The sequence below is a fragment of the Camellia sinensis genome, chromosome 13 (genome assembly GCF_055761805.1).
Source record: "Camellia sinensis isolate YWXY chromosome 13, ASM5576180v1, whole genome shotgun sequence".
In the NCBI taxonomy this organism is placed as follows: Eukaryota; Viridiplantae; Streptophyta; class Magnoliopsida; order Ericales; family Theaceae; genus Camellia; species Camellia sinensis.
In genome coordinates, this window is record NC_138973.1 from 9,134,221 (window position 1) to 9,206,309 (window position 72,089).

The 72,089-nt window shown below is 35.0% G+C and overlaps 2 protein-coding genes and 2 long non-coding RNA genes across 4 annotated transcripts; 3 read left to right on the forward strand and 1 right to left on the reverse strand.

Moving 5' to 3' along the window:
* The first annotated feature begins 12,901 nt into the window (after positions 1 to 12,901).
* Positions 12,902 to 14,131, forward strand: LOC114275420 (ethylene-responsive transcription factor ERF003). Its single transcript, XM_028217457.2, has 2 exons — positions 12,902 to 13,132; positions 13,221 to 14,131. The coding sequence occupies exons 1-2, from the start codon at positions 13,050 to 13,052 to the stop codon at positions 13,708 to 13,710; spliced, it is 573 nt and encodes a 190-aa protein (XP_028073258.1). The 5' UTR covers positions 12,902 to 13,049; the 3' UTR covers positions 13,711 to 14,131.
* Positions 14,132 to 24,458: 10,327 nt separating this feature from the next.
* Positions 24,459 to 25,694, forward strand: LOC114274019 (uncharacterized). The gene is made up of 2 exons (XR_014349829.1): positions 24,459 to 24,605; positions 25,312 to 25,694. It is a non-coding gene; the product is annotated as an uncharacterized LOC114274019 (long non-coding RNA).
* A 393-nt stretch (positions 25,695 to 26,087) lies between these two features.
* On the reverse strand, positions 26,088 to 28,671 carry LOC145805934 (uncharacterized). Its single transcript, XR_014348251.1, has 2 exons — positions 28,274 to 28,671; positions 26,088 to 26,465 (listed from the first exon to the last, which is right to left on the reverse strand). It is a non-coding gene; the product is annotated as an uncharacterized LOC145805934 (long non-coding RNA).
* A 17,619-nt stretch (positions 28,672 to 46,290) lies between these two features.
* LOC114275407 (uncharacterized) lies at positions 46,291 to 47,921 on the forward strand. Its single transcript, XM_028217446.2, has one exon. It carries the CDS (start codon positions 46,381 to 46,383, stop codon positions 47,479 to 47,481), a length of 1,101 nt encoding a protein of 366 aa, XP_028073247.1. The 5' UTR covers positions 46,291 to 46,380; the 3' UTR covers positions 47,482 to 47,921.
* The last annotated feature ends 24,168 nt before the right edge of the window (positions 47,922 to 72,089 follow it).

Below are 72,089 nucleotides of genomic sequence, written 5' to 3' on the forward strand. Positions count from 1 at the left end.
CCCCTTTTTGGACCAAAACAATCTTGATCAAAAGATTTTAGACCTTGAAACCCTCTCTTTCAAAAACGTTTTTGAAATAAAATTTCTACGATGTCCCGACGCTCGCATTTTGTTAAATGTCGTGCTTTTCGGTAAACCGAGCGAGGACAAAGTGGAAATGAATGAAGGAGAGATGAACTCTTTTGAAAAATATTTCAAAACACCTTGTTTAGGGGTTTGGAGTTGAAGAAAAGAGGAGAGGAGAGAAGAAAACAAGGTTGGGAGAAGTTCGGCATGGATCCGGGTAGGACCGAATCTGCGCGGCTTCACGGAAACTGGCATAACTTTTTCCACAGAAGGAATTTTAATGCAAGGTTTACGCCATTGGAAAGCTAACTTCCGGAGCTTCAATTTGGACACTTGAATGGCCACCATTGGACTTCCCAATCACCGGCCGGCCACCTTTCTTTCCTGTAGAACCATTTTTTGTTCTGAAAAGTAGCAGGCCGGCCAGAAAATCTAGCAGGCCGGCCACCTATTTGGTGAATGGCCTTTTTTGCCCTTTTGAGCTGACCGGCTATGATCCTTGTCCCAAGTGCATTCCAGCCTTGTATTTTGTTTTGCACTTCACCCATGTCCGAGGGTTTGGCCTTTTGGGGGGGAAACTTGAATTTGAAATTTCCCCCCTTTTCTCCACTCCTTTGCCTATAAAACCAGCCCCTCCCCTTTAGTTTTAAGGGTTACAAAAATTGGTTCTAAGCCTCTTGCATTCAATCCCTCTTCCCTTCTATTCCAAACATCAAAACCCTTTTGTTCTTGGACCATTCCTACACCCTTTACTCTACAACCCATAGCACCCCTCCTCCTCACTCCATTCCAGAAGCTTGAAGGCCATTTCCAGAGCTTAAGAGTCCCCAAACTTGGTCCAAAGGCTGTCAAAGATTGGTTCTTCAAGGGTAAGTCTTCTTTTCCTCTTTTCTTGCTTTATTTTGATCTATATTCTAGCTACTTGTGCTCGCATATTTGGGCTCCGACCCTAACTGAAAATAGTCTTATTTTAAGCTCTATTTCATGTTTGATTAAGGGTTTCTCCCTGTTTGAGGCTTCTTTTTTACACTGTGTTAAAAGCCTCTTTTAGGCCTCTTTCTTGCATAGTATTTTAGGCCTATTTGTAAACTGTTTCGAGCTTTGCTATAAACTGTGAGTTGCCTTATTTTGAGCCCCTCTTCAACTTTGTTGAAGGGATATTCACTGTTTGAGACTTCCTTCTATCACTTGCCTCTTTATCCCTCTTTTGGCCCCTTTGTTTGCATGTTTTTTTAGCGCCTTGTGCTTGTATTTTTGGGCTCCGACCCAAACTGTAAAGAGTCATATTTTGACCCCCTCTTCATGTTTTATCAAGGGTCCTTTGCTGTTTGAGGCTCCATTTTTGCTCTTTGTGTTTAAACCTTCTTTTAGGCCTATTTTTGCATAGTGTTTTAAGCTTACTTGTGCACTGTTTTGGACTTGGTCATAAAATGTAAAGTGCATTATTTTGAGTCTTTCTTCAACTTTGTTGAAGGGCTCTTCATTTTTTGGGGCCGGAAGCTGCCACTTGCTTCTTTGTCCCTCTTTTGGGGCCTTTTTTTGCATGATAGATTAGCCCTACTTGTGTTTGTTTTTAGGACTTGTTATAAATTGGAAATATGCATGTTTTAGGACTACCTTGAATCTTTCTTCATGCTTCATGATCAAATAATGCATGCTTTGTATAGCTATAAGTCATTCCACGTGCCTAGTTTCGGGTTTCGGGGTTCATTTCATGCATCGGGTACCATGTTTCCATGTTTCGGGTTGTTTTGCATCATGTTTCAGCATTGAAACTTGCATGCTTGTATGTCATATTTTGTGCCTTGCCATGCTTTGTTAGAGTGGCACTTGTTGCCTTAGGTTCGGTCTTCGATTTGCGTGCATGCGTGCACGTATTTCGAGAGTCTCATTTTCATCTCATGGCTACTGATGTGAGTGTGGCTGTGGTCCACTCATGTTGGTGTAAGTCCATTGTGCATTGCGTATGCCATTTCATTTCATAGCATTGCGTATGTTAGGTTGTATGTTAGAGCATCGTGTATGCCATGTTACATCGTGCATTGTGCATGCCATTTCATAGCATTGTGCATGCTAGGTTGTATATTAGTTGCATTCATGCATGTCATGCATATTGCATTGTGCTTGGGATAGGAATTAGCCCAAGCACGGGAAACGAGGTACGTTTCATACTCCGAGTGACGGAACGTGTCTCAATTCCTGGTCGCCGACACTCCGAATTATCCATGATGGAGTCTAGGCCTTGTTGTGTCCATATATGCATTCATTTCATATTGAGTCGTGCAAATCGACTCCTCGGCCATCATGCATCGAGATGCGTGATTGGTGGCACGAGGATCGAGGACTACACTCCCTGAAGAGTACTCATGCATACATATGTGAAAATACTTTGCCATGCCCCTTTGTTGCTCTCTGTTGCAGCAAATCAGAAATCAAAAACCTTCCGAAGCTTGGCACGCATCCCGAGAATAATTACAAACAGAGGCTAATTGGGGCATCGTAGTGGATTTCTACACAAGGCAACTCAAGCATGCATCATCCATCATCCGGAGCAGAGTTGAGGCAGTCCCTGGCTTGCATGCCAATTTATTGCTTTCCTAATTTAATTTGTTAATTAATTAGGGTTTTGTACATATTTGGACTGTAATATTCATTCGGGACTGTATATTATTTATTCAGACCCTCCGCGTGAGGGCAATATTGTAATAAGTGTGCGTGTGTGTGATGTATGTCTTCCAACCCCACGTCTTTCTCCCTTTTATTTACCAGCTTATGATGGTTAGATTAGGGCATATTTCAATTAGCATACAGTATGATAGCATGTTTGTATTCATTCATCTGTTTTGCATGTACCGGGCTCAGCGCATCATACTAGCTGCATTGTATTTTCAATTCCAAGTTGAATACATGTTAGCTGTAGCATTTCATATGTCATGTCTAAAATAGCCGAGCCTGCTATAGTTACACTTTTGCATGTGTTGCATTAGGCATTTCTGTATAATTAGGATCATGCATGGATTTCTAATTAGTTTCTGTTTTGGCTTGGAGTACTCGGTAAGTTTTATGCTTTAGCATCTTTGCATGCGTGTGAGTGACTGCCATGATAGCATGCTTACCATGAGGCTAATTGCTTATGTGATATAACTGCTTGAATGCTTGTGGGTGAAGGTTGGGTTATTTGGATTGGAACAATTCATTTACTGTGTGTTTTAAGCCCACTAGATAGTGGCAAAATCATGTTTTCTAAACCCACCTGAGGGTGGCAAATCCACGTCTTAGCCTACTTGCGAGTAGCACCATCAAACCATTTTCAAACAAACAAACAAACATGAAATGTTTTGTTCCAATTCAGACGATCTAGTCTATACTTGTATGCTGTGCGCATCACATAGTAAATCTAAGCTAATAACCGGAATAAGAACGCATAAAGTTTTCAAAACTAGATATCATGGTTAGTAGAGGCCGATCTTTGATCGGGCGAGCGGGGGTGCTCACGAAGTGACCTTCCCCAATCGTACCCAAGTTCCCGAGCCGAGGAAACTTTGGTAACGATGGACATGTGGCTTTAAGCAAACGAGTTAGGGTTTCCTAAATTTCTCCAAAATAAAATATTTAGGTGGCAATTCTGTATCTGGCAAAGCAGTCCATGTTTGACACTTCTTTCAAAATCTGTTTTCTCAAAACGATTTGCCGGATTTGGACTCTTTGGTTCAGATTTAGAACCGTGACAAATTGAGAGTCCGAACTATAGTGAGCCCAATATCGAACAGAACGGGGGACTTCGTTCCTCCCGGGGCGTTCGGGGACGTCTACATGAGTATAAAATAAACAAAATAAAAAATAAAAATATGATGGGTTAGCCCTGCATAAAATGTTAGTAAGACTCGCTATTCTGCAAAAAATAAATTTAGTATAATTTAATCATAAGTAACTTGTTGAAGAAGTATAAAAATGCACCTTTCATGTTTAAATAATTCAAATTGACCAAAACTCAAAGAACAAAAGTTGTACAGAATCAAATTTCTTAAAAGACAAAGTGAACGAATTTAGTAGAAACTGAACAGGTTGAGAGAGAAACTTGATAAAAGAACTTAGACAGAATTCAATCGAAAAATCTAAAACTGAAAATGAAAAGAAACTGCCCTAAGACGATTTTTTTCAGAAAAATTCAAAACACAAAAAGTGTTCAGAACAATGTTTTACTTCAGTTTACGCGAAATCAATAAAAATGAACTTGTTCCGTGGGTTAAAATAGCATCTAAAGTCTGCACTGCTAAAATGAATAAAAACTATTGTAACCAAGATCATCCGATTACAAGTGTAATCGATCTTTTTAATAAATAGTTAAAACACAAAAGTTGTCTAGAATCACGTATACATGCCTCTACTCAAATTTCATAATTTATCGAGGACCTTTACTATTTTTCAAGATGTACAAATCAATACAATTCACACTATACTAATAAATTCATATTTAATTATTTGTACCTTAACTCTACACTTCGGCTCTTCATTTTCGGCCTACACATATATCCCATGTGCCTCCTGTATACCTAACACCGCCCCGAAGCCAAACTTGCACAGGGATACCATCCCGAGTTTGACCCATACTCTCGGGATAGTTAGCATATACATATGCGCGTAAATCAAAGCACTTGTCTACTCATGAGAATGATGCAACAATATATATATATATATATATATACACAATCTCTCATTTACTCATGAGAATAAATATAAAAATGCCAAGCCTAAGGCATTTAAATAAATCTCATAATTCTCACTTTTTTTTTCTTATACTCTCTTTCTCACCATCACTCAAATAAAACAACAATCCATGGAGTCATGGTGGAATATAAGGAATTTATCTATGGGTTCTAAGTTTATTTTAATTTTATATAACCATGAGTGTGATTACAACCATAAAATAAGTATATATAAAAACCCTAAACCTAACATAAACAACCAATCAAAATAATTAAAATCAATCTATCATCTTCATGTAAATACAAAATCAAACTAACATTAAATAAATAAAAATAAATAAAAAAAATAATGAATTAAACGTAAATCAAGAGAAGAGGGTTTTGTACTCACAATTATTTTTGAAGATCAAAGAAATATTTAAAAAATTAATGGAGCCACCAAAACAAAACCCTAACCTTTTTATTCCTCCTCTCCTCTTTCTTCCCTTCTCTCTCTCTCTCGGCTTTCTTTCTGCCGCACAACACACCACCTTCTCTTTTTTTTCTTATTAACTTCTAAACCTAATTGACTTCTTATATTATATTATATTATAAACCCAAGTCTAAATATATAATAACCTAATTTCCTATTATATTATATTATATAAATAAATCACAAATATAACATATATAAATATAAATATCTTATATAAAATCTATATCAATAATTTCTTATATATAATTAACGAACACATCAAATTAATTAAATATCACATTAAATTCTTATATAATTATGCAATTAATAAAGCCAAAAATAAAATCAAGTAATAATAAATAAATAAAGACTTATGAAAAATTAGGGTTGCTACACTCTTCCACTGACACTTTCAGCCACCGATAACTTTAATCTAATTGGTTGTTTCTCTGCTCTCACACCAGTGGCCATAATCACAAAAATATGACCACTATCATATTCGTCTCTTCCAGACAATTCCAGAGCCACCAATCACGCCTTTATAGAAAGCCAAGTGCGCTCTCATGTGCCACTTCTTTCCAGGCGTGTCGCTCATGACACCACCAGTCTCAACACGCATTACCACTCGCCAGTTGCCAGACGATCACACGCCACGCGTTTGTTACACATGCGTACCTCTGCTAAAGTCTTTGCTGACGTCAGCCTTAAGCATGTCCCTAACGTCAGCGCCATCACTTTAGTGCGCCGCACGCCTCTGCTGCTATTGTGCGCTGCGCATCCTTTTGCTAATATGCACCAGCCGTACGTCTCTGCCACTATTGTGTGCCACGCATCCTCCTGCTAATGTGCGTCGCGCACCTTCTAACGTCAACCTTACCCTACGCTAATGTTATATATACTTCCTACATTGGTTTAGGCTCTTTTCAGGCTGGTTCGTTCATTTTTTGACCTATTTTGGGCCGACTAAACCTGATTCCTTACTATTTTCGACCTTCCAAATTCACTGGTGCACTTAGTTTTACCCAGTTCTACTCTAACATCACCAGACCCTTTTTATGAATCATGTTTTACTCACTTCATGGATCATTCGGACAACTCTTCTTAGCACAGTGGTTCTTCTAGACCACCTATGACTCATAGTCGGTATCACTCTTCGGCTTACTTTGCCTCAATTACTGCTTATCGCTAGTCACATACTCAACATTCTTCAGGTCACTCTTCTGCACCTTCACCAACCTACACTTTTCATGATATTGAAGCCATTGTAAAAAAAGTTCTTTCTACTTCTACCTTTACCTTTGATACACCCTCTCCTGCTCTCTCAGTGACTCCAAGTACCTCTTCTTGGTATTTTGATTCAGGTTGTTACAATCATATGACCTCTGACCCTACATTTTTTTTTTTCATTACATCTTTTTCTAATTTACCTATTATTTAAAATGCTGATAGCTCTCAAATGCATGCTAGTCACATAGGTCATATCTCCACTTCTAATATCTCTTTCCCTCATACTTATCTAATCCCCAACCTTACAATTAATCTTATCTCTATTGATCAACTATGTGATCTTGGCCTCACTGTTTTAGTCTCTCAAACTGGTTGTGTTGTATAAGATCCGAAAACGAGACAGACTCTTGGGATAGGTCATAGACATGGTTGTCTGTACGAGCTCATCCATCTTCGTATTCCATCATCCAGTACTTCCCCTATCCAGACTACTACTTCTGCTACTACTAGTTCCCCTCTTGCTTTATGGCATTCTCGGTAGGTTATGTGTTTTTCAGTCGTTTACGATCTTTAGTTTCAAGTGGTCAATTAGGTCATGTTTCAAATGATAAAATAGACTGTCTATCTTGTTAAGTTGCAAAACAACATGCTTTACCATTTCATACTAGTATTTCTACGTCTCATGCACCTTTTGATCTCATACACTCTAATGTTTGGGAGCCTTCACTTAATACCACTATGGGGGGATCTAAATACTTTGGCGCTGTTTGGGAAGGAATTTTTTTGGATTTTTTCACTAAAAGACAAATTGGTTACAAAACCAAAAAAACAAATCCAAACAAAATATCACATCAAACCCCTTAATTATTTCACTTTTTCTCTTATAAATATCACATCCAACCACAAAAAAATCCAACTATCTTCCCAAACACAAAATTTTTTTTCTCCAATAATATTCTACAACTAAAAAAACTTACAAAAAAATCCACTTCCCAAACACCCACTTCCCAAACACCCACTTTGTCATATTTGTCAATGATTTCACTCGTTTTACTTAGTTATTTCTTATGAAATCTCATTTTGAGTTACACCAAATATACTATGATTTTTCACAAATGGTCAAAACTCAGTTTTCTTCTACCATCAAAAATTTTCATGCTGATAATGCTTAAGAATATAAAGAAACTCGTTTTTTGCGATTCCTTCGTCAAAATGGTACACTTTCTCACTATTTTTGTCTTGGTACCTCCCAACAATATGGTCGTGCTGAGTGCAAATATCGCCATATTTTAGACATTGTCCATGGTCTTTTAATCTTTTCTTCTTGTCCTGGACGTTTTTTGGGAGAAGCTGCTCTAGCAGCCGTCTATACTATCAACCGTGTCCCTTCTCTTACTATCAACAATCAAACCCCATATGAGCGTATGTATAGCACATCTCCTGCCTATACTGGTAGTCGTGTGTTTGGATATACTTGTTTTGTTCTTCTTCAACCTCATGAGCGTACCAAATTAGGACCTCGCGCCCGTTTGTGTTGTTTCTTGGGATATGGGATTGAACATAAAGGTTATCGTTGTTGGGATCTTCTTTCTTGTCGTCTCCGTGTCTCTCGTCATGTGATATTTTGGGAACACAAGATGTTCTCTTTATATCTAAGTTCATTTGTCCACCTCTCCTACTACACCATTCTTTACAAATCATTCTCTTTTGTTTAATAAGCTTAATACAAACACTACTTCTGACATGATGGCTCCGGCCCATCCTGAGGATTCTGCTCCGCCTTTTGGTCTTGTTGCTCCATTCTCTGATCCTAAGTCTGCTCTTGCTCCACCTCCTAGTCCTATCTTCATTCCATTTCACAGTGAGCCACATATAGCCGTTGATTCTACGTCCTTATCTTCTATACCATAGGTACCTTATTATACTCGGGTAACACAACCTGTTGTCCTTCTTCATGATTTCATTGTTGGTTCTACTGCTTTTTCTTCTCATGAACCTACTTTCTATTGAGAGGCTTGCTCTAACCCTCTTTGGCAACAAGCTATGACTGATGAACTATAAGCTTTTGATAAAACTCATACTTGGGATGTCGTTGACCTTTCACCTGGAAAGAGTGTTATTAGTTGCAAATAGGTTTACAAGATCAAAACCCATTCTGATGGTTTCATTGAGCGTTACAAAGCTCGACTTGTAACCCAAGGGTTTACTCAAGAATATAGGATTGATTATGAAGAAATATTTGCTCTTGTTTCCCGTCTTACTTCAGTTCGCAACCTCTTTGCCATTGCTCGCCATTGAAGTCTTTGCCAGATGGATGTCAAGAATGCTTTTCTTAATGATGATCTCACTAAGGAAGTTTATATGCAACCTCCTCTTAGTTCCTTAATTTTGTCCACCAAAGTCTGCAAACTTCGCTCTGTTTTGTATGCTTTGAAACAAGCTCCTCATGCCTGGTTTGCTAAGTTCAGTTATACCATTCGTGACTTCGGCTTCTTCTCCAGTGCCTATGATTTTGCTTTGTTTATACGCAAGACAGAGCGTGATATTCTTCTTCTTCTTCTCCTCTATACGGATGCTATGATCATCACTGGGGATGACATAGTGAGTATCTCTAGTCTCAAACAGCTCCTCAATTGCCAGTTTAAGATGAAAGATTTGGGTTTGCTTAGCTACTTCCTCGACTTGAAAATTTCTCAAGATCTTTCTGGTCACTTTCTCACCCAAGCCAAGTATACCTCTGATCTCTTAGCTTATGCTGGTCTTACCGATTGTAAGGCTGTGCCTACCCTAGTTGATTCTCAGACTCGTCTCACAACTCTTAATGGTCACTTGTTATCTGATATTACTTTATATCGTCTGCTAGTTGACAGTCTTGTCTATCTCACGGTTACTCGTCCAGATATGCTTATGTTATTTACATTGTCAGTTAGTTCATGGTTTCTCCTCGCTCTCTGCACTATAATGCTCAATTCACATTTTGTGTTATCTCAAAAGATCTATGTTTCATGGTTTTCACTACTTAGTACACTCTTCTTTACATCTACACGCCTTTTCTAATGCAAATTGGGCAGGGGATTCTAAGCCATTCTATTACAGGATTTTGCTTCTTCTTGGGTGACTCTCTCATTACCTAGCGTAGCAAGAAACAAACTTTTATTGCTCGTTCTAATACTAAGGTTGAGTATTGTGCTCTTAATGACATTACTCAAGAGCTTGTATGGCTTCGTTGTTTTTTTTTTTTTTTTTTTTTTTTTTTTTTCTGATATGTGAGTTTCTCATTCTGCTGTCACTAACCTTTATTTTGACGATCAGAATGCTATTCAGATTGCCCATAATGATATCTTCCATGATCGCACCAAACATATTGAGATTGATTGTTACTTCATACGGCAACATGTTACTAGTGGCACTATTCGTCTTATCTTTGTTACCTCTGCCGATCAGACAATCGACATCTTCACGAAGACTCATCCTCCAAGACGCTTTTCTGACTTACTTTCCAAACTTAAGTTGATATCTGCATTATTATCTTGAGCTTGACTGGGGTGTTAGTTGTATATATCTATATTACCATATTATGCATTATCATATTGTGTATTACCATACTTAGCTTCTCATTGTCCTATATAAAGGAATATTGTATTCACTCATATTCATTTATTGAAATATACAGAGTTATATTCTCTCTCTCTCTCTCTCTCTCTCTCTCTCTCTATTATCATAATTCAATTAAACAATTTTATAAATTTTTATATGTAAATCGTCCAAAAAAGAAATCAAATTGATATAATAATTGTAGTTACCCTATTTCATCAATTTTTCTTTATAAAAAAATGGACCATAAGTATAAATTTGAAAATGGTTTGTTTGTTTTTTTAAGGCAAAAACAATGTGACTATGATTTTTTATGTGTGAATAATTTAATTTACAAAATAAACAGATCAAATCATTAAAAAAAACCTATAATAGACTCCACATAACTCTTACTCACTTGCCCTATTGAGTTTTAATTAGAGATCACTGTGTGAACATTAGGTTAATGTAATGTTTTTAAACCAATAAGAACATTATTATTAATCGAATGAATCAATCTATTTTCTTCGTGTGGATGGTATCATTTTAAAGGGTATTTTTTTAAAAAGAAAATTTATTCAAAAAATAATTTACTTCAAAAAAAAAAAAAAAAACGGAGAGAGAGAGAAAAGCCAAAAAGATTAATATATATTATGAGGACACAATCTCTCTCTACAGCATGGGGGGACAGTCGACTAAGGGCATGGCCGTCCAAGAAAAACATGGAAACACTGTTCTCTTCTGTTCTGTTTTGTGCACATATATATCTCTACCCCATATGGGTGTTTGTTTCCATTTTTAGCAACTGCAAACATGATAATATGTGACCTCATTTATTATGCTTTCAAACAACTAACAAATTGCCTTACAACACAATCTCTCTCTCTCTCCCTCCCTCGTTATACTATCATCGAGTTGAGTGGTAAATTATTTAATTTTATTTTAAATTTTATTATGTTTAAATTTAACTTAATTTAGTTTTGAATGCATCAGTCAAGTCGAGTGATAAATTATTTAATTTTATTTTAAAATTTTAATAAATTTTAAGATATGTTCAAGTTTAATCTAATTTATTTTTGAATTGGTCTTTAAAAGGTTTTATCGATTCAAACTTGAGTATTTTTGTTTTTTGTTTTTATAGCTCATATAACCGAGTAATAGATTATTTAATTTTTTAAAAACAGAACACAAGCCAAATCTAAATAACTCGATTCATTTTATAACCTATGAAATTTCCAACTCTATGTAAAGATCATGCGAGGATTTTGAGTTGTAAAAATCTCATGACATAATTGAAATATTGCGAGTGTTTAGAGACCGATGCGAGGATTTTGAGTTGTAAAAATCTCATGACATAATTGAAATATTGCGAGTGTTTAGAGACCGATCACATACTTACTATTATTATGTTTTATAATTTTTGGCATTTATACTATCTATACTTTCATATTAAGTGATGCTAAATTTAGTGTCCAAACTTTTACTTGCTTCTCCTTATGTCACATGTCCCTAATTTTTCTATTTAAAAAAAAAAATTTAGATAAATGGGAAGTGTGAGACTCGAACCTTATCAATTGAGTGGCACACAATATATAATAAATATTTTTTAAAATTATTTTTACTTATTTAAATTGCTAACGTATCATGTATACCAACTGTTAATCAAAGTTCAATCACATGACTAAAAAAAATATTGAATTACTATGAGAAACTATATGTGATTGTTGTTGTTATGATGTGGTAATAGTGTAAGAGATTCGATTTAAACTATTTGTATTGTTAGCATCATTATTGTGGACCAAGATCTGTAATTAATGTGTCCCAAACTAGGATTGACTCAATCATTTTTATGCCCGTGGGTTCAAAGTTACATTCATTCATTCATTCAATTATTTTTATTTATTTATTTTCAAGATCATGTTATTGTTATATGTTGCTGCTGGGAATAATCATCCTTCTTCATCACAACATACGACTCTCAATATTATGATTCAATTAACAGAAGAAATGAACAATCCGATGATTACATAGTCCTCAATGTTTATAATGGCATTATTTAGTGCAGTTTATTGAAATTATATATGTATGTATATTTTTTGAAATTTGCATCAAAGTATTTAGTACAATTTTTGCTGAACTTATGAGATCAAAATGACTTAAATCAACTAAAAATAAAACAACAAATTATTTAAAAATTAAAAACGAAGTACTTTTGATTTTTACTTTTTAATTATTAACTTTTAGTTAAAATTATACCAAATAAGTCCAATGTCAATCATGGAATGGAATCACTTTGTTTCTTGTTACAAGTAGTGCGTTTTTTACTTTTTGTTTATTAATTTCAATCATTTTAAGTTACAAATTCAGTGCTTAAAACTTAAGACGTGGATAGTCATTTTGTACGAATAATGCGCCCAAAAGTTTAGATCTCTGATTTTCCCCCTCCCAAATCATATCCAATAAGAACAAAAAAAAAAAAAAAATTCCCACTTTCTTTTTTCAATTCTACAAAGTTTTAGTTGAGTCATGACATGGACACTCAATGAAGAATCTAAGAAGCTATGACCTTAGATTTTCTTGAACTATGAGGAGCAATAGAATAAAACTACAAGAATGAGTAGTTTTTTTCTTTTTTTTTTTTTTATTTAAAATTTTGTGCAACAAAAGGTGTTATTGTGTTAATGTGAAATGAATTTGGCCACTTTTTGAAACTTTTGTTTTCACCCATTTATTCAAATGATCATATGTCACTTTGCTACAAGCCAACTGGTAACTAATAGATAAAGTATAGAATTTGAAGACGCACGCAAAAAAAAAAAAAAAAACTTGTGGGTCCCCCTTTTTTGCTTAAATTTGGTTGCCAGAAAGGCCGAGAAAATGAGAGCATCTCACAGCCCTCATATCAGTCAACAAACCCAACTACAAAAGGCCCCCAAACCTTCCCTCCTCCTTCCCTCCTCATTCTCTCATTCAGACATTTTCACAAACACCTTGCAACGAAACGTTTCGATTCATTCTAAACCATGGCTAGACCACAACAGCGATACAGAGGGGTTCGACAGAGGCATTGGGGCTCTTGGGTCTCCGAAATTCGCCACCCATTACTGTAATTTGAGCTAACCATCGACATTTCTTTGACTGTTTCGGTGTAGTTCTTTTGGTGCTAAAAAAAGAAACGTTTCTTTTTTGTGCAGGAAGACTAGAATTTGGCTAGGGACATTCGAAACGGCGGAGGACGCAGCTCGAGCCTACGATGAGGCGGCGAGGCTAATGTGCGGCCCGAGGGCGAGAACCAACTTCCCTTACAACCCAAATGCGTCACAATCGTCGTCGTCAAAGCTACTTTCAGCTACTTTGACAGCCAAATTGCACAAGTGTTACATGGCTTCACTTCAAATGACAAAACAAGCTGTGCAAGAGCCTCAAAGAATTCAGGCCACACGCAGTGGCGGTCCCGCCAGCGGCATTTTGGGAAATGTGGAGGACATGGGTGGTTGGTCGCAGGAAAAAAAACCAATGGTGGTGGCGCCACCACAGCAGGAGGTGAATTGGGTTATGAATACTAATACTAGTAGTAGCCCGCAATTCAAGGCTCTTGAGGATGACCATATTGAGCAAATGATTGAAGAGTTGCTTGATTATGGGTCCATTGAGCTATGCTTTGTGCCATCTCAAGCTATCTAGGCCAAAACATCCCCATCACCCCCCTCCTCTCTCTCTCTCTCTCTCTCTCTCTCTAAGTCATTCTACTCGCATAAAAATTAATTACAAAATTGGACAGAACCCTTTCACGTAAGTGTGGGACCCAACTCGTGTGAAAAGGTTATATCCGACTCTGTGATCGGTTTCTATGTTCTTAGACACTTCCTTAGTTTATGTTGCTAATTATGCTCTCTCACTTGGCTAATTTAACCCATTTTTCTCAGCCTTTTTAGAACTTCTTCAAGTGTATTAGATCATCCTCTCTAGTTCCTAGAATTCCTATTCTAAGTGAACCCATTTGAGTATTACAATTATGTGTATATAGTGTATTATGTTCTCATATATGATGCCATTGTATGACTAGTTCTATCTTTGATTAAGGGCAATGTTGTTCAGAATAAAACATTATCTCTCTCTCTCTCTCTCTCTCTCTCTCGAATAAAAAATGGAGGAAATTAAATATCCATTTCTCCAGTTCTGTATTCAGTGAATAAATGTTTTAATTTTGGATGTCAAACAAATTATATATAAATTAATAGCTCTCTCACCATAACTTAATTTGGCGGTGGTTTATTAATAATTTAAATTTGAGTGCAATACTAAATTAAACTAAATAACCCTTCATTTTGGCAAAATAGGGTTCCCAGTTTCTACACAGCTTCTCAACACTGTCAGGTGAACTGACAAAGGGACACCATAATTTTCTATTAAATTTTTATTTTATTTTATATTATTACATAATTTTTACTATGATGTGAGGACATTTCTGTTGTGCCTTCGGTGGGGTCTATTTTAAGTTTACTTTCATAATTTAAGCACTACATATTGTAGGGCGTACTGAATAAGTGATTCACAAAAAGATAATATTAATTAGATATCGATAGTTACATGATCAGATCATGTTTGTCTAAAAAAAGATTCGACAAGTGTAATTTTAAAAATACACAATCCATTTTAAAAATAAATAATAATTCAACCATGTGACTATTAATATCTGATCAATATAATTTTTTTTTTTTTTTTTTTTTTTTTGTGTATGTGAACAATCTTCTCAACAATGCACGAATTGAATGGTTCCAATAATGAAGATGAGCTGGTGGGCCATACCAAGGGGGAACAACACTTTTGAGTAAATGCCTTAGTATGCAACATTTTTTTGGAAAGATTATGGAAATAGCAATATTTTGTTACTAATTGGATCAGGATATCGATGTATATTCGATTGTATAATATGATAAAAATCTTAAAAGATACGAGATATCGAGACATAATTGTACTAAAAAAGCTAAATGAAATAAAATAAGTTGCGGTGTAACACAGTATCGACATTTTTCATTACCATGCTTTGTCGGGTTAGAAACAAATTTCTTTATCATCCAAGAAAGGGAGAAGAAAAATGTGCCCAATTTTCCTTGGGTTGGTTGGTGATTTTGGAAAAAAGAAAAAACTTTTTTGAATTTTGTGGTGTTTGAAAGTGTTTTTGGATTCATTTTAGGCAGAGAAGTCTTTTTGCTCTGGGATTGCAGCTGCTAAAGATAAGGGACAGTGAAATATGATTTGAGTGCTAGGTCTTTTAATCACGCACTCTCTCTCTCTCTCTGTCTCTCTCTCTCTCTCTCTCTCTCTCTCTCTCTGAAAGAATATAAAAAGGTAAATGCTAATTACTATATAAATTTTTGTCATGAAAATTAATATGAAAATAAAATGCATGTATGGTATAAATTTAAAATTAGTAAAATATAAGTCATACTTAGAATAATTGTAGTCAATAAATTTACTTTTCTAAATACTTTTTTTGAGTAATGTATTATTATTGATATATATTCTTATTGTATTTAATGCCACGTGGTATTTTATGTAGAAACAATGATATTACGTGCGTGAAAAAGTAAAAAAATTATCAAGTGTTTCTAAAATAAATTTTGACAATACATTAGTGTTTCTATGCACATTTCTATAAATATTTATTTCTTATTTCTTATACACATAATATTTTGAAGTAAATATTCTAAGTTCATGGTAATATCAGGTAGTGATAGAAAAAGATTGTAATTATTGAATACAATGAAATTTATCATTTTATATTGGTAATTTGAAAAACAACATGAGATATGATATTTGATAATTGGTTTGTTGTAACATGGTCAACAATAATTTTCTCTTATGGATTGCAGCAAATGTCATGGACAATGTAATAATTTTTAGAATATTGCATAATTGTGGACTCATTTCTATTATACTCAATGAAAATTAATTATCTTAATGATTTGTTGGTGCACTATTATGTATGCAACTTTTGAAATAGGGAAAATATCACATCAGTGAGTACTACAAAAAATAATTACAAATAAGTTAAAATTTATATAAATATTAGTAATTAAATTTATAAACTTTTTAGTGTATTTGTATTTTTTTTTTTGGCATCTCACTGGGTTGTAATTCCCCCTTTGAAATATAACTAATTCCAAAAATGTAAAAATAAATAAATAAATTTTGAGACTTCACCCAACGTACCTCATTCTTTACCATAATATGTCATGTCCATAGGTACTTGGTTTTCTCCAACATTATCTTTGAAGCATTTAGAACATTAACATTGATTGGTTGAAGTGTTAACGTTAATTACCCATAATAGCAACTTAGAAAGTAAATCACAAGAGTGAAAACTTTAATTACTACCCAATGAACTAACTGATATAATGTTTTGGAGCCAAAATTTAACTTTAATAATAGACAGAACAGAAAGGGTTGGCAAGTTAATGAGTTTTATGCTCAATTTTGCTCATTTTACTTCCCAAGAATCCAATGAAAAAAAAAAAAAAAAACTTAGATCTAAAATTTTTATATTACATTACTTTACGCTATATGTATAATGTACGGGAAAGAAATAAACCTTCTCGTATAATCCTATTGACCAAGTCTACGCTCCTCCGTATGACGTCGCCTTATCACCAGAAAACACAAACGTGAGCTAGCCGGCGGGTGTGTGCCGGAAACCTCTCCGATGCCTAAGTCAGCAAACTTGACAAATAGACAAAGCTCTGTGAATTCAGAAAGCAAAGTTATGTGTTACCTCTCCCAAGATGATGTTTGTGAGCTTTTATAGGTTTTTTGCGTGGCACAATCTTAGTAGGACTTCTACTCCTCCATGTAGAGTCCTCCTAGGATTCATACTCATGTAGGATAATGCTTATCCTTTAATACCCCACTGCTTAAACCAAGTGGGATGGTTTTTACTATGGCCGAACTACCATACAACCGGAATAACACTACCATACTATACAGGCAGGTATGGCCGATCTGACTACTAGTTCGACTCTTCCCTTCCTTGCTTCTATCCCGGCTGCAAATGCTAAGACCGAGCTATCCATAGAAGTGTTAAGCCGAACTAACTCAAACTTCCCTAAAGAAGGTTCTCTCACTCTGGTTAGAAGAGATGACCGGGCTAATCCGCAATATGCCGCAACCGAGCTGCCCCCAAGCCTATCTGACAACCGAACTAACCGTAGTACTCCTTTTGACTGGTGTATCCTCTGTCTTTCGTATTTGGACCAATCTCGGCCCAACACCCAGCTCGGCCCAATTTATATACATAAATTACCCTCTCATATAAGATAAATATATAACCTCAAATATCCTATCGATTTGACAATTCGAACTATCCAAACAATCACTAGAGAGTAATCAACAGGGCTAGCTCATTGGTCAGAATCTCTTCATCTCAGTAGGAGGTTTTAGTTCGCCTCCCCCATTTGCGTGTATGTCTTATTCCTCTTGTATTTGTTTGTGTCTTTGAGAGTTTATATGTATAGTAATTTGTTGCCTTTTAACTTCGTTGTGATTGCGATTTATTGAGCTTCATTGCTTCATAGTAATGTGAAAGTTTTTATTCTAGGGAAAAATATTTGAATAAATAAACTGTCATTGGAGTGTGCATTCCAAAAGCAAATTGCCCCATTCTTTTCATAATATGGTGATTATGCAGTGATTAAAGATGCTGCAACTTTTACTTCTTTTTGCTATTTGAAATTTTACAGTTTGTTACTTCATTTTACCACTTATGTGATATACTTTTAGCTGATAGTGAAATGGAGCCTAGAATGATTTTTTTGTTAAATTTTTTGTCATTTTCAATGTGAAATTCAAATCTTGATTATTCAATTACACCCTAATTAGACAAACTTGTTAGCTAAATTCAACCAATTAGTTGGTTGGACCGCCCCCAATTTTGGTATGTCACTTTTAATTTGTATATTAAACATTTTGTATGAAGATGGAAAAGGTTTAGTAGACATAAATTTTGGTTTGGTTCATTATGTCCTAGAATAGGAGAATTTGTTCTAGTGTAATATGAAACCCAAGAAGTGGTGGGTATGAATTATATTCCATGAATTTTTATTTTAATCAAACAAAAATGGATTTTGTTTTTTTGACAAATTCTGTTTTCATTTTCTATTTTTCTAGGAGGAGGATTCCCTCTCCAGTCCAAAAATTGAACAGGGGGTTGTTTGGGCCCATAGGCCCATCATGGGACTCGTTTCGATGATTCGAATCGTTCATTTTGTTAGGCATTTCGTATATTTCATCCATACAAAAATATTAAATTGATCCAATAATTGTAACTTATTCAATTTATTATTTTTGTCTTCAAAAAAATATATGATTTATTTTTTAAAAATACAATTATCATCTTTTAGTAAAAAATACGGTAAATTAAACAAATTATAGTTATCGGATTGACTTAATTTTTTTTGTAAATCAAATATACGAAGTGCCCGACAAAATGAAAGGTTGGCATTATTGAAACAGAACCTGGATAAGCCCCAAGGGCCCAAACAGCCCCTCTTCCAGTCCAGGATGGAATCCTCCTCCTTTCTAGAAATCACAAAAAACATGTTTTGGTGAACTATTTTCCCAAAAGTGTTTTTTGAACTTCATTATTTTTATTTATGAAAATACAAAAAACTAAAATGAATTTTTTTCTCATTTTTCCTAATCCAACTGAAAAAAGAAGAAAAAAATAACAACTATTTTTCAATTGATTCCTTGATCTATCTTTTTCCCTTTTGTTTGTTTATTTATTTTTTCTACAAATTCAAGATCCAAACATAACACAAATTTATACCACAAACACAATGGCATCGTGGGATTTCTAATAACAATTTTTATATCAAGTTTGAGTTATCCTAATCACTGTCTTAATGCGTACTTAATATTATACATTATGTTTTCCTTTCACTAGTTTGAGTGCTTGACTATACTTACCATGTTTTCAGGCATTATACATCTTTACATGCATGTATATATAATAATATGTGTTACTAATATATACATATTATTATATAAAGTGTACAATTTATAAAGTTTCATACATATATTTTTTTTAAAATATTTATATTATTAACTATTTCAGAAAATAACTGTTAGTCATTACCAAACTTAATCCATCTTATTTATTCATCAAATCGCCAAAAAAATTAAATATAAAATAATAAATATATCGCGTTTACACTCAATTCTAATTTATAATATTGGAAGACGTTCCAATCTTTAATTGTTTTGAAAAAAAAAAAAAAATCCATGCTTGCTTTATTTTATTTATTTATTTGCATATTGGTGTCCCATCTCTCTCACACTAATGAAGCTTCATGATTAATGTTCCCCTGTTTGGAAATTGATTTTGTTCCCCACACATCAAAAACTAAAGTAGTTTTTAAGTCTCTCATTATTTTGTTTTCACTTTTGATCGAGCAAAGGTGTTTAAAATCATGGCATGCTAGTGAGTTTTCCATCATTATTTGTTTGAATTTTGTCACCCTCCTTATAGGGACATGAAAACTCACCTGACCAACCACTCTCCTAATCTCAATAAATCAATTTGCAAAAATTACCAATCATATGAACAATGCTCTACTCCAAAACAATCTTGATAAGATATCACATTAAAAATCATCTTTCTGATTCTTTTGATCTTTTTTTACACTTTTTATTTTTTTTTTTAATTTTTAAAGCAAGCATTTTTTTTATCACACTCACACTCTCACCTTATCATGTTTGTTTTTTCTCACTCTTAATTTTCTTTGTTATTTATAGTCAATGATTTTGATTTTCTTATGCTGTTTTTTGGAAAATAATAAAGTGATGGCAGATATATTCAAATTTATACTTGCTCTAGGTTTATGAAAACAAATAATCACGAATTTAGTGGGTTGAACAAATTGGAAAATTAGCATATCAATACTTTCAAATATACCCTAAATTTTCTTTAGACTCGTTAAAGAACAGTCCCGGTGTATGGAGGAAGGGATAGTCTTAAAAAGAATCTTTTAAGAATGTATTTATGTGTTAGATTATGATAATATAATAATGTCATACCAAACATGAGAATTTGAGTATTATAGAACAAATAGCGTATTTTAGATGAAATCTTTGTAAAAAAATGGGGGCAGAAGTGTAGTTAGTTATTTTTATATAATTAATTGTTCAATTTAATGCAATTTTTTTTAATATTTATAAATAATTTCTTACTAATTAATAAATTTTTACCTGCCTAACATTGGTTCTCTCAAAACAAATTTGTGACAAGTTTCACTAATAAAAAAACTGTGCATGGGAAGGTAATTCCCTTGAATTCATACACCAAGTGAAAAGGAGAGGGAACCTCATAGTCAAAGGTAAGATCTTCCTAAAAAAAGGTAGTCAAAACCAATTATGGTGTATCCAATCATGGTGTATAGAATCTCATGAAGGAAATGTTGGAGCATGGACAATCAGATATATGGCCTCAAACCATTTCAAAAACCCTAAATTATTTATACTACAATTTTGTTGAATAGAAAATTTTCATAGAAAATTAATATAGAATGATATAACAAGTTTTAATTTTAATATTTTTTTTATAAAAAAAAAAAAATCAATCTAGTTAATTAATATTTTTTAAAATATCAATGTCAGTTTACCACATCATTTTGGTTAAGAAATTTATATAAATTTTTTATCAGAATATTATTTTCTATTACATATAATATCTATTGTTATGGTATGACCTTAGATCAAAGTGGTGAGTCATGCAAAAATCCAAAAGGGAAAAATCTTTTGTTTAGGAATGAAAAAAAGAAAAAAAGAAAGGTTGGTGGCCTACTCCATGTAAAGCCAAAACACTTTCAAGTTTTCAACTCCTTTTGGAAGCACAAACAAAAGTGTTTTTCAATTAGTTGGAGGGAAGTGGAAGTATTTTTATTTATTGGGTAGAGTTTGTTTGTAGGGAATACCTCAACAAAGATTATTGAGGAAACTACATGTAAGTGGAAGAAATTAAAAAAAAAAAAAAATAAAATTACAAACATATGAAAGTGTAAGTGTGTTGTGGGGGTGTAGACTTGCACCCTTTCATGTGTTGATAATTTTTTTTCTTTTCTTTCACCTGCATGTGATTCTCCTAAAATTATTTGGTACTACTCTACTACATGACATGTGTCACTCTTTCGTTTCATTTTTCCCTCTGTTTTTCTCCATACCTTCACATGTGAGAGCATGTGCATAGTAGCATCCACATGGTCTTAACTACCTCTTCTTCTCTTAACTTGATTAAGGACAAAGTTGGTTTGAGACCCATGTGCCTCTCTCTCTCTCTCTCTCTCTCTCTCTCTCACACACATCTTTATTGAATGTATCTTCTTCACATACAACCTTTCAGGGTTCACTTGGAAGTTATGCAACCACTTGGGGGGTTGGGAGTGGACAAAACTTCCAAAACTATATAGTAGCTTCTCGAGTTCTAAATTGATGCATCACAACATTCCCAAATCTTGATCCTATCCTCATATATACATATATATAACATTTCACAAAAGATAAGAATGGTCAATGATTTTTCATGCTTCCTAAATTTTGATCCTACACACACACACACACACACACATATATATATATATATATAATATTTTACAAAAATACTCAGAAAAACTCTATTCTTACAAAAAAAAAAAAAAAAAAAACAAAAATGTTACAAGAATAATGTGGCAAGAAAATTATATAAGTGCAAATGGGGCATAATTTTACAAATTAGTGAATTTTTTTTTTGGGTGCAAATCTTGACTGTATTTTCATTTGTAAATCTTTTTTGTTCTTTTATACTGAATTGTTTTTTTTTTTTTTAAAATAAAAATCTCCGCATGGGTATTTTTGTTTTAAAGTAAAAAGTCTACGTTAAGTCACGTTATTCGGTACAAAAAATTTGTATGAATTATTTATTTATATATATTATTACTCAAATGTAAGTGACCATTAACATCATTTTGTATAGGGGAAATGTCAAAAAAGTGGAAAGATAATAAAATAATTTCAAATGCATAAAAGTATAACATTTTTTTGCACAAATTAGTGCATAAGCCACTTGTACTTTTATGAATTTCAAATTATTTTACTATCTTTTCACTTTTTTGTTATTTATATTCCACAACAAAAAATATAGAGAACTTTGAATTTCAGGGCTGTATATCGGGTTAAGGCCAGACTAGGCAAATATCAGCCCAATCTCGTTAAACTTGACTAAAAGATTAAGCTTGGGCCTGATTGGGCTCAACTTAAAGTATTAGGCCCAGCCCACCTCGTCTAGTTTTTACTATGCTCCTCTTTGGGGATTCTATTTACACCAAAAAAAAAAAAAATAAATAAATAAATGAGCCTAATTTTTCAGTACACCATATTAAATTATTTAGAGTTACAATTTATTTTTAGTACACCATATTTTTTTTTTCAAATTACCCTTTTGAGGTACACCCAAATAAAACAAATCAAAAGTTTTTAAATTACTTTTGAAAAATCTTTATTTTATTTACATACATACGTGGAATACGATCAAGGAACCTGGCACCGGCGAAAGGAGGCTACGAATATTTAGCCTTTTTTTTTTATTATTATTGTTGGGACTTTTAAAACCGAACAAAGCAAATTTGTTCGGACTTCCAGAACTGAACAAAGTGAAATTGTTTGGTTCTGAAAGCCCGAACAATGAATATTTTCTTTTATGTAAAAAAACACAAAAATCAATAATTATACTTTGATATTTATGTGAATACTTATCTCCTCTTTAATGGATTGTTTCAAAAAGCTGTTTTGATTATTACTTTCATTTATGGGCAAATTACACTAACAGTCCCTATAGTTTGAGACTTCTGTCACTTCAGTTCCTGACTTTTCAATTGTGACACATTTGACCTTGAATTTTGAATCTTGTTCCAAATAAGGATAATTGAACATATCATTGCTTAATTTCAAGAGCAAAATCGTCAATTTGATAAAATATAAACTAATTTGACAAAAATAAATGTCAAAACAATATTTTAAAATTTTTAAAAATTATTTCTACCCACCAAAAATAAAATTATGTAAAATTGATAAAAATTAATAAAAATTACATGATTAATTTTTTAAAATTAATTTTACATGATCATCATCCAAATACATAATAAAAATTAATTTGGTTAAAAAAATGTCTAAAAGATTTATCAATTTTATATAATTTTATCTTTAGTAGGTAGAAATAATTTTAAAAAATTCAAAAAATAATTTTTGACATTTATTTTTGTCAAATTAATTTATATTTTATCAAATTGACAATTTTGCCATTGAAAAATCCAATAGTATTTTTAATTGTCCTTATTTGGAACAAGATTTAAAATTCAGGGACCAAAATAACACAAGCCCCAAATTATAGGGACCGTTAGTGTAATTCACCCTTCATTTATTGTTTGATTTTATTCAAACTTTCTTCTATTTGTAAGCAATAGTATAATAAAAAATAATAATGTTGATGATAATGGTGAGTATTGGTAGGTGAATTAGAGTTTTGAAGCGAAGAAGAAGAAGAAGAAGAAAAGAAAATAATTGAAACTTGGAAAAGAAGATGAAGATATTTGAATAAGAAAAATACGTATAACTGATTAAAGTGTATCATAAGAAAAAAAAAAAAATTATTTTAATGTTTAATATGCGCTGTCTTTATTAATAAATTGACATTAAGATATAATAGAAATTAAAATTTTAAATTTAAGTTGACCATATTAAGATTACGATAATTTTTTAGTTCAAATAAAATGGCTGCGCTTCTACCTGTACACTTTCATATGCCCACTGAACTTTCCTGCATATGGCCCTTGCGATTTTATTGGGTCTAAGAACATGACATAATTGATGAAAGACTTTACTGGACTTAAATATTGGGCCTAGACTATGCAAACTCAACTCCCTTGCTTCAAAACAAGGCTTGGGCCTAGCCCAACTTCCAAATTATTGATCAGTAGCCCAACACTGTGTATATCTATTTTCCCGTAATTCACGAACACTGTTTTCTTTTTCTTTTCTTTTTTTGACAAAAATAAATGCTAAAAACATGTTTTGAGTTTTTTTAAATTATATATACGGGATTTTTATTAATAAATCCATTTTAGAGTTGTTATAACCCATTAAGTCCACAAAGGAATATTATAACCTGATTAGTCTCATATACTTTTCTTTTTATTCCATAAAGTCCATTTTTCTAATTTTATATTTTTACATGGACTATTATGCCCTTATATATATATATATATATATATACACACTGTGTTAATACATTACACGTTCCTGTGATTTCGTCATTCAATTTTGGCAGTTTTTATCATTCTAATTCAAATGGATACATTTCTATCTTGCATGCTATCATTCTATCGTTCTGAGACTTTGATGTGCTAGGGTTTCATTGTTGCTCTGGTTCGGTGATTTTCAAGTGAAGACGACGAATTTCATATTGTTCGATTTTCACATTTTCTGGAGTATAACTACTTCAAAGTGGTTGTTTTCGAGTTTCTGGACAATTGTAGGATTGCATGATTAAGGTTAGTATCATTTTGGTTATGAATACATGTTCACTTTATGTTTTGATTTCTATGATGGATCAGATGCTCTGTTTTTTTATTGCTATGGATCGGATGCTCTGGTTTTTCAATTACATGCATCATACGTGGTACTGTGGAGGGGAGGTCGTTCAGATTATGTGAAGTATGTTATAATATTCCTTTTACTTTGATGTATCCATGATGAGGCTCTGTGTGAATGATATAATTCAGAGTTTATGAATCAATGTGAATGTTTACATCGTGGTCATGTGGAGGGAAGGTCATCAGATTAGTGTTGAATGTTGATCTGCTATAGTTCAGAGTTTGTGGAACAATGTGAATGTTTACATCATGTTAGTGTTACGTGAAGAATGTGGATGTTTGCATTTTACTTTGATGTTTGCTTAATGAGGCTCTGTATGGGTGATATAATTCAGAGTATACGTGGCAATGTAAATGTTTACATCGTGGTAATATTATGTGAATAATGTGGATGTTCTGACTTTACTTTGATATTTGCTTAATGAGGCTTTGTGTGGATGATATAATTCAGAGTATATATATCAATGTGAATATTCACATCTTGTTAATGTGAATTATGGATGTAACACTTGAACTGTACATGTATTCATCTAATTTTTGCATAATGTGAATTTTCATATCGATTTGGATTATTGTTGATTGTTGTGTTGTTGTGTTTTTACAGGAGATGAATACCTTTATGATGTTGGTGTATACATATGGTTGCAGTACCACTGTAATAAATGCTGCCCACGCATTGTGTTATTCGCATTTGGTAGACTGTTTGTGTGAAAAATGGGGGGAGTTGTCTGCTGGTTCTATTTCATTGTTCTGTCGGTTGGCAAAGATTGTGTCAGTTGGCAAAGATTGTGTTACAATAAGATTACGTTGCGTTGGCAAATATACTAATGCATTAGTATTTGATTTGTGTTTTGTTTTTAATTTTTTAAGGTACCAATCTGATGTTTATGTTATTGTGTTTTGGATGAATGCATGGTGTTAACTTTCACACTTGTGTAATATAATCACATTATGTGAATAATTGCACATGAGTTGAAATTTTAAACATTTCTGTGGTGTGAATGTTCACTTTCTTGTTACTGTTAACAACATCAAAGTAGATGACATGAACGTTTACATCAATGTAACCATTCACATCATCAACTCAAAAGATGTGAATATTCATGACATCGTTGTTGTCATTCAAATAACCAGAAGCTGTGATGTGAATATTCACATCATCAAATTAATAGATGTGAATATTGACTTGTGTTAAGAAATATCATATTCACACCTGTCATATTGTGTTACACGAACACTTTAAACAATATTCATATCCATGTAGTATGGTTTAAAACATAAGAAAGTGTACGATCATTCTGTGATATGAACATTCACATCATGTCATGTGTCAGAAAAAAAAAAAAAAATACAATCTCAATGTGCATGACCAACGCAAAATAGCCCTGAAAATTCATATACATATATTAACTGAAAAATATCTGTACAAGCAGTTATATGGACTTGATTTACAATTAAGCTAGTCTGCTCCAATATGTAAAACCTATTGACACTAAATTGTCTTCAATGTGGATAACAGATTTGGGTAACAGTGATAGGTGGACACCCCCCACCTATAGGTTTTCACATTGCACTGTCTTTCTGTGGTTCAAAAAAATGTGTACTAATGAGACTCTTATTTGACACCATTTAAAGCGATCCAGGCTGGCAACAATGTCTTTACGGTATACATGCGCCCTCATGATGTAATGAGTCTCTTATTTGGCTTTGGCACGGGATTCGTCTCTCTTTCGCTTGCCATAAAATCTATGGGAAGACCTGGGTATTCAAATAAGAACATTTAATTGGCTGAAAAATAGAGGATGGAACCAAAAGCACTAAACAACATTCAACAATCAACAGTGACAGTAATCTCAGCATTCACATCATTGTACACTGATGTAAATGTTTACATCAGTGTATACTAATGTTAGTTTACCCAGTATAGTACTGTGGATGTTTACATCATCTGTGTTTGCAAAATCAATTACGAAAACATCAAAAGTTATAGGGCAATGTAAATGTTTACATGGGTGATCACATTATGTTATCATTGGCTGAAAATCAAAGGGTGTAACCAACAGTACAAACAACACCCAACAACACAAACAAATATGACATTGATGTGACAATGTGAATATTTACATCATATTCCATCACATTGTTGAGTGAAGATTGGGGGTTCTGTGGACATCAACAATCAACAATATCAACAGCGACAGTAATGTGAACATTCACATCGTTATACACTGATGTGAATGTTCACATCAGTGTCTAGTAATGTAAGTTTAGCTAGTAATCAACAATAATGTGAATGTTCACATCATCTATGTTTACAAAATCAATTATGAAAACAACAACAGTTACAGGGCAATGTAAATGTTTATATGGGTGATTACATTATGTTATCATTTGCTAAAAATCATTGGGTGGAACCAACAGCACCAAACAATACCCAACAACACCCAACAACACAAACGAGTATGACATTGATGTGACAATGTGAATATTTATATCATATTTCATCACATTGTTGAGTGAAGTTTGGAGGTTCTGTAGACATCAACAATCAACAATATCAACAGTGACAGTAATGTGAACATTCACATCGTTATACACTGATGTGAATGTTTACATCAGTGTCTAGTAATGTAAGTTTAGCCAGTAATCAACACTAATGTGAATGTTCACATCATCTGTGTTTACAAAATCAATTACAAAAACAACAAAAGTTGTAGGGCAACGTAAATGTTTACATGGGTGATCACATTATGTTATCATTGGCTGAAAATCAAAGGGTGGAACCAACAGCACCAAACAACACCCAACAACACAAACAAGTATGACATTGATGTGACAATGTGAATATTTACATCATATTCCATCACATTATTGAGTGAAGATTGGAGGTTCTGTGGACATCAACAATCAACAATATCAACAGTGACAATTCACATCAGTGTCTAGTAATGTAAGTTTAGCCAATAATCAACAATAATGTGAATGTTCACGTCATCTGTGTTTACAAAATCAATTACGAAAACAACAACAGTTACAGGGCAATGTAAATGTTTATATGGGTGATCACATTATGTTATCATTTGCTAAAAATCATTGGGTGGAACCAACAGCACCAAACAACACCCAACAACACAAACAAGTATGACATTGATGTGACAATGTGAATATTTACATCATATTCCATCACATTGTTGAGTGAAGGTTGGAGGTTCTGTGGACATCAACAATCAACAATATCAACAGTGACAGTAATGTGAACATTTACATCATTATACACTGATGTGAATGTTCACATCAGTATCTACTAATGTAAGTTCACCCAGTAATCAATACTAATAGGAATGTTCAGATCATTATACACTGATGTGAATGTTCACATCAGTGTCTACTAATGTAAGTTTACCCAGTAATCAACACTAATGGAAATTTTCACATCATCTGTGTTTACAAAATCAATTCCGAAAACATCTATGTTTATAAATTCAAATCTGAAAACCAGAAGATGGATGTATACATCGGTGATCACATTATGATTGAAAAGCAGAAGGGGGAATGGTATTGCTTACTTTTGTTCCTCATGGTGGGTGGGTATGGTCACTCTCAATGGATGAAATAAACTCAATCCAACGACGAAGAAGCACCCTCCTTCCGATGTGAACCTTTGCAGCAGTGAGATGAAGAGGAATCTGGGGTCGACAGTGGACGATGACGATGTTGATTGGACGATGTGAATCTAGAGTTACTGGAGGCGATGTGAATCTGGTTTCCTGATTCAGTTTTTGTTTTGGAAATTTTGTAGATTGAATAGTTGGAATGGGAATGGGTTTTGGTAGAATCGATTACACGCGGGAGAGGCGAAGGAGGGGTATTTCGTCCTTTTACAATTAATGGACCTAATGGAATATTCAGAAATAGTTTGGGTTTTATGGAATAAAACAGTTACAAATAGGATTTATCAAAAAAGAGCCCTATATATACCCTCAAAAAAGATAAAAATATATGGAAATGATAAGTATTCCCCCCGCCCCCCCCAAAAAAAAAAAAAAAATTCACTATATTATTTTTTTGTTTTTTAGAGAAAAAAATTTAAAAAAATTGTAAGCCAAACCAAACTGAAGAAGACATTAGTCCTTTCTCTCATTCTTAAATTGAGCGAAATAGAATGATGAATCTATTTCTTTTTTTCTTTTTTTTTTGTGGTAATTTTCTTATAATCTTGTTGATAAAATAAAAAAATCAATGAAATTGAGACCGTTCAAGACCAATCAAAATTTTAGTTTTTGTGATTGAACAGTCGAAATATTATATTTAAACATTTTTTTATATTTTCATTCTTTGAGATTTATAAAATATAAGTAATCGAAAATAGATATATAAAACCTAACCATAGTATATAATCGGTTTCAATTCCACAATCAACAAAACTGAAAATTTAAATTTAGTACCAATGCCTCATGTAAATATAATGATCAATTAATGTTGAAAATGAATGTAAACCTAGATTACCAAATCACATCACTACAATAAATTTGTCATTTTTCGTAACGGCTTAAATTTATGTCCGGATAAGGGATTCATTGGACCATCCGGTACACTAGAGAGAAACTCATTCTTTTCTTAACTTCATTCCAAAGAACATGCATGTAAATTAAACAAGAACAATTTTGAAGATGAATAGTAGATTAAAACCATTCCATCAAAATTACACCTTGATTTGGATTAGTGTATGTAGGCATACATATTAATTGGTTAGAAGTATATATTAGTTGTATAGTTTGACATAGTCCAGTCTTTAGTATTAATTCAAAGGATTGAGTTGACTGTTGTTTGTTCATCTCGGCAATTTACTTTGACTGGTGGACTCTTCTAATTTGAATAACACATTTTCAATAATTTAGAGCTGGGGAGCTAATTTTTTGACGAATAATTCTATACATTCTAACAATCTTATTAAAAACACAAAAGGTTAAATGTGATTAGTTGTGAAAAAATAATGACATCTAACCATTCAATGATATTTGGACATGCATATTTTTAATAAAAGTTTAAGAAGATGTTGTTTCTCTTTTTAACTACAATTTATTGCTACAAGATTTGTGGTGTAACAATTAATGCCTTGTTTGTATCATTTTCAAATTTTGTTTCAATTTTTCATGTTTTATAAATAAATAAAGAAAAAAAAATTGGAAATTCCCATCATATTGTATTTTTTATTTTTTTGGTATTTGGAAATTGTTCGTTTGGGAATAAGTTTTTTTAGTAACTTTTTAATTTTTTGGTTAAAATATGATGCAAAAAAACTAGTATGATTGGGATGAAATTTTGATTTTTTATAAAAAGATGTGCAAAAAATAGAGAGAAAATAAAATATTTGATTTTTTTGTATAGGTTGTTGGCTTTTTGATTTTTTTAGTGACTTTTTTGAATTTTAAGCTAAAAAATGATGTTGCCAAACGAGACCTAACAAACAAATTTTCTTATTAATTTTTTTTTTATATAGTTTTTTTCAAGAACAAAATATAAAAATAAAAAACAAAAAAAATATTTTTTTTTCAACCTAAAATCTTCAAAGAATAAGCTCATTCATGTTCATATATATATGATGACAAATTTAAATATGTTTATAAAGCTTTTGTACAACTACTATACTAAATTCTTATTATATTAGAGTGGATAAGATGGACAAATCAAACCAACTGGGCACAGTCAAGAAAGTGTTTTAAGAAGGTGTGTTGAACTCAAATGATTGCATGCATTTCTGGAATTGCCAACTCTTGAACAAGGGCAACATATATAAGCCACAAATTATCCTTCCCTTAACAAAACAAGAACCAATCAATAAGGGGCATTTATGTCATTTAATAGAGGAGCTATATTGTGTGAACTTGATGTCATGATCCCATACAAATATGGCAATAAACGAATAAAACCATTCAGGTTTAAAATTTATATATACTATAAAAATAAATAAACTATTTATTATTTGTTCAATTAAAATATGTTTCAAATGAACTTAAAAAGTATACAAACCAAACTAAAACATATTTTAAAGATCATAAATTTTCAATTTATTACTCTGATCGGCTTAGTTCGTTTATAACCCTACATACAAGAAATAACAAAGTGGTGCTTTGTTTGGTTGGAAAGAAACAAGTAGAAGGATTGGAGATGACTTTAAAGGGTCACCATTAGGCTACAAATGAATAGAACCATTCGAGAAAAAGTTCGAGCTCAGCTCGGTAAGAGCTCGTTCAAACTTGGTTCATTAATTTTTTTTTGCCACGTTAAATTTTTAATAAATAAGGTTAAATATTTTAAAACTCAGCTCGTTTGTTAGCTCGTTTAATATTTATTATTTATATATTAAATAATATAAAAATATGTGTAAAAAATAAGATAAATATGTTATTTATATATTTAAAAAATATAAATGTAAATAATAGTTAACTATAGATAGTACATTTATGAAATAGTAATATTGGTAGTAGATATTATTATTTTGATAAAATATTAACTTTTTTTTAGAATGTTTTTATATATTGTGTATATAATTGTTTAATTAAAGTTTTAATTGCAATTTTAGTCTCATACACAAGTATAAATTTATAAATTTTTTGACTCGTTAATGCTTGTGAATAAACTTGAGCTCGAGTCAAGCCTAAGTCAACTCGGTTTGAATTCAATTTGTTAAATTTTTATTGAACTCAAATTTAAATTTAAATTTATTAAAATTTTAATTAACAGGTCTAAACATATTAAAATTCGACTCGGTTGGACACCTCACCATAATCCTTGCATCATCAGGACCATTCAACTTACTGACCATAGACCATTGCTATGGCAGAACTTGGAAGTCATTCAAGTCAACGGTGGTTGACGTAAACGTGGTAGAGTGGGTATAGAGAAAAGTATTTTGATTTTATCAAATACTAATTCAATCATAACCAAATTTATGGTTGTAGAATTTGTAGAAATTTTTTGAATTCAAACTTAAAAATATTGTGGGTGAGAAGCTCCGGATAGTAAGAAAAGCGGTCTCGACCATTTTAAGAATTCTAGTATCAATAGGCTTAAAAATAAAGGCACAATCCTATTAATCTAAGTTTATAATTTAAATTAAAGGTGTTATAAATTATATGTAAGCTTCATTAGTAATTTTTACTATAGTTGGTTTAATTTTTATTTGATACTATAATTTTTATTTTTCCTAATAGAATTATTGTAAAATGAGTTTTATTAAATCATAACGCAACAATACCAAATTTTTATGTTTTTGAGTTCTGTAATAATTTTTTTCATGTCTTAATAAAAATAAAAATAAAAATAAAAATAAAAACTGTTTGTTGGTAAAATTGCATTTTATCCTCTTTTGTGTGTGTGTGTGAGAGAGAGAGAGAGAGAGAGAGAGAGAGAAATTATGTATATACAATAATACTACTTATTAAAGAAAATTACTTGAAAAAAACATGTATGGATCACATTCACATCACATAATAAATAAATTTTAAATTTACATTTACATTTGGGATGGAAAGAAAAAATTATGTACAAGGGATCTCATTTTTAAAACTTTATCAAGGAACTCGAAACAGTTAGTATCGATTTAATTTCTTATTTTTAACAATTAATTTTATAAAAAATTTAATTGTTCCTTATACCTGGTCTCTCTTGTATAAAATTATATGTCACTTTCTGAGATGTTAGTCCAATTCAGACAACTTATTTGAACCATAAATGGCACACCAAACACAACTTGTGTTTGGCCCTCAAATTGGTAGTGGATAAAAAGTTGGCCAATGTATCTATGTAATGAAAGCATTTTTTCCTTCTATCTTACATTTCCTCAAGTGTACAACTTGTACTTGTCCTTAACCTCTCCAACTCCAACCAACATAGAAAAACAACCCAACTGAACTGTCAATTTCCTGCAACTTCCATGACCATAGCTCTAATCATTGCATGTTTGGTGCAATTGTATTTTAACTTCTCAATGATTAGTTTTTTAATTTTTTTAATAAGTGATTTTTGACTTATAAATTACAGTTAGAAACTACACAAATTATCAAAATAAAGAAGAAGAAGTTATAAACAGTTTCATAAATGGCACCAAACAAGTTTATTATCGACAATGATTGAATGCAACAATGCACCAGCTGGCAAATTATTAAAATGCAAAACAATTTTCATACCAGAGCAAAGAAGACATACATTGTCCACTCCAGGGTGTAAGGCAATGCTATGCAAAAATCAATGGCCACAATTAATCGGGGGTTGGGGCAATTTGTATGGTATGTTTTGGTTTGGTTAGGTTAGGCTAAGGTATCCTTTGGGAATATGTTATTTTAGTAATTTTTTGACTTTTTAATTAAAATATGAGATAAAAAAAAATTGGTATGTTTGAAATAATTTTTGATTTTTTATGAAAAAATATACAAAAAGTAGAGAAAAAAGAGAATTTTTGAATTTTTGTTATAGGTTACAAGTTTTTTGATTTTTTTTAATATTTTTTTGATTTTGAGGTTAAAACTATTACTTCCCAAACAAGCCATAAGGCAGCAAAAAGAATTGGGAAATGCTTGGCTGTTCTATTAGTTATTCAACCTAGAACATTACATTTTTTTTTTTTTTTAAGAAAAAGAAAGATATCTTAGTGATAATATAAGGTTTGAAAAACTTTAGAGTTCATTCTACATTAAATTAAACACAGATGGTGATGTAAAAATAAACCGTTATATTGAGAGTGCTGATGGAAAAATTAGTTTTATAAGGTTTTTTTTAGTCAACTTTAAGCCCAAATTCAAGTAGGACTCACACGTATTTTGAGGTGGGTTTGAGTGGTGACATATTCCTTGTCGCATGTTAAGTCACATGTTGAAGTTGGTTCGTCAAAACTATTTATGAATGAATGAAAAGTGGACGTCATTTTCAACTTCGTAAAGTTGGAAGTTAAAGAAACAAATGTAAGTTGCTTTATTTTGAGTTGTTCCACATTGAAACAAGGAGAGAGTTTATACAAATATGTAAACTCTAATTTGGTACACCTTAGATGGCCCCAAGGGACACGCAAGTTTTGTTGGGGGAGAGGGGGGAATTATGGACCGAGCATGCTTTGTATTAAAACACCACACGCGCTGCCAGCTAGGGTTGGATCCTACCTTTAATTTTTTGGACAAAATTTATTTGAATTTTTTCAAATTCTTGCAGAAAATTTTAATTTTCTAAATCAAAGTAATTCAAAAATTTGTGGGAAATTTCAAACTCAAATTTAAAAATTCAAACCCAACCAGTGTGTCCTTCCAATCAGCTTTGTTCTTTTTTTCCGGCGATTCAAACTCGCATTTGTTCAGAAGGTTTTTCTACCATTTCTGTAACAACCCTCATACTGTTTACCGACTTATGACTGATTGATTACCGATAACCATCGATTACCGTTAAACTGAATTGATTATGACTGATAATTGAACTGATTAAAGTACTGAACTGACTGACTGAAATTGGAAACCGAATTGATTGAGTATATGTTAGTTAAATTGCATTCTATCTGTTTGACTGTATGATTATCTGTTCATGCTTATATGTTTAAACTGCTAATTGAAGGCCTTATCGGCGGCCGAATCCGAAACCGATTAGTGTTCTATGATCCTTAGAATTAATGTGATTTTATAGTATAATTATCTGAAAATTGATTAGGTATGATTAAATTAGATTAAATATCGATTAATCGCATAGTTTGATTTAATTACCGTTCCGCCACTTAGTGGACCACTATCTCTTGAACCTTGTATACACTCCACGTATTGATCAAACAAACATTTTCTTCTCCTCTTCTTGCCTCAACCGACCCAAGTTAGAGAGTGAGAGAGAGTTGAGTTGTTCTTGAGAGATTTGCTTGATCTTGCTTGGAATTGAAGTGTTGATTGCTACTTTGAGCTCCTAGACCTTGAACACAAGACTAAGGTAGGACATTCATCTTCTTGTTGTTGTCTTAGAATCCATTCTTGCACAATTCATGCTTTAATTGTAGAGTTAAGCCATGTTTTGGTGCATACATGTTGAATTGAAGCTCATTCTATGCTTGCATGTGTTCTTGGTTGAGTTTTGAGTTGTTTTCATGGCAAAAATGTTACATGCATGCTCATATTTTTACAAGAGACCATGAACTCATCATGTTTTGAAAGATTTGGCTCCTTAGAGCATCAAATTGAAGCTTTGAATTGATTTGAATTCATGCATGTTTGCATGTTCTTCATATTCTTGAAAATGGGTTTGAATATGGTTTTAATTGACTCACCTTTGGGGCTTGAATTCATAAATTGAGCTTTGAAACTTGTTATACATTGAATTTAGTTATGTTTTCCAGAATTTGGGCCCAAGAGGTCGAGTTTGGAGTGGTAGAATGCTTGGTTTGAGCTTGGGAGGCAGATCTGGAAATTCCAGATTTGGCTTCCTCGCTCGAGCGAAGGATTCCCCGCTCGAGCGAGCACCTTTGTCCAGGGCTCTGCTCGAGCGACCATCGCGCGCAAAATCTCAGCATCCAGTATTTTTACTGTTTTGCAGACCGCTCGAGCGAAGGATTCCTCGCTCGAGCGAAGCCTTTGATTTTGGACTTACGCTCGAGCGGAGAAAGTCTCGCTCGAGCGAGGCTCCTAGTTTCAGCAAACTTTGCGAAATGTTTTCTAAGTGTATTGTTGCATCCTCATCCCATCCTAGGCATTCTTAGGCCTAGTTTAAGACATTTAGATGAGGATATCGTTGTAGAACACACCAAGGCAAATTAGGAATTAAGTTATGATATTTCCCAACTGTGTAGCTTAGTGTGTGTTCAACCTGTGAACTGTGTAGGGTTGGCAACTGGGGAGACACGCTCTAGCATACTGTAGCCCAGAACTCTGTGAGTAACAATTGTGTAAAGATATGTTCAGCTGATATCTTTTGAATACTGAACTGAACTGTTTACTGAACTGGTATTACTGAATGAATGTATGTCCTTTATTTCTGAACTGTACTGTGGCATCCTTAGTACCTACTGTTTACTGTTACTGTTACTGTTACAGAGATCTCTGTCGGTTCCCTCGTGGAGCCACTACTGTTTACTGACTGATGGCCATCATTACTGTTCGGTCTTTTAAGACCTACTTTTACTGTTATGCTAATGGATGTACCACATATGACTGTTTACTGTACTGAACAACTGAAATACTGATTGAATTGAACTGTTTTCATTACCGTAAGGACATTCATTCAAAACCTCTTTACGCTTTATGTTATTCACTGGGCTTTAGCTCACTGCTCATATATATATGTAGGTGTACAGGCACCAGATCGGAGCTAGGAGCGTCAGGGTAACTCCAGTTTTGTCAAGCCAGCCTTTGTGCCTCACTGCGAGGTTCCGAGTTGCCATGCTATGGCTTTGGGGTGTTTTGTTTGTTTCCCCTGTCTGTCTCCATACTGTTTGGATTACTGTATAGACTGTCAGTTGCTAACTGTACTGTTATCAAGGGATTAGGTCCCTGTACTGTGTGACTGTAAATTTTGTATAGACTGTACTGCTTGTGTATGTATGAGTGCATGAAAAATCTTTTTGGCATACAGACTGTCACAGCTCAATGGACACTATTTACTTACTGTATTGGCTTCCGCCAGGCCCTGTACTCTGTTTCACTGTATTACTGTTCTGCAGGCCTTCGGTAATCCCGGATTACTGGCCGGTTACGGTGCTAAACCCATAGGGCCGGGTTTGGGTCGTGACAGAGTGGTATCAGAGCGATACTTACCACGAGTTATACCGCACACACGTGTCCAAATGAGCTATAGGGTGTCCTAGAAAAGTTATTAGGGCATCTCATGAGCATGATAAGTGTGTGGTTATGTTATGACTGAATACATGCTAATGTGGTAAACTGTTAAACAAATGACTGCTTATGTTTAAAACTGTTATAACTGCTTATAGTGAAATGGACAATGCAAATGAACCTGAATCCTCGTCTACCGAGGCAAGAATGGAAAGAATGGAAAGAATGATAGAACTGATAACTGCTAGACTGGAACAACAACAGAACCAACAGCCCCCACCTCCTCCTCCTCCTCCGGTACAGCCGGAGCCTAATGTGAATGTGAATGATGGGGATATTATTGCTCTCACCCATAAGTTCAGCAAAATGAAACCGCCATCCTTTCAGGGAGGCCTTGAACCGTTAAAAGCTGAAGCTTGGGTTCTGGAAACAGAAAAATTATTTGAAGTATTTCCGTGCTCAGAAGCAAACAAAGTATTGTTAGCTACCTTCACCCTACAAGAAGAGGCTAGAAGGTGGTGGATGTTGATCCGTGATACAAATACTGTTATGACTTGGGCTCAGTTCAAGGAGTCCTTCTTTGAAAAGTATTTCCCTTAGTGTGTTAGGGATAGAAAAGTGACTGAATTTGAACAGCTGAAGCAGGGCACAATGACTGTTGCGGAATATGAGACGAAATTCACCGAGCTTGCTAGATATGCACCGCATATGGTGGATACTGAATATAAGAAGGCCAGAAAATTTGAAGGTGGCCTTAATGTGGCAATACTTGACCGGATAAATGTTTTGAAACTACCGACTTTTGTGGGTGTTCTCGACCGGGCATTGATGGCCGAGTCGAACATTGCAGCAGTGAAACAATCTGAAACACCAACAACTGAATGGCATGGAAAAAGGCAGGGTTTCAAATTCAAGAAAGGCAAGCACAACCCAGCCAATAAGAAACAGAACACGGGATCAATGACTAGCCCCAGCCAAGGGAGTGGGTTCATTCCACCCTGCTCTGTATGTGGTAACAAGCATAAAGGAATTTGTCACAAATTATCTGGAGCCTGTTACAGGTGTGGCAAGGTGGGCCACATGGTTAAAGATTGTCCTTCTGCTCCTCAGGGCAATAGCAAAGCTGTAGCCAGCGGCGCAGCATCAAACGCTCTACCAAAACCGAACCCTAAAGCTACCGAAAAAGAGCCTATGAGGCAAGGCCGAGTGTTCGCACTAGTACCGGGAGATGTGCAGAATACCGAGACCGTTGTGTCAGGTATTCTCTCTATCTGTACTCAAAATGCATATGTACTGATTGATTCGGGGTCTACACATTCTTATGTATCGCATGCTTTCTCACGGAAATTGAATAGACCCTTAGAACCCATGAACTATCTGCTAGCCGTATCATCACCCGTAGGAGGATCTATGACCTGTGCATATATGTATCCCGCATGTGAAATTATGGTTGGGGATATGCATCTGTTTATTGATTTACTGCCATTGAACATTGATCATTTTGACGTAATATTGGGGATGGATTGGTTACAAAAATATCATGCCACTATTGATTGTGTGACCAAGCAAGTTGTTTTCCGTCCACCTGGTTTGCCTGAATTTGTGTTTAATGGGAGTGGAGTAGTACCTCCTCCGTATTTGATTTCGTCAGTGAAAGCTGTTAAATTAATTAGAAAGGGGTGTAAAGGATATCTGTGTTCTGTACTGACTGTGTTTACTGATGATAGTGTTAAAACTGATGTGAATTGCATTCCTATAGTCAGAGAATTTCCAGATATTTTTCCAGATAATCTTCCAGGAGATTTGACTGACAGGGAGACTGAATTTACCGTTGATGTGATTCCCGGAACACAACCAGTTTCTAAAGCTCCATACCGAATGGCTCCAACTGAATTGAAAGAACTGAAAGTGCAACTACAAGAACTGTTAGACAAAAAGTTCATCAGACCCAGTACCTCACCATGGGGTGCACCAGTTTTGTTTGTAAAGAAGAAAGATGGCTCGTTGAGGTTGTGTATAGACTACCGTGAGCTGAACAAGGTAACTGTGAAAAATAAATACCCTTTGCCACGTATTGATGACTTATTTGATCAGTTACAGGGTGCACAAGTGTTTTCCAAGATTGATCTCAGATCAGGATACCATCAACTGAAGGTTAAACCGGAAGACATTGATAAAACTGCTTTTAGAACAAGGTATGGACACTACGAATTTTTGGTTATGCCTTTTGGAGTCACGAATGCCCCTGCTGCCTTTATGGACCTCATGAACAGAATTTTTAAACCATACCTTGATGACTTTATTTTTGTATTTATCGATGACATATTGATTTACTCCAAAAGTATAGAACAGCATGAACATCATCTGAGACTTGCCCTACAAACCTTAAGAGAACAGAAACTGTATGCTAAACTGTCTAAATGTGAATTTTGGCTTGACCATGTTATTTTTCTGGGGCATGTTGTTAGCAAAAATGGAATTTCTGTTAATCCGCAGAAAATTGAAGCTGTAGTGAACTGGCCTAGACCGACAAATGTGACTGAAGTCCGAAGCTTTTTGGGACTGGTTGGATATTACAGAAGATTTGTCAAAGGTTTCTCCAAAATTGCCCTACCATTGACTTAGTTAACTCAAAAGGGGACATCATTTGACTAGACTGACCAAAGAGAATCTGCTTTCCAGGAGCTGAAAACTCGATTAGTGACTGCACCGGTTTTAACTTTACCATCAGGTACGGATGGTTATACTGTATATAGTGATGCTTCTCATAAGGGTTTGGGATGTGTTTTAATGCAGAATGAGAAAGTAATTGCCTATGCTTCCCGACAACTGAGACCGCATGAAAAAAACTACCCGACCCATGATCTGGAACTTGCTGCAGTAGTATTTGCACTGAAAATCTGGCGTCACTACCTGTATGGGGTAACATGTGAAGTATATACCGACCACAAGAGTTTGAAATATTTCTTCACACAGAAAGAACTGAACATGAGACAGCGGAGATAGCTAGAACTGATAAAGGACTATGACCTACAGATCTTGTACCACCCGGGAAAAGCCAATGCCGTTGCCGATGCATTGAGCCGGAAATCGATTGGAAACTTAGCATGTTTGCTTACCGGACAGAAAGAGTTGCTTTGTGACCTTGAAAAATCTGAAATTGAAATTGTTTTACGAGAACAAGGTGGAACCTTAGCTGCTATTTCTGCTCAACCGACACTGATTGAAGAGATTAAAGAAAAACAGCAACTGGATGACTTCTTGAAAAAGATCATCGAAGAAAGAGAATCCAAACCGAGACCCGGATTCAAATTTGAGAATAATGTACTGAAATTTCAAGAAAGACTGTGTGTACCAAATGATACTGAACTGAAAAGAAGAGTTCTGCAAGAAGGCCACCATTCGAAATTGTCTATCCATCCGGGGAATACGAAAATGTACCAAGATCTGAAACAGAATTTCTGGTGGCCGGGAATGAAGAAAGAAATTGCTGATTTTGTATCCAAATGTCTTCATTGCCAACAGGTCAAAGCTGAACATCAACGACCTGCCGGACTATTGCAACCCCTACCCATACCAGAGTGGAAATGGGAGCATATCACGATGGATTTTATCGTCGGATTGCCTCGCTCCAGAAAAGGTATGGATTCAATTTGGGTTATTGTTGATAGATTAACCAAATCTGCTCACTTCTTACCTGTCAAGACAATCTATAATGCGGACAAATTGGCTGTTATCTATATTGATGAAATTGTAAGACTGCATGGAGTGCCTGTGTCTATTGTTTCTGACAGGGATTCGAAGTTTACATCGAGGTTTTGGCAAAGCCTGCAGACTGCATTGGGTACTGAATTGAGGCTGAGTAGTGCCTATCATCCTCAGACAGATGGCCAATCAGAAAGGACCATCCAAACTCTGGAGGATTTACTGAGAATGTGTGTCCTTGATTTTCAGGGAAATTGGGAAAGCCATTTACCTTTGGCTGAATTCGCCTACAACAACAGCTACCATTCGAGTTTAGGTATGGCGCCTTTCGAGGCATTGTATGGCAGGAAATGTAGGTCTCCAATTTGCTGGGCAGAAGTTAGAGATGGGCCTTTGCTCGGGCCCGAGATTGTGTATGAAACGACTGAGAAAGTGAAACTGATACAACAGAGACTGAAAACTGCACAGAGTAGACAGAAAAACTATGCAGATGTTAGAAGACGGGACAGAGAGTATGAAGTGGGTGATCACGTTTTTGTGAAAGTGACACCAATGAAAGGCCAGACTCGTTTTGGAGTCAAAGGCAAGTTAGCGCCGAGATATGTCGGACCGTATGAGATTATTGAGAAAATCAATCCGGTGGCGTATCAAGTTGCGCTTCCTCCTGAAATGGAACACATGCATAATGTTTTCCACATTTCTATGTTAAGAGATTATCTCCGGGATCCCTTCCATGTAATAGAGCCTACCCACGTAGTGTTGAGTGATGACTACACTTACGAGGAACGGCCTATACAGATTGTAAACAGACGAATCAAGAAACTGAGGAACAAAGAGATCCCGTTAGTGAAAGTTGACTGGCAAAACCACGGTGGCGTGTATACCACTTGGGAAAGGGAAGATGACATGGCCAAACGATATCCTGAACTGTTTCCACTGAATCCTGTTTTCTTCCAGAATGAAGGTAACTCGAGTTTAGAGGACTAAACTCTTTATAAGGAGGGGAGACTGTAACAACCCTCATACTGTTTACCGACTTATGACTGATTGATTACCGATAACCATCGATTACCGTTAAACTGAATTGATTATGACTGATAATTGAACTGATTAAAGTACTAAACTGACTGACTGAAATTGGAAACCGAATTGATTGAGTATATGTTAGTTAAATTGCATTCTATCTGTTTGACTGTATGATTATCTGTTCATGCTTATATGTTTAAACTGCTAATTGAAGGCCTTATCGGCGGCCGAATCCGAAACCGATTAGTGTTCTATGATCCTTAGAATTAATGTGATTTTATAGTATAATTATCTGAAAATTGATTAGGTATGATTAAATTAGATTAAATATCGATTAATCGCATAGTTTGATTTAATTACCATTCCGCCACTTAGTGGACCACTATCTCTTGAACCTTGTATACACTCCACGTATTGATCAAACAAACATTTTCTTCTCCTCTTCTTGCCTCAACCGACCCAAGTTAGAGAGTGAGAGAGAGTTGAGTTGTTCTTGAGAGATTTGCTTGATCTTGCTTGGAATTGAAGTGTTGATTGCTACTTTGAGCTCCTAGACCTTGAACACAAGACTAAGGTAGGACATTCATCTTCTTGTTGTTGTCTTAGAATCCATTCTTGCACAATTCATGCTTTAATTGTAGAGTTAAGCCATGTTTTGGTGCATACATGTTGAATTGAAGCTCATTCCATGCTTGCATGTGTTCTTGGTTGAGTTTTGAGTTGTTTTCATGGCAAAAATGTTACATGCATGCTCATATTTTTACAAGAGACCATGAACTCATCATGTTTTGAAAGATTTGGCTCCTTAGAGCATCAAATTGAAGCTTTGAATTGATTTGAATTCATGCATGTTTGCATGTTCTTCATATTCTTGAAAATGGGTTTGAATATGGTTTTAATTGACTCACCTTTGGGGCTTGAATTCATAAATTGAGCTTTGAAACTTGTTATACATTGAATTTAGTTATGTTTTCCAGAATTTGGGCCCAAGAGGTCGAGTTTGGAGTGGTAGAATGCTTGGTTTGAGCTTGGGAGGCAGATCTGGAAATTCCAGATTTGGCTTCCTCGCTCGAGCGAAGGATTCCCCGCTCGAGCGAGCACCTTTGTCCAGGGCTCCGCTCGAGCGACCATCGCGCGCAAAATCTCAGCATCCAGTATTTTTACTGTTTTGCAGACCGCTCGAGCGAAGGATTCCTCGCTCGAGCGAAGCCTTTGATTTTGGACTTACGCTCGAGCGGAGAAAGTCTCGCTCGAGCGAGGCTCCTAGTTTCAGCAAACTTTGCGAAATGTTTTCTAAGTGTATTGTTGCATCCTCATCCCATCCTAGGCATTCTTAGGCCTAGTTTAAGACATTTAGATGAGGATATCGTTGTAGAACACACCAAGGCAAATTAGGGATTAAGTTATGATATTTCCCAACTGTGTAGCTTAGTGTGTGTTCAACCTGTGAACTGTGTAGGGTTGGCAACTGGGGAGACACGCTCTAGCATACTGTAGCCCAGAACTCTGTGAGTAACAATTGTGTAAAGATATGTTCAGCTGATATCTTTTGAATACTGAACTGAACTGTTTACTGAACTGGTATTACTGAATGAATGTATGTCCTTTATTTCTGAACTGTACTGTGGCATCCTTAGTACCTACTGTTACTGTTACAGAGATCTCTGTCGATTCCCTCGTGGAGCCACTACTGTTTACTGACTGATGGCCATCATTACTGTTCGGTCTTTTAAGACCTACTGTTACTGTTATGCTAATGGATGTACCACATATGACTGTTTACTGTACTGAACAACTGAAATACTGATTGAATTGAACTGTTTTCATTACCGTAAGGACATTCATTCAAAACCTCTTTACGCTTTATGTTATTCACTGGGCTTTAGCTCACTGCTCATATATATATGTAGGTGTACAGGCACCAGATCGGAGCTAGGAGCGTCAGGGTAACTCCAGTTTTGTTAAGCCAGCCTTTGTGCCTCACTGCGAGGTTCCGAGTTGCCATGCTATGGCTTTGGGGTGTTTTGTTTGTTTCCCCCGTCTGTCTCCATACTGTTTGGATTACTGTATAGACTGTCAGTTGCTAACTGTACTGTTATCAAGGGATTAGGTCCTTGTACTGTGTGACTGTAAATTTTGTATAGACTGTACTGCTTGTGTATGTATGAGTGCATGAAAAATCTTTTTGGCATACAGACTGTCACAGCTCAATGGACACTATTTACTTACTGTATTGGCTTCCGCCAGGCCCTGTACTCTGTTTCACTGTATTACTGTTCTGCAGGCCTTCGGTAATCCCGGATTACTGGCCGGTTACGGTGCTAAACCCATAGGGCCGGGTTTGGGTCGTGACAATTTCAAACAAACACCACTATGCCCATAAATACAAGCATTTCCAGCAAATTCATTCATTCAATTGCTTTCCGTTTTTCTTCTCTCTTGTATTTATTCTTCATATTAGTTTTAGAGAGATTTAAGAGAAGTGCAGAATATAAGCTCTGGTTCGTTGTCAGATTGATTGTAGTGCTTACTTTAATCCTGCGTTTAAACATTTTATCTTGAGAGATAAACACTATTAGTCCGTAAGCACTTGTGCGGTAGCAAATCTATTTTAAGGAGAGAGTATCACACACTCGACTTAATCTTTGAAGTTCTTATCGTTCTTTGGTAAATATTTTGTAAGTTAATTTATTTATTTATTTGATTTGTTTTATGTATTTTACTTTGGGAAAATTACATTAATAATCCTTATAGTTTGGGGCTTGTGTCACTTTAGTCTCTAACTTTTCAATTGTGACATATTTGACCCTGAATTTTGAATTTTGTTCCAAATAAGGACAATTGAACATACCATTACTTAATTTCAATGGCAAAATCATCAATTTGATAAAATATAAACTAATTTGACAAAAATAAATGTCAAAAAAATATTTTAAAAATTATCTCTATCCACCAAAAATAAAATTATGTAAAATTGATAAAAATTAATAAAAATTACATGATTAATTTTTAAAATTTAATTTTACATGATCATCATCCAAATACATAATAAAAATTAATTTGGTAAAAAAAATAAATGTCTAAAATATTTATTAATTTTATATAATTTTATCTTTAGTAGCTAGAAATAATTTTTAAAAATTCAAAAATAATTTTTGACATTTATTTTTTTCAAATTAATTTATATTTTATCAATTTGACGATTTTATCCTTAAAAAATTCAATAGTATCTACAATTGTCCTTATTTGGAACAAGATTTAAAATTCAAGATCAAATGTGTCACAATTGAAAAGTCAAGAACAAAAATGACACAAGTCCCAAACTATAGGGACCATTAGTGTAATTCACCTTTTTACTTTACACATAAAATTATTTTAATAAATGTCTCCTGAATTAATTGGGAATTTCAACTAATAGTCATATCAATCGAGAAGCAAATAAATGTGTCGACATTCTAATTAACTTGAATGATAGATAATAATGCATTTGATGAATTACAAAATTTTCACTATTCCCCTCATTATATTGCAGATAAATCATATGCTGGTGTGAGAATTTTAGGGACCTCGTAATTACACCCTCTTTTTTAAGCTTTTGATGAAGGCCCACGTATATTTGTCAAATTAGACCGACTATTAAAAGAACAAATAATAAAAATTTAAAAGACAATACAATAACGCCACTACTTTGATGAGTTTCAATGAGTAATAAGCAATATAATGTATTAAATAAACGAAAGATTTGGACAGGCAAAAAAAGTATTTATACATGTGCCACCTAATTACTTTTCTGTGACTATTATCGTTGTTACAATAAAAATCAAAACATCAAGCTGCCCATATGAAATAGTAATAAAATCAATTTAGTCAAATAAAAGATAAGGTTGATCTTTGGCTGCTTTAATTGATCTGATCTAATTGAATTTTATGACAAAATTGGTCATACATGTCTCTATTTGCATCCCAAATCAAGTCTTAAAAAATAATAATCACATTTTTATATCATATTTTATTTGATTTGTTGTACAATTTGCGGGGTGTGTGTTGTAATATTCTCTTAAATCAGTTTAGTACTTGATAAACGAAAGAGTAATTATATACAAATAAAAAATTTATACATAATGATATGATTTATTGTGAACTTTTTACTTCAAAAGAAAACACCATTAAAGATAGATTTATTTATAATAATAGCATTGTGACACTTTTTATAAAGTTTATTTTTGTATAAATTTTATGTATGAATAAAATTTTGCTAAACTAAATGTAATATAAAAATGTAATCGTTTTATCATTGGAGACTAAAAAAAAAAAAAAAACCTCCTGGTTATGAAAATTCAAGTTCATATTCTCGTTTTTTCTAAAAGAAGTTAAGCATTTTTTATTTTAAATTAAAACATTCATTATTATATGATCAGTTTGTTTAGATAAAAAATATTTTCTACCAAAAAATTTTTTTAGAAAATATATATTTTTTTTGTTTGGCTTGGTGGTGGTAGTGATGGGATAAAAGTGAAGGTGGTGGCATGGCAGCAATGGCCGTGGTAACGATAATGTGGTGGTGGATGTAAAAATAATGATGATAGTGTGATGATATTAATAATATTTTAATTAGAAAGACATTTTTATCTTTTAAAAGTAAAGTATATTTTCTATCAAATAAATTTCTTTTTTATTAACTATAAAAAATATTTTTATAAAGTCTCGTTTACAATTATACCAAATATCAAAAAACTAAGAAAAATATTTTTGGCTAGATGATTGGAATAATTCAAAAATGTAGCTTCTGTTTGAAAAATGGGTTGACTTTGTGACTTTTTGACTTTTTTGACTATTTGAGCCTGGGCTTAAAAGCTTGGTTTGGGAAGGACTTTTTGATTATTTTGAATTTTTTTGTGAAAGAAAAGTATAATGATTATGGATTGAATGTGATATTTTATCTGTTATGACTCAAATAATTTATTCTATATTTTGTGACTTAAAAAGTCAAAAAAATTCAAGTGAACTTTTTCCAAACCACACCGTAATAAAACATATTTGAAGAATGGAATATACAAATCAAAAATAGTCTCTAAAATTATATACGCGTGAATCTCTCTCTCTCTCCGCTTTATAAATATTAGTCATAACCCAATTTCGTTGAAAAAAACATGTCCAAGTCCTCTCAATTCCCCTCTTGCCTTCGCCCCCCCACCACCACCACCTCCGCTGCCAACCACCACTCCATGACGGCGGCGCCACCCACTTCCTCCAATCCCAACCTCACCACCTCCGTCTACAAAACCAACCTCGGCCTCTTCACCCTCACCTGGTCCCACACCCTCCTTGGCCGCTCCCTCCACCTCCACCTCCATCTCCACCATCCCACCACCGCCACTCTCTCTTCTCCATCTTCCTCCTCCGACCCTTCTTTCCACCTCCTCCTCAAACCCTTCAATTTCTGGATCAAAAAAGGTTCAAAGAAGCTCAAAATCAACACCGCCACACCCAAAACCATTCAAATCTTCTGGGATCTTTCGAAAGCCCAATTCGGATCCCGACCCGAACCCCAATCAGGGTTCTACATCGCCGCCGTGGACGGCGGCGCAATGACCCTTCTGGCCGGCGACTCTATTGATCAAGCTTATGCCAAGACGAGAGCTTCAAATTCAAAACCTCGGAGAACCCAATCGATGGTTCTCAGAAGAGAACACGTGTACGGAATCAACAAACTATACACCACAAAAGCAAGCTTCGGAGGCAAATCAAGAGATATATCTATAGATTGCAGAGTCAATGGTGATCAGAAACTCTGTTTCAGTGTTGATCAGGAAAGGGTATTGGAGATCAAGCACTTGAAGTGGAAATTCAGAGGGAATGAGAGGATTGAAGTGGATGGTTTTTCCATACAAGTCTCTTGGGATGTGTATAATTGGTTGTTTGAGGATGGTGACAATGGGTATGCTCTGTTCATGTTCAAGTTTGAGAAACTAGGATTTGATGATGATGAAGAAGAAGATGACGAGATCAATCAATCGAATGAAATGAATGGGTGGTCACAACAGTCTTGTGGGTTTGGATTTGAGAAGCAGAAGATGATGAGGAAGAGCTTGTTGAGGACAGCGAGAAGCTCGTTGTCGTCGTCATCGTCGTCGGTGTCATCGGCTTCTTCATCAGGGTGTAGTTCAGTGATGGAATGGGCAAGTGTGGAAGAAAATGAGTTGATGAGTCCTTCTGGGTTTTCTCTCATGGTTTATGCTTGGAAGAGTTGAAGATGACAGGCTAATTTCTCTTCCGATTTTTCTACGCGCACGGAATTTGATTATATAATTGAATTTTGTAATCAAATTTCCTACTCTTTAAGTATTTTTTCTTTTTATTTTGAGAATATAATACATATTCTATTTATGTTTAGTGAAAAGAAAATAGGGCGAGATACTTTATAAGTATAGTATTTTTGTTGTTTTTTTATTAACCCATTTGTTCATGGACATACATTTAGAACACAAGTCAAGATTCTAGGTTCTAACATTCTTTGGTTACCTTTTGTTGTGAAAGAAAAAAGAAAAAGAAAAAAAAAAAAAAAAAAAGGAACAGCTTTCTTTTGTTGGTGAAATTATAGAGTTCGATTGAATATGTGTGGTGTAATCAAAGTTGTAAACAGTTTGATATAATTTTAGTAGCAAAGTGCAGCTCTTTGTTGATTCTCTAATTTCTTAGTTTCTTCCTTGCAATGTGCCATGGTGCCTACTAATCTTGGGGTGGCCATTGTAGTCTTTCTCCATATACATAGAACAATAATGATTCATCCCACTAAAAATATCACCACTAATAGTACTAATGTATTAAAAAAGTAAAAAAAAAAAAAAAAAAAATACAACTCCAAGACTAAAACATCACATACTGCCACCTAATTAGTGAGAGCACTAATTAATGCTCCCAAGCATTTATCTACATAAAAATGGTGGCACATGTGATGCTTAAGATCTTTTTAACGAAATAAGGTTGTGAAATGTATATTTGAATTTAAAATCTGAAATATGTTTTAAATCTGAAAAGATCCAACAGTTTTTAAATAAATAAAATTAATTAATTAATGATATAACTACTGTTAATAAGGACGCTCTTATTGATATTTTCCAACAACAAAAAAAATACCAATTTTTATATTTGCTTTACGTATAAAAAAGATAATTTATGTTATTTATATGAAAAATGATTTACAAATAACTTTTTATACAAAATTATATGATAGCAGAATTTTTGAGTGACAGTAATGAATTTTTTTGTCTTTGAAATGAATTTGTAATTTTTATATAAATTATATATATATATATATATATATATATATATTTTATGTTAAAAATGTTTTTTTTTTTTTTTTTTCTTCCCTCTCTCTTTTCTGCATCCTCCATTTTGATGGGCTGGCAGCATGAGGTGTTTGAATTGAGATTGGGAATTGTAATTTGTTTTTTTGTGTGCGATGCCAAGTTCTCAGAACCCAGTTGTAAAAATGTGCAGGGATCCGTGGTTGGTTCTCTTCCTTTTGTTAACCATTGTCTCCCACTCCCACTATACCGTCTATACACGCCAATGCAATGTCTCTGTGCACCCTCTCTTGTTAATCCTTCATCTTTCATTCAATTTCCTGTGACTTTCGACCGTTTTATTTACCTATGTTTTACCAACAAAATTTCTAATGCATTTAGAATGATCTGATAACTATATAGATATAATTATGAAAAAATTAATTATTACTTTTGGAGCGTCACATGTCCATATTTTAGAACTAGTCATCATATACTATGTCTCTTTAAATTTTTTAATCACCCAACACAATATTATATTATTCAACATCTTAAAAGATTCTATATGTCTCTTTAAAAACTATCACGTGACCATATTCTAGAAATATCCAATAATCACTCGTAATTATGAGGCACAATAAAGGTATTTTAACTTGAAAAATAATCTTATTATCCTAGATGAAATTTTTTGTATAAAAATTTTGTTGGTATAAATAATTTATTTAAATTTATCTTTAAAAATGAATTACTCCCTCCATCTTATGTCTTTTTTAAAAATTTCAACTTTTCAAGATAATACATAATTATTGTTTTAAAGTCAAATTCAAAAATATTGATTTATCATATTGTCTCTTTATTCCCATCATTAAATATATTTATAATCATTTTTAAAGGGTTGATTTGGAATAATATAAAAATTTATGTTTTTACTTTTTAAAATGGACAATTAATTTAGAATATCAAAAAATGACAAAATGGACTAACAATGTAGGATGGATGGAGTATTAATATGATTTTAAAACTAGCCTCCCTGTTTTTTTAAACAAAGATAATAAAATTGATAATTTTATTTATTTTATTTTATTTTTTTAAATTTATAAAAAAAGTGAATGATGATCACCCCATTCCCGTCTTTACAATCAAAAAGTACATTTAAAAGATGAGAAATGAGGTATGGAGAGAGGGTCGGCGCGGTGGCGGTGGAAAAGTTTTACTTACTAATTTGACCGTTGTGGGGGAAAAAACTTTAATTAACCTTATCACAAAGGTTATCTTACCTCACCTTTTTGACATTATATCATCATTTTAAAAAAAATAAATTTTACCCATCATAAATATGATTTATGTATTTAAAATTTTTGACATTGACAATAAAATGACTACACTAAAAAAGCAAGTTGAATTCAAAAACTACTTTTATTAATATTCTATTTTATTTACATATTAATGCTTAATTCATTGTCTCTTAAAAATCAAAGGGTGAGTATTATGGTTTGAGATCAATAACTATTATTTTAAAACATCACTTAAACTTGTTTAGGGAGACGATTGAATAATTTCTAGTCTCCATTCATTTTTTCCCCTTCCCTCTCATTCACTTCATTTGTACTAGCATAAAATATGTGCTATGCACAAGATAAATTTCATTGAATCTAAAAAAAAAAAAAAAATTAAAATAATATTATTGTCCCTCATAGATATAAATTTTGTTTGTAAATTAGTGCTGTATAAAGTTTCAAAAAAAAAAAAAAAGAATTTAATATCATGTGATTTTTCAGTTTTATAGAATTCATAAATTAATTTTCTCTCATATCACCCAAAGCAAATTTAATTATTAACTTGGTGCTTTAATTTTTTAAATCAAAAATCAAAAAATTAATTTAGTTATTAGTCAATATATTGAAAAAAAAATAATTAATAGCCAATAATTTTGATGATTTGGCATTCACTTGCACAAATGAAATAAATTTTTTTTTTTGAAACATGTCATATATCATATCAATACATGAGGAATAATAATATTCAACTGAAATAATGTTCAATTATGTTTTACGATTACTTTCACATTTTGACTATATACATGGATTGTAGTGTTTACTACTTTATATTCGTCTCACAAAACTAACATCAATTATAATAATAATAATAATAATAATAATAATAATATAGATTTTGTAACTTTTTTTTTTTTTTAAATATCTCATGCATTTATCTTGAATGTGAAGATCTTTCAATTTCTTCTCTCTCAAGCTTTGTCTCTTATAGAGTAAGACATGAGATTTTTATGTGATATTGTGAATATATGAAGTGAAAGACATGCATTACAAAAAACAAAAAAACAAAAAATTAAATTAAAATATAGATTTTCTAATTTATTTTTTTCAAATATCTCATGCATTTCAATCTATCCTCTTTCAAACTGTGTCTTTTATAGAGAAAGATATGATTTATACAGAAAGATATGAGACCTTTATGCCAAGTGAAAGATGTGCATTGCAAACATACCTAAAAATGCATTGCAAAAAACCAAACACAATCCCAAAGAAAAATAAAAAAACTATTTCATTTTTTTTACAACTTGAAATAGTAAAACATTAGAAAAAAAATATACATCAAATTCATTGCTCACACATATCCACACACAAAAATAATCTCCATGAAATATGAGTCAAACTTCTTGAATAAATCATTTTTGAAGAAAAAAATGATCTTTCAAAGAATTCAACATTTATGAGTCTCAAAGACAATCAAAATGTTTAATCAACAAATTATATAGAAATCCCATCAACGATATGGTTTATTTCCATTCATACAACTCTTACAATCATAAATCATAGAGCAATGCTAGAGGCCTCGAACATGAGACCTCGAATTTGGCTTGAATGCCGTATTTTTAAAAATTTTTTTTTCCTACTATGTCAGTTAAATTTTTTTATTTTGTTTTTTTTTTTTTAAGGGTGAGTTAAAATGTCTAATATAAAATATTAGACATTTCACACCAACCCATTGTATAAAATTATATAAAATTAACAAAATTTAACTAACAACTTAACTGATCAGTTAATTTTATTACTTAACCAGTCCAACTTAATTGACTAATCAATTAGACTATTGGTTAAAATTCAATAATTCCATATAATTTTGTACAATGAGTTAATGCGAAATGTCTAATTTTTTGGCACACCCCTACACATAACCACCTTTACAAAAAAAAAAAAAAAAAAAAAACCAACAAGCTTAACAAATAAAATAAAATAAAATAAAATTGATCAGTCAATTTTATCACCCAATCAGTCCAACCCAACTCACTTGCAGAATGTCTAATTTTTTAGCACACTCCTATACATAACCACCCTTACAAAAAGAAAAGAAAAGAAAAGAGAGGAAAAAAAAAACCCAAACTAACACAGCTTTAGAAAAAAAAAAAAAAAAAAAAAAATCAAATTCGAGAGAAATTCGAGGCCTCAAGCATTAATCTAAATCATATATATATGCATTGGGGGGGGAGTCAATATAACATTGAGATTGAAGATCTCAACTAAAATTAAAAAATAAAAAAGGGTTTTTTTTTTTTATTAGAATAGAGGAATTTCATTTATACAATTCTTACAATCACAAGTCAATATAACATTGAGATTGAAGTGGGGAGGAACGTAGAGAAATGGGAGGGAAACATTGTTATAGATATATGGATATAGATATAGTAACGAGAGAGATATCAAAGTTAATTTGAAAATGTAGCATAAAAATAAACAAAATAAACATATTATAAAACAGAAAGAGATAAAGATAGAGATTAAATTTATTAAAAAAGATTTTAATTGAAGAGATAGAGATCAAGTTTGTTAATTTCATCTGTTTATATATCTGATTTTTAAATTTTTTTTGTTATGTTTATTTTTTTTAAAAAATAATTAAAAATTAAGAAAATGGATAAAAGAGACTTCACATAATGCCATGTGAGAAAGAGATTACTTAAAATTTTAGTATTAAAAGAAAATTGACAGGTGTCATATTTTCTTTTATTTCCTCTCGCTCATCCTTTTACATTTTCGTGTTTATCTACTATTTTTCTAAAATCCTACTGTGACAAGTATGACCTTTTTGACTTTGTCTTAAAAGAAAATTGAGATTTTGTTACTCATAATGAGATAATTTTGCCGCGTTAGCAAAGGTTGAGATGGAGTTTGATAAAAAAAAATTCTCGTCTTTTTTCATCTCAGTGGAATTTTTTTTTATTTTTCAATTTCAAAAAGCTTCAAACTTTTTAAGTTCAAAAAAAAAAATTAAAAAAAATTCTGAATTTCAAGTTATTTTTCTCCACTAATGTTAGATTTTGCCAAAATTCTGAAATTTTGATTTTAGACATCTCTAAGAATGGAGTAAGAGCATACCCTTCAAATGGACAAGGTTTGAAAGTGGCACAAATGCAATGCATCCTCAAGTCAAATTTTGAGATCTTTCCGACACAAATATGGAATTTGCTAGGCATCCTAGTGTTTACATTTTTTATTTTTTTTTCTACTTTTGTAAGGACTTTGAAGAATGTGGATCAATTAAAATCCTAACAAAAATAATGAGACTAGTTCAATTAATCAAAATCCTTTTATCTCATTTAGAAGTCAACAGTTTGAATTCTTTTTATAAATAAAACTCACTCTCTCTCACAAATCACGGCCTCTAATAATATACCCAAAAGAGTATCTAACAAAATGAGGCTAAAATGGAGGATTGTAAGGTGCCAAGAAGTGAGCATTGTTGTTGGGTTTTTGGTTAACTAGGTTTTAATCACAGCCATCATACGAGACTTGTATGCGGAGTTTTTATTTGTATTCAAAAAATCATTAAATACGTTTAATTTTTTTAGTACACTCTATTAAATTATTTATAATTATAATTTACTCTCAATATATCTTATATTTTTTCTCAAATTACCCTTTAAGGTACACTCAAATAATAAATAAATTAAAATTTTCAAATTACACTATTTTGAAAAATATTTAAATAGATATTTCATTACAACAATTTTTTTGTTCACAAACAAAGAGCAACAACACCGGTGAAGAAGAACGACGTCGGTAAAACCCCTGCCCAAGTCATTGGGTCCCCATCATTCGGAGCTCAAGCCAATAGAGGTTTTCTTTGAACTTGTATAATTTCGACACCATCAATAATAGGAATGAATCTCTTTGGTGGTACTGATGCGAGTTGTGGCAAGCTTTATGGGTGTTTATTTAAGGCGTTGGGGGAAGAGTTGTGCTTGAGGGCTATAGCGTTGTATTTTCATCGGAAGAGCATTTTAGTGCAAAATTATCTTTCATGGTTTCTTTTTTTTTTTTTTTTTTTTGTTACTGTGTGTGCTGTTTTCTAACCACAATGCCAAGCAGGTACTTAGCTGGAGAACACCAACAAAATAGATTACGCTCGAACGACCTTTCACAGAAAGAAAAGACTCCGGCGGTGGTTCTTCCACCCGGGGACAGTTCGACGATCAAGTCAATACTCAGTTGTCTCTCGAAGATAATAATTAGTGCTTAACTCACTAGCCAGAATACAAAAAGCGTACCTTAGACTCACGAGGGTGCCTTACTTTTATAGCCAGCATTGCCCTGATCCCTGTAGAAGCCTAGCTTCAATGGACTCTGGCTCAATACTTATCCTGGACTCTCAAATAGATAGAGATAAACTCCCTAAGAGCTTTATCTTTATCCAGACTGAGGTCCTCTTCCATTTTAGAACTCTTATAACTTATCTGTTTATCCCGGACTCCGGCGTCCCCACAGATAACCTCGGCCTAGCCGAGCTCATCTCGGCGTCATGAGCAAGGCACGTGGCACCTCGGCTGGCACTTCGGTGCCACCTTGGCCACGTGTTGTCATTCAAAAAATATGTCCCCACAACTGCCCATATGTTCTATTACCTCGGCATCTTGAGGTGATGGAACCTATATTATTTGATCATATAGCACATCGGCTAAGCTTGTTCTACCCTTTATTACCGGGGTTATCACACATCGGCTTCCATATGACAAAAACTTCTGTGTGTTTGCATTAATGCTTTAGAACCAAGAACCAAGTTTTTTCAAGTTCTTTAGCCGAGATCGTCCCCCTAGCCAAGGTCTTTGCTTCATTAAATCAAGAACTCCAAGAGTTTCTACACGCGTATGAGCTATCACGCACAGTAATTCAACCGTTTTTGCGACGCGTCTCTTCCTCATTGAACCGTATCTGTCATGCGCCATTTAAGTCGCATCGCACTTGTGTGCGCCATCTAACAAGCACGTTGTCCTAGGCACACTAATTGGGATTTGCCTCCTTTTCGTGTTTTGACAAAATCACTTCCCTCTCTTTTCGTCTTTTCACTTCACATTTTCTGATTTCTCTCTGTGCTTCAAGCTTTTCTCTTTGTCACGACCCAAACCCGCCCCTATGGGTTTAGCATCACAACCGGCCAGTAATCCGTGATTACCAAAGGCCTGCTTAACAGTAATGACAGTAATACAGAGTAAGGGACTGGCAGAAGCCAAACAGTAAATAAAAAGATGTCCAATGAGCTTTGAAAATCTGAATGCAAAAAGACTTTTAAGAACAAGCCACATTCATAACCAAAACATATGTACATACATCATATACACAAACATCCAGGTTAGGGACCAAGTCCCTTCACCATAACTGTACAGTCGAAACTTATTCAGTAGGTACAAAACAGAGACAGGAGGGTGATTCTGAACACCCCAAAACGGCCTTAGCTTGAACGGACTTGGAACCTCGAAGTGAGGCGCGATGGTTGGCTTGACAAAACAAAAGCTTAACTTGACACTCCTAGCTTCAGTCCGATGCCTGGAGACCTACATATAAATATAAACAGTGAGCTAAAACCCAGTGAATAACAAATGCATAAAGGGGTTAAGAATGAATGTCCTTTCATTAATTAAAACAGTCATTTGCATCAGTAAATCAGTTGTTCAATCAGTGGCTCATATTTCATGCCATATCAGTCTTTTAGAATTCATAACAGTTATACGTGGTACGTCCAATACCAAAACAGTACAGTTGGTCTTAATAGACCGAATAGTCAGTTGATGGCCATCATAACAGTAAACAGTAGTAGTTCTAAACATTGGAACTGAAAGAGATCTCTGTAATAGTAGCAGTAACAGTACAGTAATAGTAAGTTGCTATGGATGCCACGAGTACAGTTTACAAATAGGACAATCATTCATTTAGTAAGTAATGTCATTTTAGAAAGTAGTTGAACATATCTTTACAACATTGTTACTCATAGAGTACTGGGCTAAAGACAGGCTAGTCAGCGTCCTCGGGTGCCAACCCTACACAGTTACAGAATGAACACACACTAAGTTACACACTTGGGATTAATAACTTAGCCCCTCAACTTGACTCGGTGTGGTTCTAAAACATTATCCTTATTAAGATGCCTTAAACTTGGCCTAGGAATGCCTAGGATGGAATGAGGATGCAAAGATGTACTTTAAAACATTTTTCAAAATATACTGAAAACAGAGGTCTCGCTCGAGCGTGGCTTTCTACGCTCGAGCGAGCTTACCAAAACAGAGGGGTCGCTCGGGCATAGACTTCCTCGCTCGAGCGGTCTGTAAAAACATGAAAAGTACTGGATGTTGAAAATCCTCGCTCGATGCTCACTCGATGCTCGCTCGAGCGTGAGACACAATTTCTCGCTCGAGCGTAGGTCTTGTCACTCGAGCGTGCGTCTGCACACGCAAAGAACCTGAGAGCTTGCAATCTACGCTCGAGCCAGAATTTCGTTGCTCGAGCGGAGCCCCGAACACAAGGTGGTCACTCGAGCGTGGAAGTCAAAATCTGGAATTTCCAGATTTGCTCCCAAAGCTCAAACCAAGAATTAAACTTATCAAAACTCAACCTTTTGGGCCAATTTTCTGGAAAACACTTTAAAACTCATACTACAACATGTTTCAAAGATCATTTTGTAAAATCAAGCCCAAAGGTAAGCCAATTGACCACCAATTTCAAAGAAATTTGAAGAACAATGCAAGAACATAACATGCATGAGTTCTTATGAATTCCAATGCTCTAAAACATGGTCAAATGCAAGATTGAACTCTAAAACATGTTGAATTCATGGACTACAACCCAAATATGGACATGCATGTGGAAATTTTCATGAAAACAAGCTCACAATTCAAAGATATGTACATGCATGCGTGAATGGACTCTCAAATCAACATTTTAAACTAGTTCTAGACTCTAGTCACCAATTTCTCCATAAACCAAGCAAGAAACAACTCAAATTCATATTCGAGAGGATGAGTTTCCCACCTTAGGTCTTGAATTCCCAATGTAGAAGCCTAATATGCAATTCTCCTCCAATTTCTTCTAAGTCTCAAGCAAGACTCCTTGATGAACTCAATTTTTCTCTCAATTCTCTCTCTCTCTCTCTCTCTCTCTCTCTCTCTCTCTCTCTCATGTTTAGTCTTGAAGGTGAAGTGAAGAATGATGCTAAACAAATGTAAAGGGTGAGAGAAGTAGTGGCCTTGAATTAAACCACTCAATGGCAATAATGTAATTACCTAGGTTCAATTAGTTTAACATTATTTAATCTAATTTAATCATTCCAAATTGAATTTTAATTAAACCTACCATAAAATCATATAAATCCTAATTAGCATATAACACTAATCAATTTCTGATTCGGTCGTCGATAAGGCCTTCAATTTGCAATTCAAAATAAAAACACGAACAGATCATTCAGAAATCAAACAGATAGAAATGCATTTAAAACAATACACTCATGCAGACAATTCAGGATTTCATTCTAATCTATTACTTATCATGCTTAATCACAATTTAACACTAATTAGAGGTGAGGGTTGTCACAGTCTTCCCTCCTTAAAAGAGTTTGGTCCTCCAAACTCGGATTACCTTCATTTTGAAAGAACACTGGATTCAGGGAGAACAATTCAGGATATCTTTTCATCGTATCATCTTCCCTTTCCCAAGTGGCATAAACTCCACCGTGGTTTTGCCAGTCCACTTTTACTAACGAAATTTCTTTATTTCTCAACTTCTTAATTTGTCGGTTTACAACCTGAATATGCCGTTCTTCATAAGTGTAGTCGTCCCTTAGCACTACGTGGGTAGGCTCAATAACATGGAAGGGATCCTGGAGGTAATCCCTCAACATTGAAATATGGAAGACAATATGCATATTCTCCATTTCAGGAGGAAGCTCTACTTGATACACCACTGGATTAATCTTTTCAATGATTTCATACGGCGCAACATACCTCGGTGCTAGTTTACCCTTAGCCCCAAAACGAGTCTGTCCTTTCATTGGTGTCACTTTAACAAAAATGTGATCCCCCACTTCATATTCCCAGTCTCGCTTTCGGACATCCGCATAACTTTTCTGTCGGCTTTGTGCGATTTTCAATCTATGTTGAATCAGTTTCACTTTTTCTGTGGTCTCATGTACAATCTCGGCCCCAAGCAAAGGCCCATCTCCAACTTCTGCCCAGCAAACAGGAGATCGACATTTTCTTCCATATAAAGCCTCGAAAGGCGCTATACCAATGCTCGAGTGAAAACTGTTGTTGTAGGCGAATTCAGCTAAAGGTAAATGACTTTCCCAATTTCCTTGGAAATCAAGAACACATATACGCAGTAAGTCTTCCAGAGTTTGGATGGTTCTTTCTGATTCGCCATCTGACTGAGGATGGTATGCACTACTCAGTCTCAATTCAGTACCCAATGCCGTTTGCAGACTTTGCCAAATTCTCGACGTAAACTTCGAATCCCTATCAGAAACAATAAATACAGGCACTCCATGCAATCTGACAATCTCATCAATATAAATTGTAGCCAATTTGTCCGCATTATAAATTGTTTTGACAGGTAAGAAGTGAGCAGATTTAGTCAATCGATCAACAATAACCCAAATTGAGTCCATACCTTTACTAGAGTGCAGTAGTCCAACAATGAAACCCACAATAATATATTCCCATTTCCACTCCGGTATTGGTAAGGGCTGAAGTAAGCCTGCGGGTCGTTGATGTTCAGCTTTGACTTAATGGCAATGTAGGCACTTCGATACAAACTCGGAAATTTCTTTCTTCATTCCCAGCCACCAGAAATTAAGTTTCAAGTCTTGGTACATTTTTGTATTTCCTGGATGGATGGAAAATTTTGAATTATGGCCTTCCTACAAAATTTGCTTTTTCAGTTTAGACTCATTTGGTACACACAACCTTCCCTGAAATTTCAACACATTGTTTTCAAATTTAAAGTCCGGCCTTGGTTTGGATTCCCGTTCATCAATGATCTTTTTCAAAAATTCATCTAGGTGTTGTTTCTCTTTAATCTCCTCAATGAGAACCGGTTGGGGAGAAATAGCAGCCAATGTTCCACTTTATTCTCGCAAAACAATCTCAACTTCAAATTTCTCAAGATCACATAGCAGTTGTTTCTGTCCGGTGAGTAAACAGGCCAAATTTCCAATTGATTTCCGACTCAGTGCATCAGCAACAGTGTTAGCTTTCCCCGGATGGTACAAAATTTGCAAGTCATAGTCTTTTATCAATTCTAACCATCTCCGCTATCTCATTTTCAACTCTTTCTGTGTAAATAAATACTTCAAACTCTTGTGATCTGTGTACATTTCACATGTTGCCCCATTTAGGTAGTGGCGCCAAATTTTCAATGCAAATACCACTGCGGCAAGTTCTAAATCATGAGTTGGGTAATTCTTTTCATGCGGTCTCAGTTGTCGGGAAGCATACGCAATAACTTTACTATTCTGCATTAATACACATCCCAAACCCTTATAAGAAGCATCACTAAAAATAGTAAATCCATTCGTACCTGAGGGTAGGGTAAGAATCGGTGCAGTCACAAGTCAAGTCTTTAATTCTTGGAAAGCTGATTCTCTCCGATTAGTCCAGTCAAATGATATCCCCTTTTGAGTCAACTAAGTCAATGGTAAAGAAATTTTGGAGAAGTCTTTCACAAACCTTCTGTAGTACCTGGCTAAGCCTAAGAAACTTTGAACTTCGGTAACATTAGTCGATCTAGGCCAATTCACCACTGCTTCAATCTTCTGTGGGTCAACTGAGATGCCATCCTTACTAATCACATGTCCCAAAAACATTATATTATCAAGCCAAAATTCGCATTTTGTTAGTTTTGCATACAGTTTCTGTTCTCTTAAAGTTTGTAAGGCAATTCTCAAATGACGTTCATGTTCTTCCTCACTCTTGGAATAAATCAAAATGTCGTCTATAAAAACAACCACAAATTCATCGAGGAATGGTTTGAAAATTCTATTCATAAGGTCCATAAATGCAGCAGGCGCATTAGTTACTCCGAAAGGCATAACAAGAAATTCGTAATGTCTATACCTTGTTCGGAAGGTCGTCTTTTCAATGTCCTCTATTTTGACTTTCAACTGGTGGTATCCGGATCTAAGGTCGATTTTGGAGAAAACTTGAGCACCCTGTAATTGGTCAAATAAATCATCAATATGAGGCAATAAGTATCTGTTTTTCACTGTTACCTTGTTCAATTCACGGTAGTCAATACAAAGCCTTAATGAGCCGTCTTTCTTTTTCACAAATAGAACTGGTGCGCCCCACGGTGAAGTACTGGGCCTGATTATCTAACAATTCTTGCAGCTGAATTTTCAGTTCTTTCAATTCGGTAGGTGCCATTCTGTACGGAGCTTTAGAAACTGGTTGTGTACCCGATAACACTTTAACAGTGAACTCTATCTCTCTATCAATCAAATCCCCTGGCAGATCATTTGGAAAAACATCTGGGAATTTTCTGACTATAGGAATATTGTCCATATTAGCTTTAGTATTAGCAGGTACAGTCAATATGCAACATAAATACCCTTTACACCTTTTTTTAATTAGCTTGAAAGCTTTCATGGACGAAATCAAATATGGGGGAGGTACTACACCAACTCTGTTAAATACAAATTCAGGCAATCCAGGTGGACGAAAAATAACTTGTTTCGTTACACAGTCTATGGTAGCATGATATTTTGTTAGCCAGTCTATTCCCAAAATTACATCGAAATGATAAATATTCAAAGGCAGTAAATCAATATACAAAAGTACATCCCCAATAACAATTTCACATACAGGATACACACAAGCACAAGTCATGGATCCCCCAACAGGTGAAAATACAGCTAACAAATAGTTCATGGGTTCCAGTGGTCTATTTAATTTTCGTGAAAAAGCATGCGAGACAAATGAATGTGTAGACTCTGAATCAATCAGAATATAAGCATTTTGGGCACAGATTGAGAGTATACCTAACACAACTATCTCGGTGTTCTTCACGTCTCCCGGTACAAGTGCAAACACCCGGCCTTGCCTTAAAGGCTCCTTTCCAGTGGCTTTGGGGTTGGGTTTTGGTGTAACAGTTGATGCTGGGGCACTAGCTGCAGCCTTACTATTACCTTGGGACGTGGAAGGGCAATCTTTGACCATGTGGCCCACCTTGCCACACCTGTAACAAGCACCAGAAATTCTGTAGCAAACCCCCTTATGCCTTTTGCCGCATTCAGAGCAGGGTGGTATGGAACTGTTCTCCTGACCAGAACTGTTTTTGACCGTGTATTCTGCTTCTTATTCAGTGAGTTACTTCGGCCCTTTTTGAAATTGAAGCCTCGCCTCTTACCCCGCCATTCGATCACCGGTGACTTAGTCTGTTGCAATGCAGTGATATTTGCCTCGGCCATAATTGCTCGGTCAAGGACATCCACATATTTGAGTAGTTTCAAAACATTAATCCGATTGAGTATCTCAACATTAAGCCCGCCCTCAAACTTCCTAGCCTTTTTATAATCAGTATCAACCATGTGTGGTGCATAGCGGGCAAGTTCAGTGAACTTAGATTCATATTCTGCTACTGACATGGTACATTATTTCAACTGTTCAAATTCAATTACCTTGCGGTCTCGGACACACTAGGGAAAATATTTTTCAAAAAAAGATTCTTTAAACTGAGCCCAAGTCATAGCATTGTTGGTGTCACGGACGAGCATCCACCACCGTCTAGCCTCTTCTTGTAAAGTAAAGGTAGCCAGTAATACCTTGTGTGCCTCCGAACAAGGAAACACTTCGAACAATTTCTCAGTTTCTAGAACCCATGCTTACGCCTCCTTGGAATGATGGTGGTTTCATTTTGTTAAACTTCTGTGTTAAAGCAATAACATCATCATGAATATTCTGTTCGGGTTGTACTGGAGGAGGTGGAGGCTGTTAGTTCTGTTGTTTCCTTAGGGCCTCAGTCAACAGTTCAACCATTCTTTCTAACCTTGTCATTCTTGCCTCAGATGATTCAGATTCATCGGCATTTCTTGTATTCTCCATTTCACTATAGGCAATATGGTAATAATAAACATAGGAAGTTGCTGACTTAAGCACATTAACACATTAGCACATATATTCATATCATGACCACACATACTTTCTCATGCTCATGCAATGCCCCAATTACTTTTCTAGGACATCCTATAGCTCATTTGGACACGTGTGTGCGGTATAACTCGTGCTTTGATATCGCTCCGATACCACTCTGCCATGACCCAAACCGCCCCAATGGGTTTAGCATCGCAACCAGCCAGTAATCCGTGATTACCAAAGACTTGCTTAACAGTAATGACAGTAATACAGAGTAAGGGGTTGGCGGAAGCCAAACAGTAAATAAAAAGATGTCCAATGAGCTTTGAAAATCTGAATGCAAAAAGACTTTTATGAACAAGCCACATTCATAACCAAAACATATGTACATATATCATAAACACAAACATCCAGGTTAGGGACCAAGTCCCTTCACCATAACTGTACAGTCGAAAATTATTCAGTCGGTACAAAACAGAGACAAAAGGGTGATTCTAAACACCCCACATAGCCTTAGCTTGAACAGACTTCGAACCTCGAAGTGAGGCGCGATGGTTGGCTTGACAAAACAAGAGCTTAACTTGACGCTCCTAGCTTCAGTCCGGTGCCTGGAGACCTACATATAAATATAAACAGTGAGCTAAAGCCCAGTGAATAACAAATGCGTAAAGGGGTTAAGAATGAATGTTCTTTTCATCAATTAAAATAGTCATTTGCATTAGTAAATCAGTTGTTCAATCAGTGGCTCATATTTCATGCCATATCAGTCTCTTAGAATTCATAATAGTTATACGTGGTACGTCCAATACCAAAACAGTACAGTAGGCCTTAATAGACTGAATAGTCAGTTGATGGCCATCATAAAGTAAACAGTAGTAGTTCCAAATATTGGAACTAACAGAGATCTCTGTAACAGTAGCAGTAACAGTATAGTAATAGTAAGTTACTATGGATGCCACGAGTACAGTTTACAAATAGGACAATCATTCATTCAGTAAGTAATGTCATTTCAGAAAGTAATACAGTCAATCATTCAGAAATAATTATAGTTGAACATATCTTTACAACATTGTTACTCACAGAGTACTGGGCTAAAGACAGGCTAGTCAGCGTCCTCGGGTGCCAACCCTACACAGTTACAGAATGAACACACACTAAGTTACACACTTGGGATTAATAACTTAGCCCCTTAACTTGACTCGGTGTGGTTCTAAAACATTATCCTCATTAAGATGCCTTAAACTTGGCCTAGGAATGCCTAGGATGGAATGAGGATGCAAAGATGTACTTTAAAATATTTTTCAAAATTTGCTGAAAACAGGGGTCTCTCTCGAGCGTGGCTTTCTACGCTTGAGCGAGCTTACCAAAACAGAGGGGTCGCTTGAGCGTAGACTTCCTCGCTCGAGCGGTCTGTAAAAACATGAAAAGTACTGGATGTTGAAAATCCCCGCTCGATGCTCGCTCGAGCGCGAGACACAATTCCTCACTCGAGCGTAGGTCTTGTCGCTCGAGTGTGCGTCTGCACATGCAAAGAACCTGAGAGCTTGCAATCTACGCTCGAGCCAGAATTCCGTCGCTCGAGTAGAGCCCCGAACACAAGATGGTCGCTCAAGCATGGAAGCCAAAATCTGGAATTTCCAGATTTGCTCCCAAAGCTCAAACCAAGAATTAAACTTATCAAAACTCAACCTTTTGGGCCAATTTTCTGGAAAACACTTTAAAACTCATACTACAACATGTTTCAAAGATCATTTTGTAAAATCAAGCCCAAAGGTAAGCCAATTGACCACCAATTTCAAAGAAATTTGAAGAACAATGCAAGAACATAACATGCATGAGTTCTTATGAATTCCAATGCTCCAAAACATGGTCAAATGCAAGATTGAACTCTAAAACATGGTGAATTCATGGACTACAACCCAAATATGGACATGCATGTGGAAAGTTTCATGAAAACAAACTCACAATTCAAAGATATGTACATGCATGCATGAATGGACTCTCAAATCAACATTTTAAACTAGTTCTGGACTCTAGTCACCATTTTCTCCACAAACCAAGCAAGAAACAACTCAAATTCATATTCAAGAGGATGAGTTTCCCACCTTAGGTCTTGAATTCCCAATGTAGAAGCCTAATATGCAATTCTCCTCTAATTTCTTCTAAGTCTCAAGCAAGACTCCTTGATGAACTCAATTTTTCTCCCAATTCTCTCTCTCTCTCTCTCTCTCTCTCTCTCTCTCTCTCTCTCTCACGTTTGGTCTTGAAGGTGAAGTGAAGAATGATGCTAAACAAATGTAAAGGGTGAGAGAAGTAGTGGCCTTGAATTAAACCACTCAATGGCAATAATGTAATTACCTAGGTTCAATTAGTTTAACATTATTTAATCTAATTTAATCATTCCAAATCGAATTTTAATTAAACCTACCATAAAATCATATAAATCCTAATTAGCATATAACACTAATCAATTTCTGATTCAGTCGCCGATAAGGCCTTCAATTTGCAATTCGAAATAAAAACACGAACAAATCATTCAGAAATCAAACAGATAGAAATGCATTTAAAACAATACACTCATGCAGTCAATTCAGGATTTCATTCTAATCTATTATTTATCATGCTCAATCACAGTTTAACACTAATCAGAGGTGAGGGTTGTCACACTCTCTCTAAACCACCATTGTCATCTTCCCAAAGCTTTCTGCAACCACTTCTGTTCACCTCCTCCGACGAAGCTTTTGCTGCTCTTTTTTCCATTCGTTGCCACCGTCTTACCCCGGCGTTCTCTACACCGGCCTCAATTTCTTTGGTAAGTCAGTATTCCCCCTTGTTTCAATTTCTTGTTTTACTTCAAACTTTGCTATGCTTGTATACTGCTATTGCAAATCTATCCATGCTCTTAAATAGTCATTTGTGTGTTGAATTCCACCATTCGTCATTTGTTTCATGATTCTATCTTTGTACAATCTGTTGCTAGTATACACACACATATACACACATGTTGACGTTCTTGATAGCTTGTCACTATTCTTGATTTTGCTTTCTGCGTTCTAAACCAAACACATACTCGTTATTCTGCCACTGAACTTGGCTTTGTATATCTGTACTTCTATCATTAAAATGTTCTTGAATTTCTTGTTCTGTTTTCTTGAGTTTGAATTATGTTCTTGTTTCTGTTTTCTTGTCGCATTTTGCCAGATTCTTGCCTCCAATTTCTTATTTTCACATAGTTTTTAGGCTTGGGTTTTGATAGAAGCCACTATCCCTAGGAAAATTGGAAAAAATTTCCCTAGATTTTAAAAAGCCCTTGCCCTTGCTTCTGTTCTAAGTTTAAGCCGAGGTCCCTCAAACCTTAACAATCCATTTCCTTTTGAAATCCAACACCTTCCCATTTAACCGACATTATGGGTATGTTCAGGTGGAGGGTAGACACCCCAACTAAGCTAGGATACTTTAGGCAGGAGTTTTCCATCCCTGCCGACGTTCATCTCAGGTTGGCTGGGGAGGAGGACTTCATTATGCCCAAAGACGACTCCATGCCATTCCCAGTAGTAGCCTTCATAGAGTGTGGACTTAGGTTCCCTCTTGATATCCTTTTCCAAGAGAAGTCCTTCACTACTATAAACTCAACCCAATGCAGTTAGCCATTAACTCTTACAGAGTCATCAACGGTATTATTGCCTTAGCTAGCCAAGAAAATGTTAGGGTAACTCTAGCTGACATCCAGTACTGCTACACTATGTGTGGCCTTAAGTCAAAAAAGGGCTACATTTATTACCTTAAGCCGAGGTTGACAGAATGCAAACTCATCGCCAACCTCCCTAATTCCAACAAAGGCGCCGAAGACGATTATTTCATCGTCATGGGCAACTGGGAGTTCCCGCCAAATGATGACCTTCACCTCTATCTCCTAAACCGAATAGTTTTTAGAGAGGGAGATGGTAAGAGCCAAGTGTCACATTTACTGTCTTTTAAGTCTTTTTTACTTTGACATTTTTGTATGCTCTAACGTCTGTTTGTTTTATTTTGCAGTTCTTTCTCAACCACCCAAGGACTTCCGCAAATCCTTTTATCCCAGCAAAGATTTCAAGAAGTTGTTGGGTTTTCCAATTGACCAGCGGAAAGCACCTTTGCTGCTCAACTACATCCCAACCTATAAGTCCATACTTCCCGACGTCCCAAGAAAAAGCAAGTCTCCTCCTTCAGCAACAACTCCTCAAGCTGAATCATCAAGGCTTGACCAGGATTAACATCTGGTCCTATAGAGCAACCATCAACCTCTGCTCCACAACTGATCCCATCTTCTCAACGCCTTCGCCGACGTCGAGCTCTATTTTTCGCACCGGTAGGCAGGACTCGAAGCCGAAGACGCCGAACTGCTGAGGCGTCCTCATACGATCCAGCAAACCCCCCAACTACACTTCTAGCAATCCATTTCAGCACTAAGGTCACCGTTGTCGTAGCCGCCAACGAGATGGGTCGTAAAAAGGCTGTAGCAGACGACTTTCTAGCCGACATTCCCAACATTGTCACCATACAATCTTCACCATCGCAATCTCAGCCAAAGCCAAAGCCAAAGCCAAAAATGCTGAAGAAAGACCAAGCAAAGGCAACGATAACTCAGATCGATTCTGAGGATACCTTGTTGATCTTAAAGATGGCCGAGGCGGAAAAAAGTGCCTTTGCCGCCGAAAAAAGGACTGCAGAGGCTGCTCCTTCTGAATCCACCCGGTCAAAGAAGCCGAGGTCAGAGTCTACCACAACCTCTGGGTCCTTGAAATTAGATGCCCCCTGGGCCCCTCCAATCACCATTGAGACAGTCAGAGTTGACGAAAGCGCGACTGATATCAAAGTCGGTGTTGCCCTCTCTACTGTCTTGCTCCTTCCTAAAGACCTCGAACGCAACGCCGAGGTCAGCGAATATGAAAACTTCGCTCTGGTGTTGCAGCACTCCGTACAAGTAAGCCCCTAACACTTGGTACTTTTCATTCTCTGTTTTTCCATACTTAGAGTTTTATTAACTTTTGTTATGTCCATTTCTTTTAGGCAATCCAGCACACCCACTCCTTCGCGATGTAGGCTTTCGACATTAAGAAGGAGTTGGCCAACAAGACCAAAGAGGCTGCTGGCTTGCTGAAGACCGTTAATAAGGCCGAAGCCAAGATGAAGACTTTGATAGATCAGGCCAATGTAGCTAGGAAAGCTCAAGACGAGGTCGAAAAGATGGAAGGTGCTGCTGAGGCCGTTGCTAAGGTCCTTGAAGAAGAGAAGAAAGAGGCCAAAGCAAAGACCGTCGAAGCCTAAGCCGAGATCATCACTGCCTTGGCCACAAAGGATGCCGAGATGAAAGCGACAGATGAGAAAGTATACACCGAGGGGGCAGCCGACGTCCACGAGGACTACAAAAAACAAGTCAAAGAGGCATGCAACAAGGGCTTCACCCTTGGTTGGATGGCCACTCTGAAGGAGTTGTCTATCACCGAGGACTCTCTTTTGAAGGATGTAGGCTGACTTGTGGTGTCATTCACACCCACTTCAAACCAATCTGAGGCAAAGGTTGTGGAAGAAGAAGAAGAGGAAGAAGGAGATAAAGCCGAAGATGAAGAGGCCGAGGTGGCCATTACTAAAGATCTTGCTGGGGCCAAGTCCCCAACTCTAAATGAGCAAGTAGACTTGACTCAGGATGATAAGAACGAGGTCTCAAAAGGTGCCTCCCCCAAAAGACAACATCCGAGGTGCCAAACGCCGAGAGGAGCATTGATTGGACTCTACGAGAGATCGATGCCAAGCTCGAGGCTGAGAAGGATGTTGAAAAGATTCCCCAGTTGTCTTTTGGGGCCAAGACGCATCCCGCCACCGACGTCGAGTAGTCTTGCTATGGACTTTTTCTTTGTACTTAGTAATTTCCTAAACAATGTTTTCAATTTTCATATTTGGCCGACGTGCCACTTTTGTAATCTGAACAAGTAGTCTCTTTGTAGGCCGAAGTGCCCTTTTTCTTCTCTTAATGCAAGCACAACTTCTTCTTTCAAGTGTTTATTGTTTGTAAGCTCTACTGCTTCCATACTTAGAATAATTTGTATGTTTTCGAAGTACACCTTAACTGTGCAATCTCCTCAGGGTGAAATACCTCGATTATACCCACTAACGGTTTATCTCGACCTTGGCTTAACACTTAAAAATATTATAAAAAATATTTTCACAAGTGTTATTTACAACTTGCCACTTCACTCTTACTTATCAAGACTTATGTCTTCCGTTACTTTCCAAGTCTTGGCAACATGGTAATCTTGGTAAGTACATAAATACTTCTTTCAACATAACCTTGGCTTAACTTCAACTTGTAAATTTTTCTTAAAATTTCAACAAGTGTTTGTAACAACCCTCATACTGTTTACCGATTAATGACTGATTAACTGCTAATTACTGTTAACCGAGACTGATTATGACTGATAATTGAACTGAATAAACTACGGAACTGGCTGACTGAAATTGGAAACCGAATTGATTGAATATATGTTAGTTAAATTGCATTCTATCTGTTTGACTGGATGATTATCTGTTCATGCTTATATGTTTAGACTGTAAGTTGAAGGCCTTATCGGCGGCCGAATCCAAAATTGATTGGTGTTTTATGATCAACATAATTTATGTAATTTTATGGTATATTCATTGAAAAAGTGATTTGGTATGATTAAATTAGATTAAAATAAGCTAATTGGCCAAGTTGGACTTATTTACCAAACTAGACTTGTAGTGGCCCACTACCTCAAACCTTTTGAGCCTTATTACACTTAATGCATTTGATTAAAACAACATTTCATCAGCCTTTGTGTTGCCTCAACCGACCAAAGAAGAGAGTTAGAGAGAGAGAGAATTGTTCTTGTTGATTTAGCTTGAGATCTTGAAGAATTGAAGGAGTTTCGTACAATTGAGCTTCCCTATCCTAAATACAAGACTTAGGTAAGAGAATTCAACCTTTATTGATGTATTTGAGCTTGATTCTTGCATGGTTTATGTCAAAATTGAAAGTTGAGCCATGAATTAGTTCTAGCATGTTGAAATAGAGCATAATTCATGCATGCATGTTAGTATTGTTGCATTTTGAGGTTGATTACATGGACATTAGTACATGCATGCTCATATTGTTGTTATAGACCATGTTTTCATCTGGTTTTGAAAAGAAATGAGCTCATTTGAACAAGCTTTGGAGCTTTAATTTGGTTTAAAACTCATGCATGACATGTTTGAATGTTGTTCTTGAAGAATGGTTGGAAATTGGGTTTGAATTAAACACCCTTGGGCTTTGATTTCTTAAATTGAGTTTTGAAACATGTTATTCTATGATGTATTTGAGCTTGATTCTTGCATGGTTTATGTCAAAATTGAAAGTTGAGCCATGAATTAGTTCTAGCATGTTGAAATAGAGCATAATTCATGCATGCATGTTAGTATTGTTGCATTTTGAGGTTGATTACATAGACATTAGTACATGCATGCTCATATTGTTGTTATAGACCATGTTTTCATCTGGTTTTGAAAAGAAATGAGCTCATTTGAACAAGCTTTGGAGCTTTAATTTGGTTTAAAACTCATGCATGACATGTTTGAATGTTGTTCTTGAAGAATGGTTGGAAATTGGATTTGAATTAAACACCCTTGGGCTTTGATTTCCTAAATTGAGTTTTGAAACATGTTATTCTATGTGTTTAAAAGAGTTTTCTAGAAAATTGGCCCAAGAGGATCGAATTTTATGCATCTAAGCTTGGTTTTGAACCTGGAGCTCGAATCTGGGATTTCCAGATTTCAGTTGTCCGCTCGAGCGGGGGAAGTGCTGCTCGAGCGGGAAAATCGAGCTTCCAGCATCTTGCACTGTAGAACAGTCCGCTCGAGCAGAGTATTGGGCGCTCGAGCGGAGGACTGGGTGACACGCTCGAGCGGGCGTCGAGCGGGGATTTCCCCTATCCAGTACTTTTTGGTCCGCTCGAGCGGTATAATAGACGCTCGAGCGGGGACCTTTGTTTGTCTGTACGCTCGAGTGGGGAAACCTAAGCTCGAGCGGGACCCTGTTTCACTGAAATTTCTGAAAATGTTTTCTAAGTCCATCTTTGCATCCCCATTTCATCCTAGGCATTCTTAGGCCTAGTTTTAGACATCTTAATGAGGATATAGATGTAGAACACACCGAGGCAAATTTAGGGATTTAATTATTACCTTTCCCAACTGTGAAACTTAAAGTGTGTTCAATCTGTTAACTGTATAAGGTTGGCATTTCGAGGAGACGCTCTAGCCTACTGTAGCCCAGAACTCTGTGAGTAACAATTGTGTAAAGATATGTTCAACTGATTATCTTTTGAATACTGAACTGAACGGTTTACTGAACTGGTATTATTTACTGAATGAATGTATGTCCTTTATTTCTGAACTGTACTGTGGCATCCTTAGCACCTACTGTCTACTGTTACTGTTACAGAGATCTCTGTCGGTTCCCTCGTGGAGCCACTACTGTTTACTGACTGATGGCCATCATTACTGTTCGGTCTTTTAAGACCTACTGTTACCGATATGCTAATGGATGTACCACATATGACTGTTTACTGTACTGAGCAACTAAAATACTGATTGAAATGAACTGTTTTCATTACTGTAAGGACATTCATTCTAAACCCCTTTACGCTTTATGTTATTCACTGGGCTTTAGCTCACTGCTCATATATATATATATATATATATATGTAGGTGTACAGGCACCGGATCAAAGCTAGAGGCGTCAGGGTTATTCCAGTTTTGTCAAGCCAACCACCGTGCCTCACTGCGAGGTTCTGAGTTCGCCATGCTATGGCTTGGGGTGTCTTTTTCCCCCGCTTGTCCCTGTTACTGTTTTGTATTACTGTATAGACTGTTATCCACTGTACTGTACTGTTATCAAGGGATTAGGTCCCTGTACTGAATGTCTTTAAATGCTTGTATAGCCTGTACTGTTGTGAATGTATGAATGCATGAAAAAAATCTTTTTGGCATACAGACTGTCACAGCTCATTGGACATTGTTTAATTACTGTATTGGCTTCCGCCAAGCCCCTGTACTCTGTCTTACTGTATTACTGTTAAGCAGGCCTTCGGTAATCTCGGATTACTAGCCGGTTACGGTACTAAACCCATAGGGGCGGGTTCGGGTCGTGACAGTGTTAAACCAATTTTCTCTTGTAAATTCCAACTTTCAAGTATTATTCTCCAGCTCTCTGCCCCCTAAGTATGTAAGTATGATCTTGTCGCTGAGATCAAATTCAAACTGAGACTGGCCGAGGTTATCAACCTCGATCTCTGTTAATCTAACTGATATTTATTTAGTTTCATTCAAAGTTTTCATTCTATCGACATAGCAAATCTAGGTTAATTCAACTTAGTTCAACTTGTTTATATGCAAGTATAATTCAACTCTGTCGTATAATAAGTCTAAATTATTAGTCATGTTTCAATCAGAAACATCTCCAACTTAGTTCAACTCTATTATATGCAAGTATAATTCAACTCTGTCATATAATAAGTCTAAGTTATTCGTCATGTTTCAATCAGAACCATTGCCAACTTAGTTCAACTCTATTTTATGCAAGTATAATTTAACTCTGCCATATAATAAGTCTAAGTTATTTGTCCTGTTTCAATTAGAAACATAGCTAACTTAGTTCAACTATATTATATGCAAGTGTAATTCAACTCTATCATATAATAAGTCTAAGTTATTCGTCATGTTTCAATCAGAAACATCGCTAAGTGACTGGTCAATCCTTTTACACAAATTTGAAATCAAAAAATCGAGCTAAAATTTTATTAATTACTTTGGCTAATAACAAAAGAATTTTAAAAATATCAAATGAAATCTTAATGATAGCAGAACTTCAGGTTGCAAGTATTCCAGGGTCTTGGCAATTCTTTACCTGCACTGTCTTCAAGTCGATATACCCCATTACCCAAGACCAAGATGATTCTATAAGGTCCCTCCCAGTTTGGGCCAAGCTTGCCCTCTCTGGGATCCTTCTTGTTGCCAACGACCTTTCTCAGGACGAGATCTCCAACTTAAAACTCTCGTGGGTTGGCCTTTTTGTTGTAAGCCTTGGCAAGCTGCTGCTGGTATGCCCCCAACTGAATTGCTGCATTCT

Bases quoted from the DNA above. Each gene is read 5' to 3' on its own strand.
- LOC114275420 (XM_028217457.2), top strand. From the start codon at position 13,050: ATGGCTAGACCACAACAGCGATACAGAGGGGTTCGACAGAGGCATTGG. The intron at 13,133-13,220 runs GTAATTTGAGCT...TTTTTTGTGCAG, and splicing joins GAAATTCGCCACCCATTACT to GAAGACTAGAATTTGGCTAG.
- LOC114275407 (XM_028217446.2), top strand. From the start codon at position 46,381: ATGTCCAAGTCCTCTCAATTCCCCTCTTGCCTTCGCCCCCCCACCACC.